Source organism: Trichechus manatus, unplaced genomic scaffold, assembly GCF_000243295.1.
Source record: "Trichechus manatus latirostris isolate Lorelei unplaced genomic scaffold, TriManLat1.0 scaffold00077, whole genome shotgun sequence".
NCBI lineage: Eukaryota > Metazoa > Chordata > Mammalia > Sirenia > Trichechidae > Trichechus > Trichechus manatus.
In genome coordinates, this window is record NW_004444013.1 from 1,310,685 (window position 1) to 1,376,700 (window position 66,016).

Below are 66,016 nucleotides of genomic sequence, written 5' to 3' on the forward strand. Positions count from 1 at the left end.
CCTAAGCATTAAGAAGGCAGACGTAGAAGATACTGAAACGTTTACTACAAGAACAAATTGTTAAATAAAGAGCCAATCTCTAGAAAGAGAAATATAAAGTGTTAACCACAACTACTTTCACCCCTTTCTAAAATAAGCTAAGAATAAGATCAAATCACATTAAACTTTTTGTAGGCAGTGAAACAAGATCACAAAAGTTACCAAGAGGAAAGGAAATAATTTCTAAAGCAGGAGATTTAGAGAAAAATAATCCAAGCTACAATTTCAGAATAAAAGCTACAATATCAGTTACAATCCAGAAGAATCTAAAAATCCTTGAAAACTATTTCCTGAAGACAATGGACCCAATATGCCAATACATTTTACAAAATAGCCATAAAAATCAGTACGATTAGAAAAAGAAAGGTATCAGTTTGCCATTTTCAAAATGACGTCAACTAAAATACCACATGCTGTTCTCAAAAAAGCTAAAATAAATGCAAAGGAGGACAATTAAAAATGTGGAGGAAGATAAAATATTTCTGTATCACAATCAACCAAAAATACCAGGATTCAGTCTGCAAAGCCCAACTAGGAATAAATGCGACCCACATCTGTTATACAAGACCACAGTCTGACAGGGTCTTCATCTTATTCATCTTTGTGTACAGGCCTCAGCATGATACCTGATAGTAAAAGTTTAATGAATGGATGAACACATATTTCTTCACCACAAACTGGACTAGAACAAAAGAGGTCACTCTCCTAAAAAAAAGGCGGTTATTTTAGAAAGATAACTTTCAAAACACATTACTTCCAAAACCCTGAAAAAGAAACAGGCTCAAGAAGAAATTTAAACAAATTTGTAAACGACATGTCCATAATAAATTAAATTCAGATGTTCTAGCGTTATGCTATTTTAAAACCACTTAAAATGTGGCTAGTTCAAATAAAGATGGGCTGTAAGTATAAAATACATAGTGGATTTCAAAGACTTAGTACGAAGAAGGGAATGTAATTATCTCAATTATTTTTATATTGATTATATGTTGAAATGATATTTTGGACATACTGAGTTTTAAAATATTATAATTAAATTTCACCTGTTTTTCCTTTATTTGTTTAATGTGGCTACTAGAAAATTTTAAATTACATGTGGCTCACATTCTATTTCTATTGGACAGTGCTACAAACCTAAGGTTTACATCTTACAACAAATGCCCTCTGATGTTAACTCAAAAATTTTAGTAGACTAGAACTCTGAACTAGACTAATATCAAAAGTCTTAAATTGAAATTCCTACAACCTTCCCCAACAATCAGTATTTTTACATTTACGTAACTCTATTCTGATTACTACTTTAACTATGTTAAGAGAAAGCCAGAAAAATAAAATGAAAAGGGAAAAAAAAAAACCATTAGAAGGCTATTGAGTCGGCTGCTTCTAAATCCTATTTCAGATTTTAGGTTACCAAAATAAGTCACTCAATTTCCAATAACCACTAAGAGCAAATCTCAATTGAGGTTTTTATGTTCCAGCAACTAAAACACATATAATTGCAGATAAAATGTCAAAGCAATTCTCCAAAGGCTGTGTAAGCTATAAATGATGTTTCAAATCTTAATCTCATATGCATCTACTTTTTCATGAGCTCAAGAGTTACCTTCTTACCAGAGTATGCCAGTTCTTTGTTCTCTTTAGCCTTGTAACAATTGTTTCTTTTTTAATAAAGTACTTGATAAACTGCAAGAAAAGTGGTCCAGAAAAGTAAGGATGTTAAAAAAGCACAACTATAACCAGAAGTGTTCTAAGTGAGAAAATGACAAATACAATCGGCTGAAGATTTGCTTTTTTATCCTATTTTGTCTCTTTGGACCAGTTTGTCATTAAGTTAAAAACTATTCTAATCTGGCATAACTTGATACTTTAAAGAAAAATTAAATTATAAAAATCAACATAAAAATTCAGTATTCCAACCATCCAGTAAAATTCTGTCCTACAACTTAACTCTTTACTCCATCTACAGCTGTCCAACCCTTAAAGCATGCTCTAGTCATTCCTACCTGTATCAACCACAGATTAGCTCCTCATCACAGCACCATCTAAAGTTCTCATACAGTGATGCTACGAAGACTATGGACTAGGTGTTTCTAAACTTTGGAAACTAGGACAGCTGAAGTAATGTAAAAAAAATTAATCTACAGCAGGCTACTTTTAGCTTCAGGTCCTACTTAAAACCTATCTTGACTTACAGTTCAGTGTATCATTATCATATTGTCAAATAATCACGTAATTTATTTTGATAGAAAGTTAATTTTTTTCCAACCAAGACCTAGTGTCTTGCTTGTGGTACTACCCTAGGAAGTATGTACCACAGATTCAAGACCACAGTACAATAAACATAATCCTCAATATATATCACTAGTCATTAAATGCTTGCATTATTCACAACTATCACTGTAAGTTTAATGAATACATATAATATAATACCTTCAAGAATATACCAACCCCTGAAGGAATCCCCAAATCTACTGCCTGGAAACAACTTTTAAGCCTTGAGCCAAAACAATCAAATGAAGTCATCTTTAAACTAAACAATTTAGCTTATTTAACAAAGAATGTTCACCTTGCGCATCGTACTCTTTTAAAGAATTATCTATATGAGATACAATGGACGACAGAAACTCTAAAACACAGAATTTTAAGGGGCAGAGAGTTTAAGTTAATGATGGTGAAACAATATGGGCAGAGAGAGGAAGAATGATGACAACGTGAAGTATGTAACCATTATGAATGAACCTTACGTGTAAAAACTGTTGAATGAGTGTGTTTTGTTGTGTGTATTTTCACCAAAATAAAAGACCATACCAACCCACAGCTCTAAGTCAATAAAATGTCACACAAATAGACTATAAAATATGCAGTCAAAAGGTAGGTGTTAGGAGAAAATTAAAACAACAAATCCTATTAAACACAAAATTGTAAATATAAACTGAGAACTGGAAATAACAATACTTCAAATGCAGCATTACTCAACCACGTACTTATTCTCCTCTACGAAACCACTAATAACCTAATAAAGAAATATGCCAACCTGCCAACCATACAATACAATTGTTTAAACATCACCCTCAAAGTGCTTCCACTTGTAGCAATTCCCAAAGGAGCAATTTTCCCCCAATATGTAATACAATTTAAGAACTCTTGTTAAAAAGAGTTCTAAATACTGATATGAGGTGCTCACTTCAACAGCATATATACTAAATACTGGCTTGTGAAATAAAGACTTAAGAATTTTTACTAAATACATACTACTTAAAAGGTTTCCGGTTTCAGTTTTCAACTATCATCATTAAGAGAAACTCCTCATACACGTATTTACATTTCAGCCATTCACTAAGTGACAGGAAAAAACCTGTGTTGCTACACAGCTCAGTATCTATTATAGACTTAAAATTAGTCTCTTTTCTAGTAGATGTTTCTCATACTCCACTAGAACCGGACCTGAAAAATTAACATGTTAATATTAGTGTATGAAATACCATCAACTTCTCAAAAGATTAATGGCATTTGAAAAGGATGTGTTAGGGTAAATTTTTACTCCACTGATGTTTTGGAATGTTATAAAAAGGAAGTAGGATATCTTTAAAATAACACTGTATTTAGTAGAGCTGGAGGACTTACCAAAACCATTCCAAAACTTCTAAAGGGACAAGAAAAAGTACCAGATTACCACTTTAAATGCAATTTTTCTTGTATCACAAACTGACCCTTGCATGGATTAACACTGAAATTAACTAAAAGTGAAGAAATAGTATTTTGAGTTCTCTTGGTTTACTAACAGGGATGAGGAAGAAAGCACTGTATTCCTCACTGTCATTATTTACAGAGTGCGTGACCTTTAACAAGTCAACCACAAAACTGTGGGTCCTCTTGGCAAACAGGCAGGAGGACCCAACCATCTCCAAGATCCATTTCAGCTCCTAGATACTATAGTTATAGTTCAGCAGTTATATTTCAAGAGCGTTCCCACAGCATGGACTCCTTTTCCAAGTCCCTTTGTGTGTAAACACTCAACAATCACAACTGCACTCAAACAAAAATGAGATCATCCTATAAAATATTAAATGGACAATCAAAGAGAAATGACATCGGTAACATGGACACCCCCTCCTACACGGATGCTAGCAGAAACTACTGAGAAATCAGGTCCTTCCAAAGAGGCTGATAAAACTCATAATACGCTAGCTTTCACTCTTGAAGTACACTAAAGTGTGATTCAGAAATCTATTCTTTTTTCATACTTAAGCTTCAAAAAGGATTCATCAGCCATCCATTAAAAAAGTAAATAAAGGTAGAACAACCTTGAGCCAAAAGACTATGCATATACAAGAAACCTTAATAATGATTAGAAGAGAGGAAGCTTTCTATTTAAAACATCAGTTTTATGTTCCTAAAATACAACCATAAAAACTTTGAGCATGTTTCGGTATTTCGTTTAAAGGAAAAAAAAAAGACTTTACTTAAAGAGAAATACCAATCTCCTTCAAAATCTTCAAAATTTCAAACCTGTGGAAGCCCAGGGAAGGAAGGCATCAGCTCCTCCCAAGCGCTTCCCTCCAAAGGAACTTTTCCTCCCTTTCCTGTAAGTCTGGAAATTCATCCTTGATTTCGGCCTCAAAGTCCTTTCACTCCATCACCGGCCTAAAGTCCACTTGGAAGAAGAAAGAAATAAAATATCCCGAGATCGAGGCAACACGCAGTCAAGGCTTGAACAAGCCGGGGTCCATGAGGCTAAGCGGGTACAACCTCAAAACTTAAGCTGAAAAATTCATTTAAAAAAATAAAAAAGGAAAGGAACCCCTACTCCCACTGGTATTTACGATATAAAGACGACTCCGACAGTCGCTACCCGTCGGTCAGGCCCGGGGACAAAGTGCCGACCCAGCGGCGGCCGAGAAAAAGGATGGAGAGCGTGCGGCTCCGGGGAAGCCTGAGCGGGCCCAACTCCCCCGGGACCGACCCTGCCCCGCGCCCCCCAACCCACCTGAATCGTGGACACCGGCTGGGGTCCAGGCCGCGCCCGCTGACAGCTGCCAGATGAGCGGGGCGGCGCGGACCCCCGAGCCCCGAACCTGCGCGCGGGCGGCCTCGCCGGCGCAGCTGGAAAGGATACTCTCTGGTGCGGAAGGCCTCCTGAGTGTGTGGAATGGTGTAGAGCGGCTCCTCTCCGGGAGGCGGCTTCACCAACGGGAACGGCTTGCGGCCCAGGAGCGGCGCCATCGCGGCGGCGGCGGTCTTTCTCCGCGGCGCCCTCGTCCGCGGCGAGCCCGCAGCGCTACACTAGGCCCCGCAGACCCGGGCGAGCGCCGCGCTCCCGGGGGTGGGTGGGGGAGGGGAGGGGTGAGAGGGCGGCGCGAACTCCGGCTCCCTCACTGCTGCGGCCGCGCGGCACTCATGGAGCGGAACGCAAAGGCACAGAACTCCCACGCAACCTCGGCGCCGTCCGGAAGCCTCTGGCCAACCTTCGCTGCGGGTCCCCGAGTCCGGCAGTCACGACTCTTCTTCAGTGGCACCGGAGGAAATTATTGAAAAATGGCGGGAGATTGCCCTCCTCCCCCCCCGCCCGGCCAACGCACACACTAACTTGCTCCCCTGTGGCGCCGGTAGTGAATGCTCCAATAGGCCGAAGGCTGGTCAGTGCTCACAGTCTATTGGCTAAGAAGAGCTGCCGCTCTGTGCTTAGGTCCCACCCCCTCCCCTGCCGCGTAGTTGCGTTGCAGCGCACGGGAGGGCCGTATAAAGAGGTGAAAGGTCACATTATATAAGTGCTAGTGATAGGCGTGGGGGCCCCCAGCGGTGCAGTTTAAAGTAGGGTACGATGGGAGACCGAAAGGCGGAGAACGCAAGGAGGTCGGGTCAGAGAAGTCCTCTCACGTATACAGACATTGCGCCATCTGTCACCGACGGCGACACCGACATCCGGGCACCACTGTCCGTGTGGTGCGCCGAAGGGGGAGGGGGAACGTGCGGCCAGGGGCTTTGTCTTTCCTCTTGTGCTCCGCCCCCTTCTTAAAGGCGCCGCGCTGGGCCACGCCCGGGGGTGGGTCGGGGGTGGATCGGGGGTGGATCTGGGGTGGGAGGAGGGGTTGGCGGGAAGTAACTCCAAGACCTTCCCCAACCAAAGGTTCACATGATGGACAACTTGAGCCCTAGCCTTGCTCACCCCAAAGTTAACTTCTCCTGGACAAGGGTGTGGTTGAGATCTCGATTAGTAGTATACTTGTTTCTAAGGGCTCTGAAGGGCTTGTTGGAAAGGATAATGTAGAAGCTTCCCTGGAAAAAATACATTAAAGGGCTTATCTATTAGATACATCCATTCATTCAAATAGTATTCTCTAGCATCTACAATGTCCCAGGCCCTGAGCTGGGTGCTGTAGCGGGAAAAAATAAGACACAGACTGCCCTAAAAAAATAACAGACAAATAATCACAGTTCTATGGGATGAGCGACTGTACAAAACGTGTAGTAAGAAGACAGCAACAACTGTGCCTGGAGAGTGAGCAAGGACATTTGAGCTACTTCTCCAAGCAGACAGCACTCACACAGTCCAAAATCTGTTTGGCTATCCAATACAATCAGAAACATACTCTTTAAATTCTCTTCCTATTATTAAATTATCTCCCTTGGTTCAAAGATCTCTTTGGCCCCAGGACACACTAACCCCTCCTGTTCTGCAGCAGGGCTAGACTGCTAGATGTCCCCTGAAGGCAGCCTACCAGCACACCTTTGTCTCCTTTTCGTCTCGCCCCAAGGAAATACTATCCCCAGTATAAGGTAAATTTTAGCTCAAATGCCACCTCTATGAAGCCTCTGATCACCTAGCAGAGAAGGGACCTCGTCTTCCTTCAGTAACCATTTCTGGCAAAAGGAGTAGCATTTGAGTTGATTGTGAAAAGTAAAGTAAGAGTTCACTAAGCAGAGAAATTAAGGACAAACATTTTAGGCAGAGGGAGCAGCAGGGCAAAAGACTGGTAAGTTCAGGCTAATGTGGGTAAAATTTTGAAGCATAAAATAACAGGAGAATAGAGTAGGAAAGGAAATGGTCATTCTGGCCACAGTGTTGGATGGCTGAATTGGAGTGATGAGTTAGAAGGGAATTGTCTGCAGTAGTTCGAGGCAAAGATACCAAGGGCCTCAAATGGAACCAGGTCAGTGAAGATAGGCAGACAGGTAAGATTTGAGAGGGACAGAGTAGGACATCAGCAAGGCTAGATACCTAAGAACAGACTAACACATGCTTAGGATAGTAGCAGAGTAAAGGCTCCAAAAACATTAAGAAACTGGGCACCATAATCGTTTCAGTGCTTGAGACCTAGTCCAACTGTGGGTTCCAGTCCAGCCTGGTGTTGAAAGCGACAACTCTGGCTTCTAGTCCAGCCCTGATGTTGAAAGTAAAGCAGGGGTCTAAGATGGGAGAACCAGTGAGGGGCTCCGTTTCAGACAAGAGAACTCCAGACACCATGGAGAGCCATGGAGAACACAGAAATTCTGAAGAGAAGCTGAGGAGTGAGGTGGAAGCTGGAGGTGGAGCTTTGTGAGACAGTGGAGTCCCAGGAGCAACAACTGGGAGTTAATAAGGAGCTCTCCAAATAAGGAACAGTGCTTATCTTAGGTGGAATTGTGGTAGATTTTATTTTCTTATTTATATTTTTCCGTATTTTTCTATAGTGACTTTATATTTGCTTTACAATAGAAAATGATAAAATGGTGCTGATTAACACAAGATTTTAACATCCTGTCCCAAAGATGTCAAAAAGTAGAGAGACTGAGGTAACATAACTGTTATGGATTGAATTGTGTCCCCCAAAAATGTTTGTCAACTTGGCTAGGCCATAGTTCCCAGTATTGTGTGATTGTCTATCATTTTGTCATTTTTCTAAGTGATTTTCCTATGCATTGCAAATCCTATCTCTATGATGTTAATGAGGCAGGATTAGAGGCAGTTATATCAATGAGGAAGGACTCAATCTACGAGATTAGTAATCTCTTTTGAGATATGTGATGGTTAAGGTTGTGTGTCAACTTGGCTGGGCCAGGATTCTCAGTAGTTTGGCAGTCCTGTTATGTTGTAATCACTTCCATGATGAGATCTGATATAATGTAATCACCTCCACGATGGGATTTGCTGTGAGTAGCCAATCAGTTGAAAGGGAGCTTCCTTGGGCGTTTGGCCTGCATTAAATATAAGCGGACATTCTGGCAAGGCTCGTGGGCTTTTGCTCGCTCTGGTTCCTGTTTGTCTGACCGCTGGTTCTTGGGACTTGAGCTTGCAGCTTACCTGTGGTCTTGCCTGCCGATTGGGTTCGCCAGCCCCTGTGGCTACATGAATCAGGAGAAGCCTCTATCCTGACCCACAAACTTGCAATGTTCCAGCCTCTACAATCGTGTGAGCCATTTCCTTGATGTAAGTCTCTCTCTATGTATACTTGGAGCCCTGGTGGCATATTGGTTAAGAGCTCAGGCTGCTAACCAAAAGGCTGGCAGTTCACAGCCACCAACTGCTCCTTGGAAACCCTATGGGGCAGTTCTACTCTGTCCTATAGGGTCACTATGAGTCAGAATCAACTCGATGGCCCACAACAACAACAACTATATATACTTATATACTTTACTGGTTTTGCTTCTCTAGAGAACGCAGCCTAAGACAAGATATGAAAGAGAGAAGCAAGCAGAGAGACGGGGGACTTCATGCCACCAAGAATGAAGAAGCAGGAGGGTAGCACATCTTTTAGACCCAGGGTCCCTGCACTGAGAAGCTCCTAGACCAGGGGAAGATTGATAACAAGGACTTTCCCCCAGAGCTGAAAGAGAGAGAAAGCCTTCCTCTGGAGCTGGCATCCTGAATTTGGACTTCTAGCCTCCAAGACTGTGAGACAATAAATTTCTCTTTGTTAGAGCCATCAACTTGTGTTATTTCTGTTATAGCAGCATTAGATAACTAAGACAACAACTATCAGTTTCCTGCTTTAAAACTTTCATTGGCTCTGTTGTCTTAGATGAAGGGAAGGACAGCACACACTACAGGGGAAGTCAGCACAACCGGACTAAACCAAATCTAAGAAGTTTCCTGAATACAGTCAAACACTTTGAGGGACAGAGTAGCAGGGATAGGGGCCTGGGGACCATGCTTTCAGGGGACATCTAGGTCAATTGGCAGAACAAAGCTTATTAAGAAAATGTTCTACATCTTACTCTGGTGAGTGGCGGCTGGGGTCTTAGAAGCTTGCAAGTGGCATCAACTGGTCCCAACCACCTGGAGTAAAGGAAAATGAAGAACACCAAAGACACAAGGAAAGTATTAGCCCAAAAGACAGAAAGGGCCACATAAACCAGAGACTTCATCAACCTGAGACCAGAAGAACTAGATGGTGCCCAGCTACCACCAATGACTGCCCTGATAGGGAATACAACAGAGAGTCCCTGATGGAGCAGGAGAAAGGTGGGGTGCAGAACTCAAATTCTAGTAAGAAGACTAAATGGTCTGAATGAGACTGGAGGAACCCTGGAAAGCACGGCCCCCGGATTCTCTCTCAGCTCAGAACTAAAACAATTTCTGAGGCCAACTCTTCAGACAGGGATTGGATTGGACTGTGGGACATAAAGTGATACTCATGAGGACTGTGTCTCTTAGCTCAAATAGATACAAGAGACTAAACGGGCAGCTTCTGTCCAGAGGTGAGATGAAAGGCAGAGAGGGCTAGGAGCTGGTTCAATGGACATGGGGAATCGGGTGGAAAGGAGGAGTTGCTGTCACAGTATGGGGAGAGCAGTTAGGGTCACATAACAACATATGTATAAATTTTTGTATGGGAGACTAACTTGAAATATAAACTCCATTTAAACAACAACAATAAACAAACAAAAACTTTCATTGACTGTTGTTAGTTGCCGTCAAGTCGATTCCGACTCTTAGAGACCACGTGTGTACAAAGTAGAACTGCTCCATAGGATTTTCAAGGCCGTGACCTTTCAGAAGCAGATTGCCAGGCACACTCTGGGTGAGTTTGAACCACCATGAGCTGCCAACCTTCTGACTGGTAGTTGAGCACTTAACCATTTGCACCACCCAAGGACAGTTTTTGCTGACTTTGTTGTTGTTAGGTGCCTTCCAGTTGGCTTCGACTCATAGTGACCCCACGTATCACAGAATTAAATGTTGCCCAGTACTGCGCCATCCTCACAACCGTTGCTGTGCTTGAGCCCATTGTTGCAGTCACTGTGTCTACCTTGTTGAGGTTCTTCCTATTTTTCACTGACCCTCTACTTTACCAAGCATGATGTCCTTCTCCAGAGATTGATCCCTTCTGATGATGTGTCCAAAGTAAGCAAGACAAAGTTTCACCATCCTGTTTTCTAAGACGCATTCTGGCTGTACTTCCTCCAAGACAGATTTGTTCAATCTTCTGGCAGTCCATGGTATATTCAGTATTCTTTGCCAACACCACAGTTCAAATGAGTCAATTCTTCCTTAGTCTTCCTTTTTCATTGTCCAGCTTTTGAATGCATATGAGGCAATTGAAAATACCATGGGTTGGATGGGTCATCAAAGTGACATCTGATTGCATTCATTCCTACCCCCTGCCAGAAATGTACTTCTTTCTCCTCTGTGCATCTGAATCCTACATTTTCTTCCTAATGCCTTTCATGATTTTTCTAGCCCACATCCCCTTTCACTGAACTCTCAAGGTTAGTTTTTTTAATTATGATTTTAGCATGATTTGTTGTTTAATGTGTTTTCTTTCCCAACATTTGAATGAGCAAATTAACAATAAAGGGCAGAGATGAAAATTTGTAGTTTCCAGGTATCTTTACCATACCATCAATCTATTGTCTGTCTGCTCAAGGTCACCTGTGGCTGCTTAGCTGCAGGAGTAATGCTACCTACAGATGCAAAGCCCATTTCTCCACGCAGATCCCTACTGGGTGGTTGTAGGATGTGAGCTTGCGAACAGGTTATGTTTTTGTGGCCTGTGTCGTGAAGTGACCCTGACACACAGCCATCCTTCATTTATGCTGACCCACACCATTGCTTACTTAGACAGTTCCTGCTTTTGGCTGGCCTTTCCCCCCTTCCTATCCTATTGGGTCCTCAAATTCAAAACATCCCAAACCCACGGTCTCTTATCTCCCTCCACTCCACCATCTGCTCTGTCTAGGTGTTTTTTTATTTCTACTAATGGCCCCGCCTTCCTCTCAGCTACACAGGCTCAGCCTTGACCTCTCTCCTGAGCTCAGCAGCCACGGACCAGATAACATCTGCCTGAAATCTTGAACTATTTCCTCACTTCCTGCTCCCCTAGGCATTCATTTTCAACTTGTTAAACTCTTTCTTTTGGTATTTACTGCCATATTTCTAAATAGCATACACACACATATATATGTGTTGTGTGTGTGTGTGTATACTGCTTTTAGTTTCTATTTTAAATATTAGCTGTTGACTTTCTTAAATGGAAGATAAGGACTTAGCCCATCCTGCCAGATACAAATATACAAATATCTTCACAAAATAATTATATTGCATTTGGTTAAATCAATTCTATAACTTACGATTACAAATTATTCACCGATGATCCATGTGGTGAACTAATTACATTTCTTCTCTTATATACCTTTTGTTTCTCCTGGATTGCTTCCGTCTGTTTGTTTACTTAGTTTTCTATGTACCTGTCACTGATCTAAGGAGCCCTGGTGGCACAGGGGTTAAGCAGTCATCTGCTAACCAAAAGCTCAGCAATTTGAACCCACCAGCCACTCTGTGGGAGAAAGATGTGGCAGTCTGCTTCCGTAAAGATTTACAGCTTTGGAAGTCTTATGGGGCAGTTCTATTCTGTCCTATACGGTCATTATGAGTCAGAATCCACTTGGTGGAAATGGGTTTGTTGTTTTATTTTTAATCACTGATCTATCCCCAGACTAACAGAATGGAAATTTCCTCTCAACACATCAGGTATGCAATGTCCTTCCAATTTGTCTCCCTACTTCCCCTCTCTTTCCTCTCCATGGCAACTTGCACATTGCTGTTTACATGTCTCACCCTCTGTTCCATGGCTTCCAGTGATTGGCTCCCTAAAGTCCACACAGGAAAACCAAACCCCTTGGCTTGACTATCTAGCCCCCACCCCCCTCTGTCCTTATCTTTCTACTACTTCCCTCAAACTTCTTACTCTTTAGCACAAGTAGGCTTACCTAATGTGATAGTTAAGGTTGTGTGTCAACTTGCCTGGGTGACCTTATGCTCTGCAGGTCTAGAGGTCTTAATTCCAAAGGGAGGAATGCTCCCACCTGGAGACACAATACTGATTCCATTGAACTGGAAGCTAAGAATGCCACCTGGCCACTTTGGGCTCCTTATGCCTCTGGATCAACAGGCAAAGAAATGAGTTACCATACTGGCTGGCGTGATTGATCCTGACTACCAAGAGGAAATCAGATTGATATTACATAATGGAGGTAAAGAAGAGTATGTCTGGAATGCAGATCCCTTAGGGCTTCTCTTAGTACTACCATGCCCTGTGATTAAAGTCAATGGAAAACTACAGCAACCCAATTCCGAAATGACTACTAATGGCCCAGACCCTTCAGGAATGAAGGTTTGGGTCACCCCACCAGGCAAAGAACCACAACCACCTGAGGTGCTTGCTGAGGGCAAAGGGAATACAGAATGGGAGGTGGAAGAAGGTAGTTCTAAATACCAGTTACAACCATGTGACCAGTTGCACAAATGAGGACTGTAATTGTTATATTTCTGCTTTGTACGTGTGCATCAAATATTTTTGTTTTTGTCTCTTATAAAAAATAAGATGTAAAGAGGGCTAGTGCATTTTTGGTGTATGTGTGTTCATTTTATCATATTAGGTGCGAGTATGACTTTGTAATTGTCTTTATTCAGAGATTATGTATGGTTTAAGGAGATGTGTACAGGTGCCAAGTTGACAAGGGGTGGACTGTGATTGTTAAGGTTGTCTGTCAGCTTTGCTGGGCCAGGATTCTCAGTGGTTTGGCAGTCATGATGTAGTTTGGCAGTCATGTAATGTTGTGATCACCGTCATGATGAGATTTGATACAATGTGATCACCTCCATGATGGAATCTGTTGTGAGTAGCCAGTCAGCTGAAAGGGGACTTCCTTGGGCGTGTGGCCTGCATCGAATATAAGTGGACATTCTGGCAAGGCTTGTGGGCTTTTGCTCGCTCTGAATCCTGCAGCTGGCTCCTGTTTGGTTCTTGGGACTTGAGATAGCAGCTTACCTGTGGCCTTGCCTGCTAATCTTGAGGTTCGTCAATCTTCGCAGCCTGTGAGCAAGAGCCCTGCTGTCTGACCTGCTGATCTTGGGTTCACCAGCCCCTGTGGCTATGTGAATCAGGAGAAGCCTCTATCCTGACCCATGGACTTGGGACGTTCCAGCCTCTAACAACTGTATGAGCCATTTCCTTGATATAAATCTCTCTATGTATATATTTATATGCTTTACTGGTTTTGCTTCTCTAGAGAACCCAGCCTAAGACAGCTAACCAGTTGAAAAACCAAACTAGTTGCCATCAAGTCAATTCCAACTCATGGTGACCTCATTTGTGTCAAAGTAGAAGTGTACCCTGCAGGGTTTTCAACGGCTAATTTTTCAGAAGCAGATTGCCAGGCTTTCTTTCTGAGGTGTATATGGGTAGACTTGAACGCCACCCTTAAGGGTTAGGAGCTGAGCCTGTCAACTGTTTACACTACACAGGTACTCCAAGGTTTAACCCAGATTTCTAAATACCATTTCCCACTTAAAGGGTCGAGGATTCCTTGGAGAAGTGACCAATTTCAGGTCTGGGGCTGGCAAAGTTCAAGGAGGGTCTGGAATATCTTGTACCTGAAAGTAAGGAACTGCTCAAATAATGACAGGCACATGTCAAAATGAACCTCCGAAACATAATGTTAAGTGAAAGAAGTCAGACACAAAGGTCATATATTATATGAAATATCCAGAACAGATACATCCGTAGAGACAGATTGGTGGTTGCCAGGGCAGGAGGGAATAAAGAGAAACTGATTAATGAGTGAAGAATTTTACTCTGAAGTGATGGAAATGTTTTGGAACTAGATAGAGATGGTGATTACACAACATTGTGAATATATTAAATGCCACAGAATTTCATTTTAAAATGATTATTTTTATATTATGTGAACTTCACCTGAATAAATTATTTTTTAAAAGTTAAAAAGAGAAAAAAGGACATAGGGCCAGCATGAAGGGATTCTAACTGGCCAAATCCAGGACAATTTGAACATTTAAGAAAACAATAATAATGTATTATAGCATACTGACTGTAAAGGGAATCCATGAGGTTGTAGTAATACTCATAGGAGGAAAAAAAAGGAGAACTGTTATCTATAGAAGGCTGCCAGTGAGTAAATGTACAGAGAATGGTAGATTAAGAAAAATCACCATTTTGCAGCCTCCAGTTAAGTAATTCAATCATCAGTGGATGCTGTCTTAGTTATCTAGTGCTGCTATAACAGAAATACCACAAGTGGGTGGCTTTAACAAACAAATTTATTTTCTCACAGCTTAGGAAGCTAGAAATCTGAATTCAGGGTGCTGACTCTAAGGGAAGGCTTTCTCTGTCAGTGCTGGGGGAAAATCCTTGTCTCTTCTGAGCTTCTATTCCTGGACAATCTTCATGTGGCTTGGCATCTCTCTTCCCTCATCTCTGATAGCATTCTTGCTTGTTTAATCTCTTTTATGGCTCAAAAGAAGGAGCCCTGGTGGTGCAGTGGTTAAGTGCTCTGCTGCTAATCAAAAGGTAGGCAGTTCAAACCCACCAGCCACTCCACGGGAGAAAGATGTAGCAATCTGCTTCCATAAAGATTTACAGTCTTGGAAACCCTATGGGGCAGTTCTACTCTGTCCTATTAGGTTGCTAAGAGTTGGAATGGACTCCAAAGCAATAAGTGGGTATAGCTCAAAAGAGGTTGACTCAAGCACGTTAATCCTACCTCATTAACATAACAAAGACAACTCATTCCCAAACAAAAAAAAAAACCCGTTGCCATGGAGTCAATTCAAACATACAGTGACCCTACAGGACAGAGTAGAACTGCCCTATAGACTTTCCAAGCAGTGACTGGAGGATTTGAACTGCTGACCTTTTGGTTAGCTGTAGCTCTTAACCACCGTGCCACCAGGGCTTCAGCAACAGGCATAGTGGTTAGGATTTACAACACATATTTTTTGGGGGCACAATTCAATCCATAATATTCCACTCTTTGCCCCCCCCAAATTTATGTCATTGCCACATGTAAAACACATTCACCCCATCACATCATCCCAAAAGTCTTAAATCCACTTTAAATCCAAAATCTCATCTTCTGAATTATCTAAATCAAATATGGGTGAGACTTTAGGCATAGTCCATCCTGGGGCAAAATCCTCTTTATCTGTGAAATGTGAAATCTGGACTACAAGTTATCTGTTTCCAAAGTATAATGGTGGAACAGGTACAAGGTAGACATCTCCATTACAAATGGGAGAAACTGGAGGGAAAGAAGGGACAACAGGCACCAAGCAAGTCCAAAACCCAGCAGAACAATTTACATTTGCTCTCAAGGCTTGAAAATAATTCCTCTTCTCTGAGACCATCTAGGCAATAGCCCTGCCCTCCAGACTCTGGGTGTTGGCTATGCCCTCTGGATTCTGGGTGGAGGCCCCTTGGCCCTGGGTTTCAGCTCTGCCTTGCAGGCCCTCTGGGGAGGCAACTCTGTTATTCTGTTTCCTTGGCTTTAGATGGCCCCATTCTCCTAGTCCATATGAATGAAGACCCCACCCCCTCAGTTTGGCAAGCCCTGTTCTTCTGCCCCTTGGGCATGGCAGTCCCGCCCCCTCAGTTTTGGGCAGTGGCCCCATCCTCTTGACACACCTTAAAGGCAACCCCACACCCTAGAACCGAGTTGGTAAGATCTAACTCTTTGAAACCGAAGAGGCCATGGCTCTACCCTTTGAAACCGAGGCAGCCCTGCTTCCCGTGCTCCTTCCAACAGTTCTGCTGATTTCTGAGCTGCTCCAGGGATAGTCCTTTTCTTTTCTTGAAGGACAACAAAAGTAGCTCCTTTGGCCTGTTTCCTGCCTGTAGAATTCTAAGAGGCAGACAGCTTCCTTTCCATTCATCCTATTTGTATCCTCTTGGGTCTAAACTGATGGGTTTTCTGCTGTGGTAGTTGGTGAGATCCATCAGTCACAGGCTTAATCTCTTTAACAAAAGATTGTGTAGCCTGTCCTTCGTGAAGATTCTAGAACACATGTCCTTAGTTTGTACAACCTTTTTGTTTTCATTTTGCACAGTTCATTTTTAAGTCCATCTCTTTGCTCTTGCATTTTACTGTAACTAGCAAGGAGAAACCATGCAGCCCCTTTAAGATCTTGCTTAGAGATCTTAAAAAAAGGCAAATATCCAAGTCCATCACTTACAAGTTCTACCTTCCACCGAACATCTGAACGTAATTCAGACTTCTTTGCCACTGGATAGAAACATGGTCCTTCCTCCATTGTTCAACCACATGTTCATCATTTCCTTTTAAAGCCTCACCAGAAGCATATTTAATGTCCACATTTCTTGGAACATTCTGTTGCTGGCACCATATGTATTCTTTAAGATGACAGAGACTTTCTCTATAGCCCTCTTCACTTCCTTCTGCACCCTCATCAGAATTGCCCTTGAGGGCTACATAAACCAGAGACTTCATCAGCCTGAGACAAGAAAAACTAGATGGTGCCCAGCTACCACCAATGATGGCCCTGACAGGGAACACAACAGAGAGCTCTTGATGGAGCAGGAGAAAAGTGGGGTGCAGAACTCAAATTCTAGTAAAAAGACCAGACTTAATGGTTTGACTGAAACTGGAGGGACCCTGGAAGACATGGCCCCCGGACTCTCTGTTAGCCCAAAACTAAAACCATTCCCGAGGCCAACTCTTCAGACAAAGATTAGACTGGACTGTGGGACATAAAATGATACTCGTGAAGAGTGTGCTTCTTAGCTCAAGTAGATAAACGAGACTAAATGGGCAGGTCCTGTCCAGAGGTGAGATGGGAAGGCAGAGACGGTCAGGAGCTGGTTGAACAGACATGGGAAATCCGGGGTGGAAAGGAGGAGTGTGCTGTCACAGAATAGGGAGAGCAACTAGGGTCACATAACAATGTTTGTATAAATTTTTGTATGGAGACTAACTTGAATTGGAAACTTTCACTTAAAGCACAACAATTAAAAAAGAAAAAAAAAAAAACAGAATTGCCTTTGACTTCCATAATTCTACCAACAGTCTCTTCAAGGCAATCTAGGCTTTCACTATTAGGCACCTTAAAATTCTTCCAGCCTCTACCCATTACCCAGTTCCAAAACCACTTCCACACTGTAGGCAGACTGCCAGGCCTTTCTTTCCAGTCTTAGTATAAACTCTGCTGAAACCTGTTCAAAAGTGCAAAACTACCCTAAAGATGGAGAAGTCTGGCAGACAACACCTTAGTCAATCAATCAAACTTGGCCCCACCAACAATGGGGCAAACTGATAATACGTGCCTCTGCAGTATTCTTGCCAAAAATGTTTACGTTTAAGTCTCCTAAAATTAAACAATCAAATCAAGATTGTGGAACATTCTATAAATAACTGCTTGGCCCTTTCAGATATATCAATGACATGAAAGATACTTACCCACCTGCCTCCCCAAAAAGATTCTACATGACAGGAGACTAAAGAAATATGACAACTAAATGCAATGTGTGATCCTAGATTAGATCCTGGATTTGAGAGGGGGCAGTGGCACAGTTACTATAAAGGGCATCATTGGGACAATTGGGGGAATTTGAATATTTTTATATTGTTGTCCTACTGTGCTGAGCTGATTCCGATTCATGGCCACCCCATGTATTACAGAGTAGAACTGCTTCATAGGGTTTTCTTCGCTGTAATCTTTATAGAAGCAGATCACCAGGCCTTTTCTTCCATGGTGAAGCTGGGTGGGTTTGAATCGCCAACCTTTGGGTTACTAGCTGAGTGCAAACCATCTGCACCAACCAGGGACCTATGTCTGTATTAGAAAATATTATTGTATTAATGTTAAATTTCTTAGGTGTGATAATGGTACGCTGGTTATGTTGACAAATATCTTTGTTCTTAGGAAATACGAGCTCGGTACTTAGGGGTAAAGTGTCACGTTGATGACACCTCATTTTCAAGTACTTCAGCAAAAAGAAAAAGAACACAAGATATAAAGTAAATGCGACAAAATGCTCATAATCGGTAAATCTAAGTGAAGGGTATACATGTGTTCACTAAGCTATTCTTGCAACTTCCTGTAGCTTTAAAATTTTTCAGAATAAAAAGTTGGAGAAAATAGGAACTTATTTACCTGGCCACTCTCTGCACATAGGCCAGCTTTACTGCCTCCGTACATTCCGCCATGCTAACCCCTGCTCTGAGTAGTCTTTCCTTCCATCTCCTCACATCTGCACACATTTTTCAAGGCCGCATTCAGAGGCCACCTGTCCTACAAGGCCTCCTATGATCTCAAGCCTCCAAGATTTTTGTCTGGACCCTAAACTCACCACCTGCATGACACCTACTCCTTTCTATCTTCTCTACCTCACCAGACTGGAAGCTCCTTAAAGGCAGAGACCGCGTATCTACCAGCTGTACTTCACAGAGAACCAGGATGTTTTCAAAAGATATCTAAAATAAATGTCGTTTTCCTAGACGATGAATAACTTAGGCTTGGCAATCTAGTCCCTGGCACTCACCTTTTCCATACTCGAGTTCTCTTGTGCAAGATTCATCAGGCTCTGTTGATCTTCTTTAGTGCTAACCCATATTCAGTGTATCTAGTTAGGTGGGCTCAGAAGCATTTTCCTTAATAATTCAAATGTGCTCACACCCAGAAGCAATTCCCAAGTTATTTACAGCCTGTGGTCAGTCCTCGACTTTTCCTCTTCCGTCTCTTCTCATCCTTCTAACTCCTCCCCATCAAGACTCCAGGTTCATGGTGGAGGCTGCTACCCAGACTTCCTAGGAGAATATCAAGTGGTGGTAAAGAAGAAGTCAGTGAAGACAGAGAATGGTTGCTATGCACCGTTTCCGTCATCATACTTGTCTTTGTGGGCCTCTACAACAGCACTTCCTACACTATACTCTGTCCAGTCGCATGCAGAGGTCAGCCTGCTAGCTTCCTGACGGAGGGGTTCCAGACCTTCTCTGTGTTCCCACACTACTAAGTCCCCTTGTGATTTTTCTCTTCTGCTTATCTTCTGTGACACTTGGTTTCAATACTTCTGTTTTTCACTTATAGAAATTCTATTTGGTTCTTTTTCAAATCTGCCTGGTAATTCTTTATGGTTTCTTCTTCCTTCATTATACTTAAAAAAAAAAAAAAAAAAAAAAACTTCCTTTACTTAAACATACTTATTTTATGTACCACATATGATAATTTCAGTATCTGTGACATTCATCTGACAACTTGATACACGTTAGATTTTTAAGAAAAAGCAGACTAGGGATGACCAAACAGTACAGCAGGACTTGGAGTCTCATCCGTGACACCTGGAGCCTCCTATGAGAAATAAGAGGAACCACTCTGGGGAATATAATACTGAAAGGAAATTGCTGAAAACACAGAATGTAGAATTATTTTCAACCATGACTCTATTATTTTTCCGTAGGACTCAGGAACAAAAAGGAACTCATAGACTGTTTAGTGGTTGCCAGGGGCCTAAGCGGTGCATAGGGTTTCTGTCCGTGTGGGGTGACAAAAAAGTGGTGGAATTAGACAGTGGTGATGCTTGCACAACATCCTGAATGTACTTAATGCCACTGAGTTGTACACTTTAAAATGGTAAATTTTCTATGTATTTTACCACAATAAAAAAATAAAGTAAAAAAAAAGGAACACATGAATCCATCCTAAGGACTTGGGGCTGTGGAAAGCACATCCATTGGTTGCATTCTGTGTTCACAGGGAGAGAAATATAATTTGAACTACATGATACCTTCAAAGGGAGTCTTCCCATCATTTCTATCAGAAAGCACACTCTGAGGGAGGAAGAAAATCGGCAGGCCCAGCCCACAGTGACTCCACAAGCACCCAGTCACCACCCCCTAAGCCCTGCCCCCACAGCCTTTAAGAATGAAGGATTCAGATACCAACAAGACATATTTCAAATCGTTTAATTTTAAAAATATTCTATGCAGTGCTAAAATATGTCTTCACTCACTGTTAACCATTTCCATTTTCTTAAACTTTTTTTGAAACAAAAAATAAAATCACGAAGTTCAATTAAACATGCACATTTCAAAGAAAAGGGGACTTTCTAGAAAGTCTGAGCTGAAGGAGTACTGAGCTGATGGGTACTGTTGCCAGAACCTCAAATTCTTGCTGGGGCAGTTTGTGACAGAAGGGCTGGGGGCCATGGCAGGAGGCAGGGAATGCTGGAATGAAATACATAGGTGAAAAAAGGGAAAACTGCATGTGTATGGGGTGTGTGTGTGTGTGTGTCTGTGTGTGTGTGTGTGTGTGTGTTTTAGGGGAAGAAAAGAGTTACAGAGAGGGACAAAGGACTGTCAGCAGCTAGAGAGCCCATTAGAGGCGGGACAACTTCAGCAATGGGCAAGAATCTACCTGAACTTTCTGCCCCCATCTGGAGAACAGCCCTTCCCTTCCTGGAAGAGACCGTTCCCTTCCCTCTAAAGTCTACCAAAGTCATTCTTCAACAGCAGTCTGCGCAGTAGGGCCCCTAGTCCTACAGGGATGTCCATGAATCTAGTCTCCATTCAAGTTCAAGTAACCCTAGGCACTCTTCTCCAGAGGGTGCCTGCCACATCTCTTTCCTCTCTTGAAGCGACAGCAGCTCAGTCCAGAGGTTCTGGAGCAGAGTCTGCTACCTGGAGGTGACAGATGAACCTTGAGGTGGCTGATGCTCCAGCCTACTTGAGGCGCAAAAAGGACATGAGTGCTCTTCTCTCAGGAGCAAGCAGACACAGGTGCCAGGGACAGGAAGATGATGCTACAACCCCAAGTCCTATGGCGCCTTCCGGCACAGAAGGCTCATCTGAGCAGGCTCTGGACCCCAGTGCTTGCCCTTACCCCAGCAACACAGCACGGCCAGAACCAGAACACAATAAATAGAGGCGGGAGCCAGCAGGCGAGGGCGCAGACAGTGCTAGCTTTCTGATGCTGTCTGCGGTACTGTAGGTTGGTCCACACAGAAGCGCTTCAGGGGTGGCGCACCTGAGTCTTCCTCTTCCTCGACAACCTAGGAGCAGCCAGAGCATGGAATGACAGGTCCATCCCTCTGAGCCAGCACTTACTGAGAGTTCATTCGCCCCATCCACCCTAGTTACAAGCCTGAAGCCCTCCCTCTCCCTTCTCACAGATAATCAGACTTCTTCCCCTTACAACCTGGGGACACCAGTTCCCCTGGCTGCCACCCTACCCTACTAGGGCACATTCAACACTGTCAATCCAATTTCACGTCCGCAGAGTCTTTTCTTTTTTCTTAGAAACTAGAAAAACCAAAGTGCCTCCTGACCTGTGCCTCCAGTGGAACTGGTTCTTCCTTCGTGAGGGTGGGAGGTTCATCAGCAACTTCTGAGGCAGGCAGGGAAGGCTCTGAAAAAGCAGGAGGTCAGCATTAAGTACAGGGCCTTCCCTGCGGCAGGCAGGAGATGCCTGTGGAAGCTCTGCCTCAACCTGGGGGAGCTTTCCTAAGAGTTATGTGGAAGTGGTCAGGTGAAGAGGGAGGAACACTGGCCTGGGAATTGAACGTTTCAAAGAAGGAGTGAGGGAAACGTTTCCCTCACTCCTTCTTTGAAACGTTCAGGGCCTGGCTGGGGCAGAGTCTCGTTGATGAGCCACACTCATCATGGGAGATAAGTCAAATGTGGCCAGATCACAGAGGACTGCAATGCTAGGCTGGGGAGTGTGGTCTATTCTGCAGCATCAAGAGCTGATGAAGCAGCTCCAGCCCAAACACTATGATTCTAACCCAGCTGCTCAGTGTTAGGGCTGCCATGAGAATTCAATGAGATGTATGTGTAAGGAGCTTAGAACAATGTCTGACAAACAGTAAGCACACAATACTATTATTGGCATTATCTACAGGGAAACAAGTTACATTTTGTAGCCTTAATGTTAATAGGTGACAGATAAAAGGGTCTAAGACATATATACACCTTTGTATATGTGTTACAACCAGAAATCTGCAGGGTATAATGAAAAGAGCATGAACTCTGAAGTTATCTGTTGTCATCGAGTTGATTCTGACTCATAGTGACCCTACAGGACAGAGCAGAACTTCCCCGTAGGGTTTCCAAGGCTGTAGCAGACCACTACATCTTTCTCCCATGGAACAGCTGATGGGTTCGAACCATGGACCTTCTGACTAGTAGCTAAGCGTTTAACCACTGTGCACCAGGGCTCTTAAACTGACATCCAGTTCCACTACGCTATGTAATCCTGGACAAGCAATTTACTGTTTCTAAGTCCCCATTTTCTAATCTGTGAAATGGAGATAACAGTCGGGCATTAAACATGAAAAGTGCCTTACACAGAGCCTGGCACTCAATACAAATTGGTTTGTTTACTTCCTTCATTCTGTGGAAGGGTAAAATACCCTCACTCCCTAGAGTATCCCAAGCTGCTAACAAGAGGCTCTGAAGCACACTCTCTAAGTTCTCACTCTTAAGAGGAGAAACAGGAACAGCAAGAAGCAAGGCCCCTTCAAGATGCTCATCCTTTGTCAACCAAGACTTACCCTCAAGGATCTCCTGTCCCAAAGTGGGGGGCTGGGAGTCATCTGTCCGGAAGTCAGATGTGTGTGCTGGGCTCAGGGACTCACTCTGCTGGGGGCTGGGGCTTGAGTTGGTGCTGCTGTCCACCTTGAGCTGATAGACATCAGACACAGAACTCTGGTTGCTGTTTTCATCTGAAAACGAAACACATCAAGAGCTGAGGGTGGTAATTCTTCTCAGAGTAGGGCCTGGCATCTTCTCAGGTAGCGTGGACACAACTGGATCCATGATCACTGCTCGAGACACACCCTGGGAAGGCTGACACTCGGGGAGTTGGTATGTGCTGCAAGTCACCCGCAGAGCCCAAGCTGATGAAGCATTTTCTGTTTCACAACATATTCTAAGCAACAGATGCATCAAGAATCTTTAAGTCTTTGCCACTTTTATACTTCAGGAAGGTCAGGATATGCTTATTCATCCCTTCTTTATGGTCCACCAATTATAGCATGGATCTGGTATTTTCTCACTGTCCAGTGGAAAAGCAGGGTGTAACTGGGCCTCACGTCAGTATCTCCCAATCTTCCTCACATCACAAAGTGTGTAGAGAATGATACAATTTGTCTGGCACTCTCGGGTATCTGAAGGAGACTGGAGGTGGTCAGCTCAGTGCCTCTGCTGCCCAGGCTCCACCTGGCTGCCCCAACAGGGAAGCTCTGTCTGAAGGTTTAAAGTAATCGCCTAAATTAAAAACACAGGATTCAACAACTCCTCCTTCTCCCTCACCTCCAGCACGCAGTCACCAAATCCGACTTACCTTATTGCTCTGAGGTCCCTTGCAGTCATTCCTGCCTCTCCTGCTGCCTTAGTTCTGGCCTCATTCACTCCTGCCTGGCCTACTGCAACAGCCACCTAACTGATCTCCCTTCACTGACTCCCAGTGCCCCTAACTGTACTTTACACCACTGCTACAGTGAGCTCTCCCTGCAGCCTGAAGAATACAGTTCAAATGCCAGTGCTTCTCAGGGCAGTCATGACATGGCTCTAACACAGCCAGACAAAGTCCATCTTGATTTCCAGCCTCAATGCCTGCCATCCTTCTAGACGCACCCTTGGCTCTGTCAATCTGCACCTTCACCCAAGATATGGGTGCCTTTGTCCACCTACTCCTTCTGCTGGTATGACGTTTTCTTTCCAGTCTTCATCAAAAGCCCCTATACATTCCAACATCCAGCTCAAGCTTCACTTCTTCTACTATATACTGTGTACACCTGCATTTATTATTTTATACACCTGTTTCCTTCCATTACACTCTGGGAAGGCAGGCTCTGTGACTTATTTGTCCTTGAATCCCCAGTGCAATACACAGTACCTGGCACACAGTAACTGTTCATTAAATGTTTACTGAATGAAAAGAATGAGATGGTGACCAGACTGAAGAAACAGAGCCTCGTATTTCTCCCAGAGCCTTATGATTATTTGACACATCATATATTACCAAAGAGAACCCCTCCCTTGTATTCCCATTCCTATAGTACACTGACCTTGGTGATGCTGGGAGGAGGAATGGGGGGGGGGGGAAATAACTGCATGCTGGGTTAAGTCTAATTCCAGAGAGAAAGTTACAAGCCCTCTTCAGTCTTTACTCCTACAAAGACACACTAAAATGGAGGCAGTGTTTTATTATAAAAAGAATAAAGCTCTGTCCCTTTTGAGCTTGGGCAAAGACTTTTCTTCTCTGAGCATCAGTTTCTTTAAATAGGAATAATAATATTGGCCTGGTTTATATCACAGGCTGACAAAAAGATAAAAATGAGACTGGAATGAAAGGGCCTTGTAAGCAGTAACTCCCCTGTAGGTGTGGGAGGTGATACTGTGACTGCAGTGCCGGCACAGGAGCATGTTTACTGAAGGCCGGGAAGGAGGCAGAACTTCTGCTGACTGTGGACAGGCAGCTGCCCTGGCTCTGGCGGTAGCCTGTTCTAGAGCTCTATCAAAAAATATACAATCTAAAGGAAAGAGCTTTTGATCCCGAGAATCCAGGACTTAATGAGGGCCTGTCACTTGCTAGTTAAGTGACTTTAGACACTTCACTTCACCTGAGTCTCAGCTTCCTTAACAGGAAAGTGAGGATAATATCATCTGTCTTTCAAGATCATTGTGAGATTTACATGAAAAGACATTAGGTAAAGTGCCTAGCAAAATACCAGCAAAACAGTAGGCCCTGGAATGATGCATACAAGTCTTCTTATTACAAATAGGTTCCTAAGTTTCTATTTTTCTGCAAGGAAGATATGGATCCAACTCACCCTGGAATTCAAGAAGGAGAGAGGAATTGGCTGAGGCATCAGAGGGAAAGCCATTAGATTCCCGGGCTGCTGAACTGTTCGATTTTGACTTTTCTTTCTAGAAAAGAAAAAAAAGAGGAATATGACGGAGTCAAGCAGGAGAGACTCACAGAGATGGAGACTGGTGCTATCGGAGAGACCACTGAGGTCTGGATTAGGACTGAACAAGGAGTAATGAAAGCAAGTTGAGAACGCAGGACGCGAGGAAAAACAAGACTCCTGGGCAAGCTGCTTCCCCCCACATCTCAGTGTCTTTGTCTGTAAAGTGAACCCTACCAGTGCTAATAACACAACCTGAAAATGACAGGCAGATCCATATGCCTCTACTAGAGCTCCTGTGGCACTCTTCTGCTTTCTGCCCTGATCAAAATGCCCTATCCAACTCTTCTCTACATGGATGCGCGAGAAACACAAAATATTCATTTGACCAAGATTCCTGTTTTAGGAGCAACACAGGAAAGACAAAAGCAAGAGAAGAACAGACCTCTGATGGGACAAAGGCAGGAGTCACTTTCTATGTAATGCAGGCAGCAACAGGACAAGGGCCCCCTGCTCATTCTATTCCTGATCAATCAGCTCCACACATTCACAATAGCTGCCCCTGAATGTCTGCCTTCACTTATACCATCATTTCTTTCAAGCAGGATGTAGGTTACACACACATAAGGATCATCGTGGGAAGGTAAGCACTAGTTTGCCACACACATGCCCAGGGCTAAGGAAATAATCAATCCAAGCATTGCAAACAAGAACATCCAAAAGCCAGAAGTTTAAATCTGGCTAATCTCAAATTCATCTATTCATATTTTTTATATGAATCTACTTATTGTAGATACAGGTACTAGTAATACAATTTAGTTTTGGTTAATAACTCTCAATCCTATCTCCCTGCAATAAATCAACTGTACACATTTATGGGTGTCGTTCCTTATTTTTCATATGCAGACATAATTTTAATGTAATTGCAAACATTTTACCATTTTATTATGGATGCTACATAAACATGATTTTTAATGGCTGTATAATATTCCAGGGGGAGCACTGGTGGTGCAATGGTTAAAGCACTCAGCTGCTAAGTGAAAGGTCAGCAGTTCAAACCCACCAGCCACTATGTGGCAGAAAGATGTAGCAATCTGCTTCCATAAAGATTACAGCCTTGGAAACCCTACAGGGCAGTTCTACCCTGTCCTATAGGTTATGAGTCGGAATCAACTCGACAGCAACGGGTTTGGTTTTTTCAGTATAATATTCCATACACCGTAATTCACTTAATCACTTCCCAATTATTGGACATTTAGCTTTACTTAGGATTGTGGTTACTTATTGCTACTAGAAATAAAGCCACAATGCTCAACTTTTACTTTTTTCTGGATTATTTCATTCAAATAAACTTGCAAAAATATATTCAAAGACTACAAACATACCATTTTTCTTGAAATCCACTGTACCTCACTTCTGTCCTAGTTTCCCACCACCCATGTCAAAATTCGGCTTTCTCATTACTTTTTTTCTGATCTCTCATTTATCTCTATTTTGATGATTCTACGTTCACATAAAACATGTATTCATTGCAGAAAATCTTGAAAATAGAGAAAAAGAAAATAAAATCACCTGTACAGTCAGAGGCAACTTATATATGTGTGTGTACATGAAAATGGATCACAATATAGTAGTATAACTTGCTTCCCATCCTCGCATTCACCATATTATAAACATTTTCCTATGTTATCAAACAATCTTCTACAACATCTTTTATAATAGTTACAAAGCTTTGCAAGACAGAGGTACACAATAACTTATTAATGAATTCACTACAATAGGATCTTCAGTTTGATTACGATTTTTTAAATATTACGAACAATACTATAAGGTTGTCCCCAACTTAATATGTATTCAAGTTATGATGAACCAGTTATAACTTTTTTTTTTGTCAATCTTATCAGTAATATGTACTACATACAATGCTGTAGCGCATAATTTGCCGATGTTATTATTCTCAGATGTTCAATTTTGTGGTTTACTATTCAAAACACTGCCATATAGATTTAGTTTTCTAAACTAAATCAGGGGCTTCACTTGCTTGAAAACATGGATCCAAACACTGATCACTTTGCTAAAACCGACAGGCAGATATGGGAAGCAATGAGGTGTTACCACGAAATACATAAAGAAAAAAAGAAGAGGAACTCTCACTAATTTTCTGACTAGAAACACAAACCCCATTCCCAGGGATAATCCAGATGATCCAGAGCCTTCCACAAGTGGAGTTATTACCACAGCTGACAAAATGCCAATGTCATCCAACTCTTCTTCATTGTCAGAGTAAATTTTTATGATTTGTGTATTTTTTTATGCATGCATTAAGATATACCTGTGAGTTTACATATAATGTTTCCAACCCCTAGAGACAAATAAAAATCAGATTTATAAAGATACTAATAATAAAAGACAATAATAATGAAAACTAAAAAAAAAAAATGAGATATTTGACTTACGTCAGAACTGACTTAGTCGGACAGAACCCCATCTAAGTTGGGAACTACCTGTAATACGCAACATTGTAGAAATACCTTGGACATATCAAAATCATCTTCTAAGGATCAACTCCTAGAGATAAAACTTCTAGATCAAAGGGATAAATATTCTGAAGGCTTTTAAGTGTATATACACACTGTGTGTGTATATATATATCCTACTTAACCTATTATGTCACCCACCAGCTGTGTCCCATATCCCTGTGTCCTTTCCATTTTTTTCTCTTTACCAATTTGATCATCATCATTTTCCATTTTTCCTAGTAGGTCTACACTAGTACCTTAGAAGATGGCACACTTTCAAGGACCAATGGAGAGTAGACAGACTGATGGACCTCGGAGTCCCGTTGAGCAACCAACACAAACACTGTGAGAAGCTCTTGGGAGAGACGAAGGTAGCCGAGCCCTAGAGAGGGAGAATACTTAACAGGAAAGGGCCAGGAGCTTACAGGTCAGAGATAGATTAAGGGGGTTCCTAGCAGTGTCCCTCCCCCACAAATACACATATATACCAAGAGATTTAACTGCCTGACCTTTGGCCCCTGTGGGTAGTGGCATCAGTGGAGCCAGGGTAGGGTAAGGAATAAAGGGTAGCTCCAGAGCCCCCCATCACTTCCCACTCCCCAACTCCCTGGGCTTGGCAATAACAAGGAATGATGGCTGCTCCCAGATAATGGCAGCACCTGGAGGACTGGTACAGGGAAGTTCCCTGGGAAGCAAGAGGAAGATGGAAGAGAGAAAAGGCAAAAGTTAAACCCTGAGGTACGTCCCCCACTCAATTCCCTAAATTCATGTAGAGGGAGGGCAAACTAGGGTTTAGGCTTATACCCTCTCCTCAGTTACACATCACTAGCCAAGGCAGCTAAAAGTCCCAAGGAATGAAAGATAAGTGTACAAAAAAAACAAACACCTAACCAGACATTGGAGGAAAACAAGCACCATGAAAAACAACAAAGGGAACAACCTACACCAGAGGAGTAAGGACAAAAGAATTTAAAATCTCCTCAGAAAGATAAAGATACTGGAAAGTTGTTTTGAAGAAGAAATAACTGAGGAAATTTGGTATGAAAAATATAATTGTTAAAAATAAAAACTAAGTAAACAAGTTTAACAGCAGAAATAGATATAACTAGAGAAAAGATAAATGGGCAAAAAAGTGGGTTGAGAAACTCTCTCAGAATACATCAGGAAAGGACAAAGAGAAGGAACAAACCAGTGAAAAGTTAAAAAAAAAAAAGAAGCTAGATGTTAAGTATTATAGTATATTCCAACAGAAGTCCTAGGAGATCAAAGACAGAGAAGAAATCTAAAAACTTGCAGAGGAATAGAAGCAGAACACCTACAAAGAATCAAGAATCAGACTAACATCAGATTTCTCAACAGCAGCAGGGAAAGCCTCATAATTGAGTAACAGCTTCAAAGTGCTGAAAGACAATAATTTGGAACCTAGAATTTATATACAGGTAAAATTATCAATTAAACATTAAAGTAAAATAAAGATGTTTTCAGGAATAAAAATATATTTTCATAAAATTTTCCCCATAAAATCCCTCTTTGATAAAACTCTTGAAGGATATACTTCAGCAAGAGAAATGAGTCCAGGAGAAAACAGTAAGAAATAGGTGCAAAGGATTAGTAAATCGTTAAATGTTTCCTTTGTTTACATAAGCAATCACTGAAACAGGAAATATCTGTAAAAATTCTGAACTAAAATATCCAGTCAAAACTAAGGACAGAGGAAGGGAGGGTAGAAACCTGAAGTGGGTAAAGTATAAGTCTTACCACATTCAGAGGGAAAACTCAGAATTTAGTTAAGCTTTACACACTGATTATTGGTGTTGTTAGCTGCGGTTGAGTCCGCCTCCAAATCTTGGTGACCCTGTATGTTACAGAGCAGAACTGCTCCATAGGGTTTTCTTGGCTGTAATCTTTACGGAAGCAGTTCACCAGACCTTACTTCTGCGGAGCCGCTGGGTGGGTTCAAACTGCCAACCTTTGGGATAGCAGCCAACTGCAAACCACTTGCAACACTCAGGCTCCTTTACACACTACTAGGGAAAAATAATAAGTAAGAGGAGCCCTGGTGGCACAACGGTTAAGCTCTCAGCTGCTAACTGAAAGGTCAGTGGTTCGAACACACCAGCTGCTTCATGGGAGACAGTCTGCTTCTGTAAAGATTTATAGCCTTGGAAACCCTGTTAAGACAAGGTGACATAGGGTCGCTATGAGTCGGAATCGACTTGACGGCAACGGGTTTGTAGGTCTTATTAAGTTAGAGGCAGCCAATAGAAAAATAAAAATACAATGTATAAATACAATGTACAATTTTCAAATCAGCAAAAAAAAAATCTGTCTACTCATTGGGATGTCAAGAGAGAGAGAAAAAAAGACAGCGTATTGTAGAAACCCTTGTCCATATGCATAGAATTTTTAGCTGGTCACATGTTCCCAGCCTTCCCAGCTGACAGATGTGCCACCAGCTATTCTGAATCTCCAAAGTAAGTGTATATGTCTTGAGGCAACTTCTAGGAAACTCCTTAAATTCATGGAAATACTATCAGCCTATTCTTCCACCTTCCTCATCCTGCTGCCTGTAAACTGAATTTGTGATAGCTGGAGTTCCATCTTGTAACACAAGGTCAAAAATGGAGGAGAAAGTTGGAAGAACCTAGGTCCCTGGGCACTCTTGAAGCAGAACCACCACACCAGCCCTGGACTACATATTCTGTTCTTCTAAGAAAAATAAACTTCTATCTTAAACCATTGCTATTCTGGGTTTAGATGTCACCCACAGCTAAACCTAATCCTAATACACTCAATAAGCAGAAAACGTGAAAAAGTGGCAAAGTATAGACAAAAACAAGACATACCAGTCAAATGTGAATCAAAAGAAAGCAGAAGTTGAAACAGCAGACAAAATAAAAATTTGAAGTGAGAAAGTCTTAGACGTAAGGGATGAAGGACATCATATACTGGGTAAAAGTAATCACAAGTCAAGGTGATATAATTATCATGTCATGAACACATACATATCAAAACTATAGCCTCACAAATGCATAGACAAAAGTAATTAGTAACAGAATTGAGAACCCAGACGTAAATCTATCACGTATGGATAGCTGATCTTCGACAAAGGACCAAAGTCCATTAAATGGGGAAGAGACAGTCTGTTTAACAAATGGTGCTGGCAAAACTGGATATCTATCTGTAGAAAAATGAAATAGGACCCATACCTCAAACCAAACACAAAAACCAACTCAAAATGGATTAAAAATCTAAATATAAAACCTAAAACTATAAAGATCATGGAGGAAAAAATAGGGACAACGCTAGGGGCCCTAATATATGGCAATAACAGAATACCAAATATAACTAAAAATGCACACACAGAAGATGAACTAGATAAATGGGACCTCCTAAAAATTAAACACTTAGGCTCAACAAAAGACTTTTTCAAAAGACCGGTTTAAACTTAGGAAAATAGGGGTAAATATTAAGGTAACCACGAAGGAAACTAACCATCCTACACATCAAAATAAAAAACAAGAAAAATATAAAGACTCAGCAAATGCAAAATCAACAACAATGAAAAAGATGAAAAGAAAATATGTAAAGAAAAAAGAATAAAAAGAGAACCTACAGATTGGGGAAAAAAAATTGGCTATGACATATCCAACAAGGATCTAATCTCTAAAATCTATAGAAAACTTAAACACCTCAACAATAAAAAGACAATCCAACTAAAAAATGGGCAAAGGATATGAACAGACACTTCACCAAAGACATTCAGGCACCTAACAAACACATGAAGAGATGCTCGCAATCATTAGTTATTAGAGAGATGCAAATCAAAACTACAATAAGGTACAATCTCATCCCATCATTACTGGCACTAATCAAAAAACCAGAAAATAACAAATGTTGGTGAGGTAGTGGGGAGACTGGAAGTCTTACACACTGCTGGTGGGAATGTAAAATGGTACAACCACTATGGAAAATGGTATGGTGCTTCCTCAAGAAGCTACAAATAGAAATAACATATGATTCAGCAATCCCACTCCTAGGTATATATCCTAAAGAAATAAGAACTGGGACACAAATAGACATACGTATACCCATGTTCATTGCAGCATTATTCACAATAGCAAAAAAGATGGAAATAACCTAAGTGCCCATCAACAGATGAATGGATTAACAAACTGTAGTACTACACATAATGGAATACTACACAACGATTAAGAATAATAAAGAATCTGCAAAATATCTCACAACATGGACGAATTTGGAGGAAATTATGCTTAGTGAAATAAGTAAATCATTAAAGAACAAATATTGTCTGAGACCACTATCATAAAGTAACAACAATAGGTTTACACACAGAAAAAAAGATTTTCTTTGATGGTTACCAGGGATGGGCAGGGCAGGGAGGGAACATTACCAAATAGATAGAAAACACATGTTAATATTGGTGAAGGGAATACACAATATGAAAGAAGTCAGCACAACATGACCAAGGCAAGAGAGGGCACTGACAGAAACGCAACAATAAAGGGCAACTATGGTAACTACTTATAGCATAGACAGTTCTGCAACAATAGCATTAACAAACAATAATTTATGAATACACGGATAGATAGGTATGCCAAGAGGAGTGGGAGGGTGTAAAGGAGCATACCCACCGGCAGATACAGGTTTGATGGTGGATATTGCTACATACATGATTGTAAAACCAGAAAAAACAAACCTGCTGCCGTTGATTCTGACTCATAGCGACCCTACAGGACAGAGGAGAACTGCCCCATAGGGTTTCCGAGGAGTGGCCGGTGGATTCGAATTGTTGACCTTCTGGTTAGCGGCCGTAGCTCTTAACCCTGTGCCACCAGGGCTCCGTGTGATTGTAGGTGCTCCTCATATATTAATATAGGCAATAGGGCACACAAGGGGCACAGTCAGAGAAACCTCTTAGACATAACCAAACACCTCGAGGACCACAGACTCAGGAGACATCTACATCAATTGGCACAACATAGTTCATTAAGACAACGTTCTGCATGCTACCTGGAGAGCAGCATCTAGGGATTTAAAAGCTTTCAAGTGGCCACCTAAGATACAACTATTAGTCTCTTGGAGCAAAGGATAGTGAAGAAAACCAAAGACTCCATGGAGCAGTTAGTCCAAAGGACTAATGGACCACATGAACCACAGCCCACACAACCCTGACACCAGAAGAACTAGATGTTGCCTGGCTAACACTGCTGACTGCTCTGACTGGGATCCCAGCAGAAGGTCTCGGACAGAGTGGGAGAAAAACATAGAACAAAAAAATCAAATTCACAAAAAAGACCAGACTTACTGGTCTGACAGAGACTATGGCTCTAAGACACTCTTCTGACCTGGAACTGAAGTTATTCCCAGAGACCACATTCCAGCCAAACAATAGACAAGCCCATAAAATAAACAATAACACCAAGAGGAACATTTTTCTTAGAACCACCAATTATACCGGATCAAAAGGGCTTTATTTACCCAAAAGCAAAGATGAGAAGGCAGGAAGGAATTAGAAAATCATAATCAAAGGAAACGGGAAACTCAGGGCAGAAATGGGGAAAGTGCTAACACATTGTGGGGAATAAAACCAAGGCCATGAAAAACTATGTACAAACTATTGAATGGGAATCTAACTTGCTGTGTAACTTTCACCTAATAAACACACACAAATACACAAAAGTTTATTAGTGGTTATTAGGGGCTGAAGGCAGAGGGAAATGGAGAGTTATTACTTAAGGAGTAATGAGTTTCTGTTTGAAAGAAGCCCTGGTGGCATGGTGGTTAAGTGCTTGGTTGCTAACCATAAGGTCAGCGGTTCAAGCCCACCAATCGTTCTGCAGGTGAAAGATGTGGCAGTTTGCTCCTGTAAAGATTACAGCCTTGGAAACCCTATGGGGCAGTTCTACTCTGTCCTATAGGGTCGCTATGAGTCAGAATCGACTCGACGGCAGTGGGTTTGGTTTTTTTCCTTTACTTAAGACACCACAGAGTGCAAAGACAAGCCATGGAATGGGAAACGGTATTGACAGCATTTAGTCAGTAAAGGACTTGTGTCCAGAACACAGAAAATTCCTACAAATCATAAGAAAAAGACCACAACCAAATAGAAAAATAGGCCAAAGACTTAAACAGGCACTTCCTAAAAGAGGAAATTCAAAAGGCTAATGTTATGGTTAATGTTATGTGTCAACTTGGCTAGGCCATGATTTTCAGCGGTTTGGCAGACATTATGTAATCATCCTCCATTTTGTGATCTGATGAGAGCAGCCAATCAGTTGGAAAGGGAGCTTTTTTGGGGGTGTGGCCTACATCCAATATATATGGATGTCCTGGCAAAGCCTGTGCTCTCTCTGGATCTTGAATTCATCTTGTTCTTGTCATCCTCTGACCTCTGGTCCTTGGGATGTGAGCCAGCAGCCTGCCACCTGACCCGCAGATTTTCGATTCGCCAGCTCCTGCAACTCCATGAGCCAGCAGCCTGCCACCTTTTGGGTTCATCAGCCCCTGCTACCACATGAGTCAGGAGAAGCCTCCAGCCTGCCACCTGACCCAAGGATTTGAGATTTGCCAGCCTCTACAACTTTATGAGCCATTTCCCTGAAATAAATCTCTCTCTATATATTTACATGTATGCTTTACTGGTTTTGCTCCTCCAGAGAACCTAGCCTAAGACAGTTAGTAAACACTGAACAGGTGCTCAGTCTCAATAGTAATTCCATAACTAGCCATCAAAGTAAAACCACATTGAGATATCGTTACACGTTAGTCTAACAATACCAAGTGATGGTGAGGATTTGGAGCAATGAGAACTCTCATATTTCGAGTGGGAGTATAAATTGGTACAATCACTTTGGAAAATAGCTTAGCATTAGCTACTACAGGTCAAAATACACACCCTAAAACCCAGCAATTCCATATCTATGAGTACATTTTAGGAAAACTCATGCACATGTTGAGCAAGTGTGGAACAAAGAACTAGATTTGGCTTTTTTGTATCTGGTTCCTGAAAACTGCCAGAGCAATTAAGGCACTCTTTGTCTTTCTTAAAATAGCCAGGCAAGTAGAGGCTACACAGGCCCCACACCTGGTGAACTTGCTTCCAGAAGGGAGGGTGCGTGATTCAGTGAATCATGCATAGCCATTAAACCGTGCATATTCATTGAGGTCCTAATGACTAGGGAACTCGGGCCCCTGGAGTACTCTCTTTGGGGCTTCTAGGATTGGTGAGACCATCCATGCTGGGGGTGGGGGGGGCTGGTAAGGTGCAGTATGTCCCTTGGGACCAAGGGACAATGGAAGCCTCGAGCCGGGATTTCTCCCAGACCTTGCCTGCATGTGTCTCTTCAATTGCATTGTTTCTGGTTATAACAAATGGGTAAGTGTAAGTATAAGTAATAGTTTCTGTAAGTTCTGTTAGTCATTCTAGTGAATTATTGAACCCGCTGGGGGCAGTGAGAGCCAGCAGGGAGGCTGGAATTTGCCTATTTTGCAGGGGCTGGAAGGACAGAATCCAAACTTGTGAAGACCCAACTCTGGGTGGTTAGGGTCAGAGAGAGTTTTTGCCACGGAAGTGGTTGGCAACAAACAATGGAAATGTGGGAAGGTGAAGCCTGGATCCACCTCCAGCTGGGAATTGGACTCATGCTGATCCTTGCCACACAGTTAGCGATAAAGGTGGGGTTTGCCCACCATGCCCTTTCATAGTGCAGTTTGTAGTGTTGTCCTCACACCTGGATTCTGAAGAAGAATGTTCATAGGAGCGCTATTCCTACTACTCTAAACTGGGAACAACCCAAATGCCCATCTACAGGAGAAATCAGAAAGATAAATTATGGTACAGTCATATAATGAAATTCCATACAGCAATGAAAAAGTACAAATAGCTCCAAAGAGTAACATGGATATATTTTACAAATATAATGTGAAATCAAAAGCAAGACATAAAAACAGATACTTTATGATGTCATTTATATTAAGTTAAAAATTTTTTACAAATGACTAGAGAAGTGGTAAGAAAAGCAGAAGCACGAGAGTGATCACCTCTGGGGGGAAGGAGGGGATGTTAGAGGAGTGGCTGGAGGCCTTCTGGAGGGTTGGCAATGCTCTATTTTCTGATCTGAGAGGTTTTTACAAGGGTATTGGCTGTACACTTATTCACTATACCGTTCATTTATGTTTTATGTATGTGTTTTGTATTTGAAATTTTAAAGATCTATAGGAAAAAAGAAGTTAGAAAAGTTGGACACAATCTGGGTGTTTATCACTCAGGAAATGTGTAGATAAAATGTGGTCACTGCATGGAAGAGAGTACAATGAGAGCCAAAGGTAATAACTATCTACATTTATAGAAACATGGTGAGTTCTCACAAACAAGGTTCAACAAAGGAAGAAATAGAATGAGGTCTAGAATACAATGAGCGGCCGCTCTCCCTCTCTATGCAGGTAGTCACTGACTTACAATCGTTTTTTTTTGGTAGTAATAGGTACTACATGCAATGTTGCAGCATGTAATTTGCTGATATTATCATTCTCAAGATGTTCACTTGCAGATGTTCAATGTTATGATTTATAAAGGTACTGATAATAGAAGGTAATAATAATGAAAACTAAAAAAAAAAGAGGTATTCAACTTACATCAGAACTGACTTACAATGGAGTTGTCAGAATAGAACCTCATTCTAAGTTGGGTCTACCTGTATATATATAAACTCATCGCTGTTGAGTAGATTCTGACTCATAGTGACCCTACAGGACAGAGGAGAACTGCCCCACAGGGTTTCCAAGGGGCGCCTGGAGGATTCAAACTGCCGACCTTTTGGTTAGCAGCCGTAGCTCTTAACCACTACGCCACTAGGGTTTCCTGTACATATATACATATGTAAATTTTTTTTAAATATATAATGAAACAATGCTATTTATTTTTCAAGAACACACAGGCATCCAAATAAACCTGTGGAAGATGAATCAGAAAGGAATATATACATATATAATACACTCCAGTGGGTGGACAGCAAACTTTTTCTTAAAGAACCAGGTTTTTTTTAATTATTATTTTACTTGTTTCATTGTGGTTAAGTACACATATAACAAAACATTTGCCATTTCCACATTTTTTACGCATACAATTCAGTGATGATAATGACATTCACTGTGTTCTCTACCTGTCCCCTCTATACACTGCCTTGTTTTGTTTATGTCTGTGCTGGTGAAGGTGCACTGATTTCCAGTACAGCTGGAACCGTGGCCTGATTCTTGTTAGGGCTCCAACGATTTTGCCCACCGTTGCTTTTGCACCATTAGTCCAAACTCCAAAGGCAAATAATGTCTAAGTATTCTGAAAATGGTCCTGACCTCTCAGATCCCTGAGGGGAGGGCAGACCGTGCTCTGAGGACCACTGCTCTAGCCTTTCATTCAACAAGCATTTATTGACAGTTTCCTATGTGCCAAGCCCTAGGACACTCAACTCCACGGGCTCAGGGCCTGCTCAGATCTTTCTTGTTTAGTCCTGTTGTTGCAATTCTGACTCATGCCGACCCCATGTATGCAGAATAGAACTGCTCCATAGAATTTCTGAGGCTGTGACCTTTCAGAAGCAGATCACCAGGCCTGTCTTCCAAGGCGCCTCTGGGTGGGTTCAAACCACGCACTTAACCATTTGAGCCACCCAGGGACTCTTAAGGGGCCAGATTTTGCAGGCTGTTAGGTCTCTGTGGCAACTACTTAACTGTCACTGTAACTCAATGGCAGCCATAGACAGTAAGGCAACCAATCGGCATGGCTGTGTTCCAACAGAATGATACCGACCAAGCCAGGGAGCTTGCCTGGGCTGCAGTTTGCCAAGACCTGGGAAAGAGAACGGGGTTAGTAGAAGGAGAATAGAGGGGGAGATGGAATAAGAGGGGCCTTGCATGGACCAATGACAGACAGTGCCTTGAAGTAAGTATTTTCCAGTAAATGCTGGGAAATGAATTCATTTATAATTTAGAGGCAATCAAAGAAATAAAAAAAGAACCGGTACCTTTTTGTTTTGCCTTCCTTCCACACTTACCTCCTTGCTGTCCGTCACAGGAACCCACTTAAATATCCTAAGGGAAGTGTCACCTACAGTCACCCATTTTTTCTCCCTAAAAGAAAGACATTTCTTAGAACTGATAAAATTATAAAATCGATTTTCTTTTCATCATTTGTGCTTTTCTACTTCTCAGCAGATCATTCCTTCAATCTGGAATGGCTTATACATCTCTCTACCAAATTATATCTTACCTTTCAGCACAAAATAATCCCTTCCAGAAAGACTTCCCTATCAAATGCCTTTGGCTCGAACCCTCTACTTGCCACCTTTCCTCACACACAGTGCGCCAAAGCCTTTTTTCCTTGTAGACTACACCAACATACAGCACAGTACATTTTCAGACCCAGGTATTTACCTGGTTTCACTTCCTTATTTTCCAAAAATTAATTCAATTCCACTGATATTTATAAAGCTCTATTATACAAGGCCCTGCAAGAGATAAAGGAAGTATAAAATACGATACCTATCACCCTGGGAGCTCACAAGGAGTGAAAAAGATAAGTAAGGAAATCATTGTAACACGTGAAGGTGGCAAGGAAGTTGAGAAGGCTGAAAGACCAAGTAAGACTAGGTAAGCCCATGGAGTGCAGAACTCCTCTGATTCCTGTTGGAACTCTGGAGTGAAGCAAAACACAACTTCATTTAAAAATAATCACAGTAGCAGGGCAGGATGCTTCCTGCTATCAAAGCTGAGCCTACACTGGCTTCTGGAGAAGGTAAAGGCCAAGCCATGGGAAAGACTGCTTTAAGGTTTTATTTTACAGAGAAGGTAACTTTTGATATAAGCCTTAACAAATGAGTAGTCTTTTTCCCCCAGGCACATACTTGGGGAAAGGTAAGTGACATTCCAGGATAAGGAGTAGATTATGGACAAGTAGAGGTGGAGGGCCTTAAGTTGTATTTGGAGAACAGCAAGTAATCAAGTTTAATGCTCAAGATACTTCAAAGGAGTTGTGGAAGATAAAGCTGGAAATGTCGCCTGAGGCAGTTTTGGAGAAGGAATTAAGTATCAAATTGAGGAATACACACATCCACACACACAGCACCAGCTGCACGTTATACTATATTCTTTTTCACTTGCCTGTGAGTTACTTGGTGTGCTTTTCTCTTTACCAAATGTGTGTGTTCTTTATTTCTAACTATGCTGCAAGAGTAAAGACTACCATTTATTTCACACATATTCCTCAGTGAAGCCAAGGAAAGCTCTGCATCACCAACCAACCACTTAACCTCACCACTTACGGACTCAAACCATAAAAGGAGGACACTGGAAGCAGTAATTCTAACATTTCTGTAGCCATAGTTCCTTTTTGCTCTTGGATCCCTTCTTGAACACCCTTATTAAAAGATATGATGCCTTTTCCAGTGTTTTGAACTATTAGCCAATTTACCAAAATATTACTTCAGTAAAGACCACAGGCTATTGACACACCTTCAAATCTCTACCATTCCATTACTACTAAAAATACAGTCAGCAGAAATAAATTTATAGGTTATTTTATTCAAATAAATATAAATAAAAAATGTTGTGATAATTTTAGAGATAATCTCTAAGTCTCCAGGCTGCTCCAGGCTTGTGTTGCTATGATGCTGAACAGGTTTCAACAGAGCTTTCAGACTAAGACAGACAAGGAAGAAAGGTCTGGCGATCTACTTCTGAAAACGAGCCAATGAAAACCCTACAGATCACAACAGTCCCATCTGCAACTGATCAGGAGGATGGCGCAGGACTGAGCAACATTTCATTCCACTGTGCATGGGGTCACCATGAGTTGGAACCAACTTGATGGTAGCTAACAATATATCCTTAAGAAGTAAAAAATGGCAAAGATTACCATTACACTCACAAGATAAATAAAGGTATTAGGAGGGATTAAAATCTCGCCCAAGGTCGCTCTCTAAATCACTATTAAGGCCTCACAACTCTATTTAAACCTGATTAAATCAAATGCCAGCGTTCTGAAGTGGCACACAGATGCACCTTCAATGTGCTCATAACGTGTGCGGAGGAGATACAACAAAGGAGACTAGCCTTTGTTCCAAGAGGTTACTTCTCTAAGCATGCCAAGCAGAGTATGAATTTGCTTATTCTAAGAGCCACTAGTGTCCTTACGAGGTGCTTGCCGTCAGCAGGAATGAGGGCCAAATGCAAAACGCTGCTTTGCGACAGATGTGAACCAACTCTGAAGGTTTCAAGTCCAAAACTGTGATCACAAAAAAAAAAAAAAGAACTGAAACTGTTCAGCAAATGATGACATTACAGAAATGGAGAGAGACTGTGATATTACAGAAATGGAGAGAGACTGTGATATAACAGAAAGATGAATGAACTAAAGATTTAAGAAACTGGAATTTATTCCAAGACAGGTCCCTCCATTTCCTCATCTGTTCGAGATGTATTTAACGTACAAATCCATGTATTAGGCCCTGGGGGTGCAGCTGGGGAGAAGATACTCGTTCCTACCTTTGCAGAGCCTGCCCTCCAGCTGGAAACAGACATTAAACAACTAATTTCACAGTCATTTAATCATTAGTTTGAATCATATAAAATTGCCATTTTTGTAGGTTAAATACTCAAATACAAGAAAATTTTCAGGGTTGTGTAAAGTTCTATGAAGTGGACCTGACCTAGATTGAGGATCTTGAAAGGTATCCCCGAGGAGGTGACTTCTGAACTAAGCCTAGGAGTTAACCAGGGAAGGGGGAGGAGAGAGGGGAGGATGAAGGATGCATGGCAGCAGAATGGGAGTGTGGGAAAAAAGCCTCCTGGGAAAGAGGGCAGTTTGAGGGAGGCAGATGAGGCAGGAAGGATCTTCTTTGTTCTTTATCCTGAGAGCAAGAAAAGGCCACTGAAGCATTATTTTCTAACCAGAGAATGCTATGGTACGATTTTTCACTCCAAAAAAGATCACTCTGGTAACTGGAAGTGAGAAAAATGAAATCGCTCGGACTGCAATGTGATGTACAGACTGGGGAGGAGGCCAGAGTAGATGCAGGGAGACTGTGGGGAGGCTGCTGCAGAGTTTGAGGTGAGAGGATGGTCATCTGGCCTAGGCGACTGGTGAGGACAAAGACATCGACGAGGAAAAAAAAGGTGTGCCGATTCTTAGGTTTAACCAAAACCTAGGAGAATTAGATTTAGAGAGGAAAAACCATTAATTACTGATTCTCAATTCTGTATGAAGCCCTTGGATAGAAGCTTTCTCTTGTGGGGAAATGGACAAATAAACACACAAACACAGACCTGAGTAACGATGCCCCCAAAAGGGTGGAGGGTGAGGGGTTAGGGAAAGCTTCCTGGAGGCAACTAACTCCCATCCATCAGGGCTTCTGATAGGGGAAAGGGAAAAGAGAAAGGAAAGGCCTCAGAAGGCATCAAAAAGTTGTCTGTGAGAGTTAAATGTTGATAACGCATCGGAGTTCCTGATACAAAACAGGCGCTCATTCAGTGTCTTCAATGACCATGACGAGAGTCGCCTCCAACCAAAGGCTAGGCCTGGAACCCTCCACTAATAGCCCCCAGGGCACAAAAAAATACCAATCAAGTTTGCAGCGTGTGGGCTGAAAGTGACACCTGAGGGATGTTAGAGAAAGAGACGGCATTCGATTTCGATGGCCACGGAGGCTTCCGCTGGCAGGTAGATTTAAGGAGAAACTCTTACCAAACTTAAATGAGTTAATACAGAAAGCGCTCAGGATGGCACACTGAACAGTCAACGGTTGCCAGCTATTATAATGGGGCAGTTCAAAAACGCAATCCTGAGAAAACCGGGCGGCGGCGACGACACCCAGGTAAGCAGGAAGGCGTGCCTGCTCCCGGTCTAGGCGCGAGAACACGGCCAGCATGCAGAGCTCTAGGCCCTGCGGACCGTGCCCCGGCCGAACGCCCGCAGCCCATCCCCAGCGACGCGCGGCCAGGTGGGCGGACCCAGGAGTCGGGCGGACCCAGGAGTCGGGCGACCCGCTCATTGGTTACGGCAGGCGCGCCCTCTGACCTCACGCCGACGCGAGTTGTACCCTCCTCCCGCTGTCTACTCTCCCCCTCCCCCCAAGCGCTTGCCGGTCGGCTCCCACCCCGCCTGCCAGTCCAGCGTTCCTCTGGGCCTCGGCTGGCGACCCCTCCCAGGATCCCCGGCTCCAGCCCCTCACCATTTCCGCACTTTCTCGATGGCCGCCATCACCTTCTTGATGTCGTCCTTGGCCCGGCTGCGGGTCTCGGCCCGGACCGACCGGCCCGACATGGCGGCGGCGGGGGCTGGGGCACTGCTCCCAAAGCACGGGAATCGCGCGCCGCCCGCGCCGCCGCCCGCTTTAGTAGCGTCACTGCTGCCGTAGCCCCTTCCGTGCGCGCGTGCGCGAGGAAGCGCGCGCGCTCGCCCGCCTCTCGGGGCTCGAGGCCTCAGCGCGCTTGCGCGCCCGCCGCGGGCGTCCCTCCTTAGGCGTGCCGGGAGTCCCCTCAGCGCCGCGCAGGCCCGGGTGCGCGGCGAGTGGGCAGCACGTGCTGTGGGCAGGGGAGGTGCGAAGCCGTGGCTCTTCTTCAAGGGGTTCAGAGGCCAGCACTTTCCTAGAGTTGGTGCTACAACTTATATTCTATGGATTTGACGCTAAAGACACCGAGCGTCTACTCTATCCTGTCCTGCCTCTCCTGTCAGCACCCTAGCTCCCCAGATCACAGAAATTTCACACCTTTCTCCAGGATGCCTCTGGCCTTTGCATACACCTGGTCCCAGCCTGGAATTCTCTTATCTCGTCACTTAATGAACTAACGTTTCCAACATTCAGTTGAAACTCAGAGACACCTCCTCCGAATTTCGTAGACACCTTGTTCTCTAGAGCCTCTGTGAGTCTGAACCAAAGATACCACCTTGTTCATACTTACATCACTTGTCTCGTTTCATATAGCAGTTGACTAGATGATGCCTACTTTTTACAAAGTTCTATGCGAAGTGCCAAGGACACAAGGATTTTTACACACCTAAGAACTCTCAGTTTAGTAGAATATGCAGATCTGAAAAGAGGCATTTAAACTGTCATTTGATAACGGCTAGGCTAAGAGAAGTACTGGGTGCTATGACAGCTCTAACCTAGATGAGGGTTTTCCAGAAGGCTTGGGGAGGACCTTGAAGCTGACCTCTGAAAATACGGTAGACGCTTTTGCTGTAGGGCCTAACAATGTTCACAGGCACTTAGATGTGCCTTAAATGTTTATTGACCGATACAGCTAATGAGCAGAGTAGGCATCATAAGTTGTGCTGGTGAGAGGGTCAAGAATAGCTTCTACCTGACTCAGCACTTGCACCAGCAAGTGGAGAGAAAGGATGATTCTAGAAATGGGATCAAAGATAGCACATCTGTTTCTCAAAACCAACTGATCCAAAATAACCCACAGCATGAGCCCTGCTATATGCCCTATAGCAGTGGACACCGTGGATGATGCAAAGACGAGTAAGACACACTCCCTGCCCTCCAGGTGAGGCTAAGGAAAGCACCAGGAAAATAAAACAGTAATACACAAGGCAGAACATGCTAAGTGCCGGGAGAGAGGCCAGCTCTCTAGACTTCTCCGATTCTGTTCATAGGTCTCCCTGGTGCAGGCACACAGCCCAACACCTGGCAGTTATGTCTAACCTCTCTCTGACCCTTGTCCAAGTTCTGATCAGCCTCCTCGCACCCCCACCTCCAGAGGTTTCTGCCCTATAGCTTCTCTCCACCTGACAGCTGCACTGGTCTCCCGCATCCAACCCTCCTCCAGCCCATGCTACCCCACGGCCAGTGAGTCAGTCTTTCTGACTGGCATTCTGACCAGGCCATCCCCAGCTCCAAAGTCCCAGTGACCCCGTTAGCTGCTCACATTTGTCCACCTTGCCCTACGTTCCCCACCTCATCTCCCACTGCAGCTCTGTGTGAAAGAGTATCAAAGCAGGCACATTCCAACTATTCTCCACAGACCACACAAATGTTGACTTCTTTTTCTTTTTGAAAATTACACCTTGACATTTTTGAGATGAAAGCCTGTTGCTTGATGCTGAGGGGGATGCTGAAATCAGCCAGCCCAGGCCTCGTCCTTGAAGAACTTGCATTCAAGGCAATGGCTTCCCTTCTCACTCAGAGGAAAAGCTATAGTGGCCTACAATGCCTCACACCATCTGCTTGCCACACCTCTCCCATGAATTCTCTGACCTCATGTCATAACTTTCCCCCTTAGCACTCTCCAACTATACTGGCCTCCCTGCTAATCTGAAAACATTCACTCAAGCTCCTGCCTCAGGGCCTTCGCACTGAAGGTCCTTCCACCTGGAACACCCATCCCCCCATATATGTGCATGGCTCACCCCCTCACCCTACCTTTAATCTTTTCTCAGTGCAGCCTTCCCTACCCACCCTACCTAAGGCTGCAACATCTGTCCCACGCACACTCCCTATTTCCTTTCCCAAATTTTTCTCCAGCGCATTCATCATCTAAAATACTATTTATCTTGGTTATTATCTCCTGATTTCAGTTGCTCCATGAAGGTAGCAACATGGTCCATTTGTTCACCAATTGTCCCTAATACCTAGAACAGAGCCTGGCACTCGGCAGGCGCTCATAAATACTTGTTGAATGAGTGAATGACCAACCTCAATGCTTTCCCCTTCCGTGAAGCCTTCCTAGATCACTCCAAGCAGAAGGAAGGAAGCCTCCCTCTCATGAACCCCCACAGCACTCTGAACACATTCTGTATTATACCCTGAACTCTCCTAAGAGGCAAGGATTTCCAAGGCAGGATTTTGAGACAAAAAGCCACCCTGAAGACCACTCGTGCCTACAGAAACCTGTCTGGGAAGCCGCATGGAGTAGGAGTCTCAAACACACTGAGGTTCCTCTCTCTTTCCTCCTTCATGGGTTCAGATGGGAGACAAGAGGATAAGGATCAATGTCTCCCTCCTTTCTGCAAAAGCCACTGGAAGCTTTACTCCTGTGTCAGGCCACAGAAGCCAAAAAGCAGTGTTGAGGAGCAAAGGAGACACGTGAGATGTTGTGAAGTACTCCCTGGGCACTCTTTAAGCAGCAACAATGGAAACCCCTGGAATTCATTGAGAGAGAGGTTGTAGGGGCTAAAAATGGAAATAATTCAAGGAGGCCTTCAGAACTTTCCCAGGTGGCGGTTCCCTGGTGCATTGTTAATGAGAAGTGCCAGGAAGCGAGAAACAAGAATATAGCCAGTGAGGACACAGCACAGGCAGAGAGAGCCCAGTGGTTCCCCAAACATGAGGCTCACCCAAGAAAGTTGTTAGAATGCAGATTCCTGGGCCTCGTCCCCTAGGTTTTGTCTCCATAGTTCTGTAGATGGCTTGGTATGTGTTTTGTTTCTGTTTAAAAGTTAAAAAATAAAAAAACAAGTCCCTCCCTCCTGGTCCCGCAGTCACCCTGTTGCCCTCTGCCTAACCTTCCAGAGACAGTCTACATCGATGCTCTCAACCTTGGCTGCACCTGGGTCCCTCCCTGGTTTAGTGGTCCACGGTGGAGCCTGGACATTGGGGTTTGTTTTTTAAGCTTTCCAGATCACTGTAATGTACAGCCAAGTTTGCGAACCACTGGTCCACATATTTACAAACATATATCTGAAAGTACATATTCCTTTCTTTTACTACACAAATTGTAGCACACTGCACTATTCTGTACCTTGATATCTCATGTAATATATCATTGTATTAGGGTTCAGTTGCTGCTGTGACAAATTACCACAAACTTAGTGGTTTAAAGCAACACTAACTCATTAGCTTATAGTTCTGTAGACTAGAAGTCCAACATGGATCTCATCACAGGGTTAAGATTAAGGTACCAGGAGCATTCATTCCTTTCTGTAGGCTCTAGGGGAGAATCTGTGTCCTTGCCTTTTGCAGTTTCTAGAGGCCACTCCCTTTCCTTGGTGTGATGGTTGCTATGTGTCAACTTGGCGAGGCTATGATTCTCAGTGGTTTGGCAGACACTGTGTAATCACCTCCCATTTTGTGATCTAATGTGAGCAGCCAATCAGTTGGAAGGGGAGTTTCCTTGGGGGTATGGCTGACATCCATGATATAAATGGATTCTCTGACAAAGCTCTCTCTCTCAATCCTGCATTCGTCTCATCGACATCTAACATCTGGTTCTTGGGTCATGCGAGGCCTTCATTCAGCCTGCTGCCTGACCTGCAGATTTGGATTCACGTCTCCTGCAACCCCACGAGCCAGTAGCCTGCTGCCTGACCTGCAGATTTTGGGTTCGTCGGGCCCTGCAACCACATGAGTCAGAAGCCTCCAGCCTGCTGCCTGGCCCAAGGATTTGGGACTTGTCAGCCTCCACAATTTCGTGAGCAATTTTCTTGAAATAAATCTATATATATTTATATATATGCTTCACTGGTTTTGCTCCTCTAGAAAACCCAGCCCAAGACACTTGGCTCATAGCCCCCTTCTCCATCTTCAAAGCCAGCAATGTCAGGTTGAGTCCTTCTCATGCTACCATCTCTCTTTGCTTCCTTCTTCCACTTTTAAGGACCCTTGTGATTATACTGAGCCCATTCAGATAATCCAGGATAACCTCCTATCTTGAAGTCAGCTGATTAGCAATGCTAATTCTATCTGCTGTGCAACAGGCTCCAGGAATTAGGACATGGACATCTTTAGGGGCCATTATTCTGCTACCGTATCAGAGACATTTGTCCATCTCTACAAGGAAAATGTATTTTTAAAAAGATGATTTAATATGCAGCCCAGTTTGAGAGCCAATGCTGGGACCCAGCTCAGAAAGAATATGTAAGGCTGAGTGGGGAGCTCTGACCCAGTTTCAGTGTTTATTCTCCTTTCATAAAAACAAACAAGCAAAAATGTTCTTTATTTACGATGTGTAACCTAGATGTGTACATACAGCCAGTCCTGGCTTCTTCCCACAGACACCAAAAAACGAAATTAAAACAAACCCATTGCTGTTGAGTCGATTCTGATTCATGGCAACCCCATGTAAATTGAACTGCTCCATAGTTTTCTTGGCTATAATCATTACAGAAGCAGATTGCTAGACCTTTCTTCTGTGGCACCACAGGGTAGGTTCGAATTGCCAACTTTTCAGGTATTAGTTGAGCAAAAACCATTTGAGCGACCTAGGGATCTTTCCCACAGCAGGGAGGAAGTATCTAGTATATTCTGCACTGACCATAGTGCCAGGCAGACTCATGAAAGGCTCTCGGTGACTATTTAAAGAAGGAAGGGAGGGAGGAAAGGAGGAAGAGAAGGTCTTCTTACCTGTTCTCCTGATACTGGAATTGCCCAGTTCCCCATCTACCTCTCTGACCACAACTGTTTCCTCAGCTCCCGTCCCTGTTGCTACTTCCAAACTGCTCCACATAGGGGTTCTGTGATATCCTGTCCCTGGACATCCTCATTTCGTTATTTCTTAGTGTCAGATACTGTACTGACCCAGGTCTGTGCCTCATTGATGGGACATTCCCACAGTCCAGCCTATGTTATGGGTATTGCTGAGAGGCTGCATAATGGAGTGGTTTAAGAATCCAAGTGCTGGAGCCAGGTTCATACCTTAACCCTGCCACTCAGGGAAGTCCCTTAACCCCTTTGTTTCTTAGTTTCACCATTTATAAAATAGGAATAGCAATAATATCAACCCCATAGGGTTGTGGTGAAGACTAAACAACGTAATGTATGTCAACCACTTAGAACCTCGTCTACCACAGTATTTACTAGTGTTATTATTAGTGTTGTATTTCCTGATGCTAGATCACACTCCTTTTGGGTAGAAACAATGCCATTCATCCTTTGGTTCCCAGTAGCAAGCAGAGGGTACTGGATGCAGAAGCCATGCAAAAAGCCATACACTGGGGAACATAGTTAAATAGAGTCCACAAACTGAGCCTTTAGGTTGTGATTACCACGAGTCTTCAATTGTCCACAAAACCTATCCAAATTGACTCAAGAGGAAATAGAAAGTCTCTACAGACCCATAACAAGTGAAGAGATCGAATCAGTGATCAAAAACCTCCCAACATCAGTGGTGAAGTTACCTCCGAGGTTCACGGTTCAGCCTGGGAGTGGACAGCCCCGTAAAACCGAATGAGACTAACGAGGTACAGGAGTCCAGTGACAAGAGCCAGAAGGCAGAAGGGGACAAGGAAGCTGGTGATAGGGAACACAAGATTGAATAAGGATACTGTTGATGTGTTGTGAGATTGTTAACCATTGTCATAGGGCAACATTTGTAGTAACTGTTAAATGAGAAACTATTTTGTTCTGTAAGCCTTCATCTTAAGTGAGAATAACAGCACAACTGAAAAAATAAAAACTCCCAACAAAAAATAATCCTGGACCAGATGGTTTCACTTGGGAATTCTACCAAACATTTAGAGGATAATTGATACCAATACTGTTTAAACTCTTCCAAAAGATAGAGAAGGAAGGAATACTCCCTAATTCATTCTATGAAGCAAACATAATCCTGATGCCAAAAGCAGACCAAGACATCACAAAAAAGCAAACTACAGGCCAATATCTCTTACGAATACAGATGCAAAAATCCCCAACAAAATACTAGCAAACAGAATCCAAGAAGATATTAAGAGTTACACACCATGATGAAGTGGGATTTATTCCAGGAATGCAGGGATGGTTCAACATTAGAAAATCAATCAACGTAATACACCACATCAATAGAACAAAGAAAAGAACCACATGATCGTCTCTATAGATACAGAAAAACATTTAATAAAATCCAACACCCTTTCCTCATGAAAACCCTAAAGAAGATTGGAATAGAAGAGAAGTTCCTCAATACAATTCAGGACATATATGAAAAGCCAAGAGCCAACATTATACTTAATGGAGAAAGACTGAGCGCTTTCCTCTTGAAATCACGAACAAGACAAGGGTGCCCGCTTTCACCACGTGTATTCAATATTGTATTAGAAGTCCTAGCCAGAGCAATAAGACAAGAAAAAGAAATAAAAGGTATCCAAATTGGAAAAGAAGTAAAATTTTCTCTATCTGCAGATGATACAATCCTATATATAGAAAATCTAAAAAAATCCACTAGAAAACTTCTAGAGCTAATAGAGGAATTTAGCAAAGTTGCAGGATACAAAGTCAACAAACAAAAATCAGTTGGGTTTCTATACACTAGCAATGAGAAATCTGAAAGGGAAATTATGGAAACAATTCTATTTGTAATAGAATCTACGATAATAAAACACCTAGAATAAATCCAACCAGGGATGTGAAGGACTGATACAATGAAAACAATAAAACATTGCTGGAAGAGGTTAAAGAAGACTTAAATAAATGGAAAGATGTTCTATGTTCATGGATTGGGAGACTTAGTATTGTTAAGATGCTAATACTACCCAAAGCAATCTACAGATTCAACGCATCCTGATCAAAATTCCAACAGGCTTCTTTACAGAAACAGAAAAATCAATCCCCCAACTTTATATGGAATGTCAAGAGGCCCTAAATACCTAAAACAATGTTGAAAGAGAAGAACAAAGTAGGAAGACTCACACTTTCTGATTTTAAAAACTACTATACAGCTACAGTAATCAAAACAGCCTGGTACTGGTGTAACAATAGATACATAGACCAATGGGATAAAATTGGGTGTCCAGAAATAAACTCACCTATCTATGGTGAACTGATTTTTGACAAGGGTGTTGTTATAGACTGAACTGTCTCCCCCAAAAAATATGTGTTGTAAATCCTAACCTCTATGCCTGTGGTTATAATCACATTTGGGAATCGGTTGTCTTTATTATGTTAATGAGGCAGGATTAGCATAGGCTGTATCCTGAGTCAATCTCTTTTGAAGTATAAAAGAGATTAAAAGCAAGCTAGCAAGGAGAGATGTGGTAAGACAGATGCCAAGACACATAGAGATCTGCAAGGAACCAGAAGCTGAAGAGACAAGGACCTTCCTCCAGAGCCGACAGAGAGGGAAAGCTTTCCCCTAGAGGCAGCGCTCTGAATTTGGACTTCTAGCCTCCTGAACTGTGAGAAAATAAATTTGTTTGTTAAAGCCATCCACTGGGTATTTCTGCATAGCAGCACTAGATAATCAAGACAGAATTTGGTACTAGAAGAGCAGGGTGCTGCTCTAAGAGATATATAAAATGTGGAAGCAGTGTTGGAATTGAGTAATGGGTACAGGCTGAAAGAGTTTTAAGACGCCTAATAGTAAAAGCCTAGATTGACTTGAAGAGACTGTTGGTAGACTTGTGGACGTCAAGGGTAATTCTGGTGAAGGCTCAGAAGGAAGTGAGGAGAGCTATAGAGAAAGTCTCTATTGTCTTACAGAATACATATGGTGACAGCAACAGAATGTTACTAGAAATACGGATGTTAAATGTGCTTCTGGTGAGGCTTTAAAAGAAAATGATGACCATGTGACTGGACAATGGAGGAAGGGCGATGCTTTTTACGCAGTGGCAAATAACTTGTCTGAATTATGTTCAAATGTTTGGTGGAAGGTAGAACTTGTAAGTGATGAACTTGAGGTATCTGGCTTTGGAGAACTCTAAGCAAGATCTTAAAGAGGCTGCGTGGTTTCTCCTTGCCTCATAGTAAAATGCGAGAGGAAAGAAATGAACTTAAAAATGAACTGTACAAAATGAAAACAAAACTTAAAGATTTGGAAAATTCTGTTTACAAAATAAGGTCACGTGTCCTAGAATATTCACCAAGGATGTGGCTACACAATCTTTTGTTAAAGAGATTAAGCGTATGACTGATGGATCTAACCAACTACCACAGGAGAAAACCCATCAGCTTAGACTAAAGGGGACAGAGAAAGAATGGAAGGAAAGAATGCTATCAGCCCATAGAATTCTACAGTCAAGAAACAGGCCAAAGGAGCTACACCTGTTGTCCTCCGGGAAAAGAAAAGGAGCATCCTGTAGCAGCTCGGAGAGGAGGAAAACTGTTGGAAGCAGCAGAGAAAGCGAGGTCTTCTCCATTTCAAAGGGTGTGGGCAATGATCTCCTGGATCTCAAAGCATAGGGCCACAACTTTCTAGGTTTCAAAGAGTAGGCTCTTCACCAACTAGGTTCCAGAGTGTAAGGCTGCCGTTAAGGTGTTCTAGGGAGACGGGGCTCCCGCCCAAAACTGAGGGGGTGGGGCTGCCATGCCCAAGGGGCAGAAGATCGGGGTCTGCCAGGGTCAAGCAGGTGAGGTCGCCACTCAGATGGACTAGGAGAATGAGGTAGCCTAAAGCCCAGGGAGCAGAGTTGCCATCCAGAGGGACTAGAAGGCAGAGCTGAAGCCCAGGGCTGAGGGGCCTCCACCCAGAATCCAGAGGGCACGGCCAACACCCACAGTCTGGAGGGCAGGACTATTGCCCAGAATGTCTCAGAGAACAGAGGATTATTTTCAAACTTTAAGAGCTAATGTAAATTGTTCTGCTGGGTTTTGGGCTTGCTTCCTACCTCTTATCCCTTCTTTCCCTCCAATTTTTCCCATACATAATGGAAACGTCTACTTTGTACCTGTTCTACCACTGTACCTTGGAAATAGGTAACTTGTAACCTAGATTTCACAGGTTCACAGATGAAAAGGAATTTTGCCCCAGAATGGAATACACTTAAGTCTTACCCATGTTAGATTTAGATGATTCAGAAGATGAGATTTTGGACTTGGAGTGGATAATGGGTATATCTTGAGTCAATCCCGTTTGAGATATAAAAGAGATTAAATGCAAGCTAGCAATGAGAGATGTGGTAAGATAGATACCAAGATACATGGAGATCTCCAATGAACCAGGAAGCAGAAGCTGAAGAGAAAAGGACCCTAGAGCCGACGCTCTGAATTTGGATTTCTAGCTTCCTAAACTGTGAGAAAATAAATTTCTGTTTGTTAAAGCCATCCACTTGTGGTATTTCTGTTATAGCAGCACCAGATAACTGAGACATGTGGTAAGTCCATTCAATGGGGAAAGAAGAGTCTCTTCAATAAAATGGTGCTGGGAAAATTGGATTTCCACATGCAGAAAAATGAAACAGGATCTATGCCTCATACCACGTACAAAAACAAATTCAAAATGGGTTAAGGACTAAATGCACAAACCAAAACCATAAAATTCTTAGAAGAAGAAGCAGGCTCAACACTGTCAGGCCTACCTTTCAACTATGGTTATCTAATATAACAACAAAAGCACAAACAGCAAAAGACAAAATAAATAAAAGAGACTTCATAAAAATTAAAAACTTTTCTTCACCAAAAGACTTCACGAAAAGACTGAAAAGACAAGCTACCAATTGGGAGACTATCTTTGGAAAACACATATCTGACAAGAATCTAATAACCAAAATATATATAAAACTTCAACAACTTAACAACAAAAAGACAACTCAATCAGAAAATGGGCAAAGGACTTGAACAGACATTTCACCAAAGAGGACATTCAAATGGCCACCGAACACATAAAAAGATGCTCAGTGTCATTAGCCATCAGACATGCAAATCAAAACCCACAAAGAGATACCATTTCACTCCCACTAGGATGGCTAAGATAAAATAAAAAAAGGAAAATAGCAATTGTTGGTGAGGATGTGGGGAAACTGGAACCCTTATCCATTGCTGGTGGGAATGCAAAATGGTATAGCCGTTGTGGAAAACAGTGTGGCAATTCCTCAAAAAGCTAAAAATAGAACTATCATATGACCTAGCAATTCCACTTCCAGGTATATACCCAAAAGACTTGAAAGCAAGACTCAAAAGGAGACTTGTACACCAATGTTCATTGCAGCACTATTCACAATAGCCACAAGGTGGAGACAACAACCTAAATGCCCATCAACAGATGAATGGATAAACAAAACGTGGTACATACATACAATAGAATACTACTCAGCCAGTAGGAGAAATGAAGTCTTGCTACATGCTACAGTATAGGTGGAGCTTGAAGACAGTATGCTGAGCAAAATAAGCCAATCAAAAAGGATAAATACTGTACGACCTCACTTATATAAAAAGACAAGAAGTCAAATGTACAGAGAGCAAAGTTTATTAGTGGTTACCAGGGGCACGGAGGGAGGGGGAAAATGGGGTTAATGGTTATATTAGGCTGGGTTCTCTAGAGAAGCAAAACCAGTGAAATTCATATATGTATATATACATACAGAGAGAGAAAGACAAAGAGATAGAGATTTATATCAAGAAAATGGCTAACATGGTTGTAGAGCCTGGAAAGCCTCAGGTCTGTGGGACAGGCGTCCAGCTGGAGGCTTCTCCTGACTCATGTAGCGGGGACTGATGAACCCAAGACTGGCAAGTCAGACAGCAGGCTACTACCTCAAGTCCCAAGAACTGGAGCTCAGATGATGATGAGCCAAATGAAGGATCCAGAGCAAAGTAAAAGCCAGCCAGCTTTGCCAAAAAGTCCATATATATTAGATGCAGGCCACACCTCCAAGAAAACTCCCTTCCAACTGACTGGCTGCTTGTAGCACATCTCCTCATGGAGGTGATTACATTATATCAGATCTCATCATGGAAGTGATTACATTATTACATAACTGCCAGACTACATCATAATTGCCAAACCACTGAGAATCATAGCCCAGCCAAGTTGACACACAACCTTAACAATCACAGTCCACCCCTTGTCAACTTGGCACCTGTACACACCTCCTTAAACCATACATAGTCTCTAAATAAAGACAATTACAAAGTCATACTTGCACCTAACATTATACAACTAACATGCGTACAACCAAAAACGCACTAGTCCTTTTTACATCTTATATAAGTGAACAAAACAAAAATATTTAATGCACATATACAAGAAAGAAATACTCATAACACTTACAGTCCTCACTTCTGCAACTGGTCGTAGCTGGTATTTAGAACTACCTTCTTCCAGCACCCATTCCATATTCCCTTTAGATGAAGGTTTACAGAACAAATAGTTTCTCATTAAACAGTACACATATTGACCTATAACAATGGTTAACAACCCCATGACATGTCAACACTGTCCCTTCTCAGGCTTGGGTTCCTTATTACCAGCTTTCCTGTCCCCTCCTGCCTTCTAGTCCTTGTCCTGGGCTGTTGTGCCCCATTAGTCTCGTTTTGTTTTACGGGCTTGTCTAGTCTTTGGCTGAAGGGTGAACCTTGGGAGTGACTTCATTACTGAGCTAAAAGGGTATCTGGGGGCCAAACTCTCAGGGTTTCTCCAGTCTCTGTCAGGCCAGTAAGGCTGGTCTTTTTTTGAGAGTTAGAATTTTGTTCTACATTTTTCTCCAGCTCTGTCCAGGACCCTCGGTTGTGATCCCTGTCAAAGCAGTTAGTGGTGGTAGCCAGGCACCATCTAGTTGTACTGGACTCAGTCTGGTGGAGGCTGTGGTAGTTGTGGTCCATTAGTCCCTTGGACTAATCTTTCCCTTGTATCTCGTTTTCTTCATTCTCCCTTGCTCCCGAAGGGGTGAGATCAGTGGAGTATCTTACATTGCTGCTCACAGGCTTTTAAGACCCCAGACTCACTGGATTTCTTGACTGCTGCTTCCATGGGTGTTGACTGTGGATCCAAGTAAAATGAAGTCCTTGACTTCAATTTTTTCTTTGTTTATCATGATGTTGCTTACTGGTCTAGCTGTGATGATTTTTGTTTTTTTATGTTGAGGTATAATCCATACTGAAGGCTGTAGTCTTTGATCTTCATCAGTAAGTGCTTCAAGTCCTCTTCACTTTCAGCAAGCAAGGTCGTGTCATCTGCGTAACACAGGTTGTTAATGAGTCTTCCTCCAGTCCTGAAGCCCCCTTCTTCTTCATATAGTCCAGCTTCTCAGATTATTTGCAACCCTGACACACACCTTTCCTGACTTTAAACCACGCAGTATCCCCTTGTTCTGTTCGAACAACTGCCTCTTGGTCTATGTACAGGTTCCTCATGAGCACAACTAAGTGTTCTGGAACTCCCATTCTTTGAAATGTTATCCATAATTTGTTATAATCCACACAGTCAAATGGCTCTGCATAGTCAATAAAACACAGGTAAACATCTTTCTGGTATTCTCTGCTTTCAGCCAGGATCCATCTGACATCAGCAATGATATCCCTTGTACCACATCCTCTTCTGAATCCAGCTTGAATTTCTGGCAGTTTCCTGTCGATGTACTGCTGCAACTGCTTCTGAATGATCTTCAGCAAAACTTTACGTGCATGTGATATTAATGATATTGTTTGATAATGCAGTTGGATCACCTTTCTTTGGAATAGGCAAAAATATGGATCTCTTCCAGTCAGTTGGCCACGTAGCCGTCTTCCAAGTTTCTTGGCATAGAAGCGTGAGCACTTCCAGCGCAGCATCAGTTTGTTAAAACATCTCAACTGGTATTCTGTCAATTCCTGGAGGCTTGTTTTTGGTCAATGCTTTCAGTGCAGCTTGGACCTCTTCCTTCAGTACCATTGGTTCCTGATCATATGCTACCTCCTGAAATAGATGAACATCGACCAATTCTTTTTGGTATAGTGACTCTGTGTATTCTTTCCATCTTCTTTTGATGCTTCTTGCGTCTTTTAATATTTTCCCTGTAGAATCCTTCAATACTGCAACTCGAGGCTTGAATTTTTTCTTCAGTTCTTTCAGCTTGAGAAACGCTAAGTGTGTTCTTCCCTTTTGGTTTTCTAACTCCAAGCCTTTCCACATATCATTATAAGACTTCACTCGGTCTTCTCGGGACACCCTTTGAAATCTTCTGTCCAGTTCTTTTACTTCATCATTTCTTCTGCTTGCTTTAGGATGATGGGGTAAGACCAATGAATTCCATGAGCATAGGCCCAATGCCACACTTCATTTGCTGTGAAGTGGGTCCCTTGATACGAGGTGTGGGATACCATGACAGTGGATAAGGCATTCTGTAAGTCCACGGATGGTAGTTTTGGTAGAAGCATTGTGTGCAGGGAGGGCAAATCCATATCCAGAGTAAGTGTCTATTCCAGTAAGAACAAAACGCTGCCCTTTCCATGATGGAAGCGTCCAATGTAATCAACCTGCCACCAGGTTCCTGGCTGATCACCTCAAGCAATGGTGCCATATCGGGGACTCAGTGTTGGTCTCTGCTCCTTGCAGACTGGGCACTCAGCAGTGGCTGTAGCCACATGGGCCTTGGTGAGTGGAAGTCTATGTTGCTGAGCCCATGCATAACCTCCACCTCTGCCACCATGGCCACTTTGTTCATGAGCCCACTGGGCATTGACAGGAGTGTCTGTGGAAAGAGGATGACTGGTTTCCACAGAGCACATCATCCTATTCACTTGATTGTTAAAATTCCTCCTATGCTGAGGTCATCCTTTGGTGAACATTCATATGAGACACAAATATCTTCACTTCTTTGGCCTGTTCAGAGAGGTCTATCCACATACCTCTTCTCCATACCTTCCTGTCTCCAATTTTCCAGTCATGTTCTTTCGAAGTCCCTCACCATCCAGCCAAACCATTGCCCACAGCCCATGAATCAGTATACAGTTGCACATCTGGCCAATTCTACTTGCAAGGAGAGTGAACAACTAGGTTCACTGCTCACAGTTCTGCCCACTGGGAGGATTTCCCTTTACCACTGTTGTTCAGGGAGGTCCCAGAAAGGGGCTGTAGTGCTGCTGCTCTCCACTTTCCAGTGGTGCCAGTGTACCAAGCAAAAGCATTTGTAAACCACACACAAGTTCTCTCCTCCTCAGTCAACTTATCATAGGGAACTCCCTATGAGTTCATAGGTGCAGACTGGGAGATGGAAAGGAGCGGAGACCATGGGTATTTGGGCGACTTCCTCATGCAACTTACTTGTGCCTCCAGGTCCTGCTCAGCCCAATCTTGTATATACTACTTTTCATTTAATGATGGAGTACTGCTGTGCACTTCCAACTTTATGGCTCTGTGGGCCAGACAACACTGAATTCATGATGGGTAGCTCAGACCACATGGTGACTTGGTGGCCCATGGTTAAGTGTTCAGTCTCTATGAAGGCCCAGTAACAAGCAGAAAGGTATTTCTCAAAAGGAGAATAGTCATTTGAAAAGGATGGCAGGGCTTTGCTCCAAAATCTTAAGGGTCTGCACTGTGATTCACCAATAAGGGCCTGCCAAAGACTCCAAACAGCATCTCTATCTGCCACTGACACTTCAAAAACCATTGAATCTGCCAGATCACATGGCCCAAGGGGCACAGCAGCTTGCATGGTGCCTGAACCTGTTGCAGAGCCTTCTCTTGTTCTGGGCCCCACTCACAACTAGCAGCTTTTCAAATCACTAGATAAATGGGCCAAAGTAGTACACTCAAATGAGGGATATGCAGCTTCCAAAATCCAAAGAGGCCCACTATACATTATGTCTTCTTTTTAGGTGTGGGAGGGGCCACACGTAGAAGGAATATCTTGACATGCCCCACATCACTGGACCTCTAGAAATTTCACTGAGGTGGAAGGTGCCTGAATTTTTGTTGGCTTAATTTCTCACCCTCTAACATATGAATGTTTTACCAATAAGTCCAGAGTCATTGACAGTTCCTCCTTACTAGTCCAATCAGCATAATGTCATCAATGTAATCGACCAGTGTGATATCTTGTGGAAGGGAAAGGTGATCAAGGTCTCTGTGGACTAAATTATGACATAGGGCTGGACAGTTGACATAACCCTGAAGTAGGACCGTGAAGGGGTACTGTTGGCCTTGCCAGCTGAAGGCAAACTGCTTCTGGTAGTCCTTTGAAACAATTATGGAGAAAAAGGCATTAGCCCTATCAACAGCTGTATACCAGGTACCAGGACATACATTAATTTGCTCAAGCAATGAAACTACATCTGGAACAGCAGCTGCAATTGGAGTCACCACCTGGTTAAGTTTCTGATAACCCACTGTCATTCTCCAAGATCCATCTGTTTTTTGCACAGGCCAAATAGGCGACAAGTTGAATGGGCATGTGGTAGGAATCACCACCCCAGCATCCTTCAAGTCCTTGATGGTGACAACTATCTCTGCAATCCCTCCAGGAATGCGGTATTGCTTTTGGTTTACTATTTTCTTAGGTAGAGGCAGTTCTAATGGCTTCCACTTGGCTTTTCCTACCACAATAGCCCTCACTCTATTTGTCAGGGATCCAATGTGGGGGTTCTGCCAGTTGCTGAGTATATCTATTCCAATTATGCAGTCTAGAACTGGGAAAATCACTACAGGATGAGACAAACCTGAGCTAAGCTTCCATTAATAACTTGATCTCCATACGCCTCCACTCTGACTGGTGAGCCACAGTGACATTTTGGGTCTCCTGGAATTAGTGTCAGTTCAGAGCCAGTATCCAGTGACCCCCAAAAAGTCTGATTATTTCCTTTTCCCCAACGAACAGTCACTCTCGTAAAAAGCCATAAATCCATTTGGGGAAGGCTAGGAAAAAGATTAACAGTATAAATTTTTAGTAGTGCAGTGGGATCCTTCCTCTAGGAGACATGGCTTCCCCTTCAAGGGGTTGTGGGTCTGCAAACTCCCTCAAATCCGGAAATTGACTGAGGGGCCATGACTCTCTATTCTGGTGATTCAAGTTAGATCACTTGACCTGGAATTCTTCCATTTGTACAAATCAAATAAATGTTTACTAGATTTCCCATCTATTTCACTCCTAGGGACACCATGACTAAGTAGCCAATGCCATAAATCCATAGAAGTCAGATTATTCTGATTACTGCTTTGACTCTGCTGCCCGTTACGGTAAGACACTCACCTTGTCTTTGTCGACTGAGTGCTGCCATTGGCCCCTACCACCATGGGGTCCAATCAGCCCCACTGTAGTAAGGTGTTTTAATTCAGTTAGGCAGCTCCCACTGTCAAATGTGACTTACATAAAATAGCAATCACAGCAGTCTTCAAGTATGCTGGGGCTCCCCTCACAAATTTGTTCCTCACACTTGTAAAAGGTGTGTCCTCTGGGCACTCTATGTGTGGGTCTGTGGGTCTAATCTTATAAATCCACTCTAACATGCCAATTTCCCTAAGCCTTTGGATACCTTCTTCTACCAAGGCAGGTCTGGTACTTCAGCATGATTTAGTGTAGGCCACCATGTAATCCATGCTTCAGTAACTCAACCAAATAAACTATTAGATCCTTTCCTAACCTCTCGAGCTGAAACACTGAATGAAGAATCTGTGCTTAGTGGGCCTGTATCAATAAAGTCAGCCTGATTCATCTTTATGCTCCTTGTACCATTATCCCATACACTTAGTAGTCATTCCCACACATATTCCCCAGGTTTCTGTTTCTACATATTAGAAAACTCAAGCAGTTCCTTTGGAGTGTAACATAGCTACTCCTGGGTCACACTTCGTACTTGACCTGTTGGGACTCTCTGGGACTTAAGTCTAGTTATTGGTCTAGAAGCAAAAATCGGTGGTAGAGATATGTTTTGAGAACATTCAGCAATCTGCATCAAGCAATGCCCCACGCAATGCCCCAGGTGATGACTCAGACGCCACCCCAGGCAATATCTCAGACAAAGTCTCTTCAGACACAGCTGGGTTAATCTCATCAGATGGGAGTAGAGGGATTAATGATTTTGTTAGCAGGAGAGATTCAATGGAATTTAGGGCTCGGTGTCCCCAGTTTCCTGATTATCTGCCCATATCTCCCCATTCCGAGTTTCAGGATCCTGTTTCTTCCCAATCAATGCCCTCACTTTAACTTCAGACACCATTTGAGGTTGCGAATTCAACTGGTGTTATAATTCAGTCACTCTTACAATATGACTCTGGCAATATCAGCTCTGTTACTACAAGAAATAAGGCTTTCTTTCAGGGCACAAGTGGAAACTTTCAGGTCATTTAAAGTGGTGCTTGAGCTTTGGCTCTGAAGCCCTGAGCTCATCTGTTTCTTTCTTTCACCACTGTGTCTAGCAAAGGTAAGATCAACCACCTTCCTTCCTAATACTTCTGACAAAATTATAGAAAAGTACCAAACATGCGATCACCCAGAGCCTTGCCTCACACCAATACTTGATCTACTGGTGGCGATATTTTGCGTATTTTTATTGCCACCTCATATCGTGGATTAGCAGTGCCTTCTTTACTACTGGAAGCAGAGTCATTAAAATCTTTAAGACTAACCAGACTCAAGAACCAATTTAGAAAACTCATCTTTACAGTTTTGTTTCTCTAGAACCACTCCAGATACCAAATGTCTTAGGCTGGGTTCTCTTGAGAAGCAAAACTAGTGAAGTTCATATATAGAGAGAGAGAAAAAGAGAGAGACTGATTTATATCAAGGAAATGGCTCACACGATTGTAGAGGCTGGAAAGCTCCAAGTTCGTGGGTCAGGCATCAGGCTGGAGGATTCTCCTTACTCACGTAGCTGCAGGAGCTGAGGAACCCGAGATCAGTAGGTCAGACAGCGGGCTGCTGGCTCACGTCCCAAGAACCAGTCAGATGATGACGAGCTGATTGCAGGATCCAGAGCAAAAGCCAGCTAGTTTTGCCAGAAAGTCCATATATATTGGATATAGGCCACACCCCCAAGAAAACGCCCTTTTAACTTATTGGCTTATCATAGCAGATCTCATCATAAAGGGGATTAGATCATTACATAACTGCCAAACCACTGAGAATCATGGTCCAGCCAAGTTGACACAAAACCTTAACCATCACATTAGTGATGGAAAAATTGCATTGATTATGGGTAGGGTTGCACAGCCGATTATTGTAATTGCTGTCAATAGGTTGTACACCTGTAAATAGTTGAATTGGCAAAAGTTGTGTGATGGATATATTTACAATAAAAAGAGTAGCTGCTGAGGCAGCTTATGTACAATCGAGCACCTCATGGGATTTGCTTCCTTGGTTTGAAGGTTTAGGGTCATGTTTTCATGGGACGTGCCAGTTCACTGTCCTAGTAACATATTGAGCGCTTCTTTTCTACCTCCTAGTTTGTTGCTAGTGTCTGGGGTCTTAAAAGCTTACAAGCGGCTATCCAAGGCTCAACAATTGGTCTCTATTCACCTGGAGCAAGAGAGGAAGAAGGAGAGTCAAGAATAAGAGGAGGATATGGAATGTGTGGCTAATTGCCTCCATGAACAACTGCCTCCTTTGTCATGAGACCAGAAAAACTGGATAGTGCTTGGCTACCATCACTGAACATTTTGATCAAAGATTCCATAGAAGAAGCCTGATCAAAAGAGGGAAAATTTAGAACAGAACTTCAAATTCTCATGGAAGCTTGACTTTCTGGAGCCATGGAGGGTGTATGAACCCCTGAAACTACTGCCCTGAGATAATCTTTAAACCTTAAACCAAAAATATCCTCTGAAGTCATCTTAGAATTGAACAACAGTGTAGCTTAACTAATAAAAAAGGTCTGCCTTGAGCATCATGCTGTTTTAAGAACTATCTATATGGATCAAATTAACAGCAGCAACTTGAATGATTAGATAAAAACCTTAGCAGGCAGTGAGTTTATGGTAATGAGGGAGGAACAACTTAGAAAGGGAGGGTGAGAATTGTCACACAACTCAAAGAATGTAATCTAAATTACACATGTAGAAACTGCTGAATTGGTCTGTGTTTTGCTGTGTATATTCTCAACAACAACAAAAAGGGAATGTTGACACATCTGTATGAGACAGAGGTTCAGAGTGGCATATGACCTGTGTGAGGCAAAGCCAGGAAAAAACTCAAGACTTCTGACTCCAGATTCTTTTCCCTACTCAGCTGCCTGTAGAACCAGCAAGAGTACCCTTGAATTGGGAAAGAAGGTATAACACCACTACAGTTGGAGTGGGGGTGGGAATAAGGTATTTGGGTCTAGTGGTTCTGATTTACAGAAAGCTGGCTACCACACTAGTTCCAGTGCCTCCAAGCCCAGGGCTAAGTGAAGCAATGTTCTGTACTAAGTGTGGACTAGCTGCTATAAAACCCCTACCCACATCCCATGGCTTAACACAATACAGATTTATTTCTTGTTCACAGTTACGATGCTGGGGTGGGGGAGGGCCTGCTTCACAGTCATTCAGGGGCCCAGGTTCCCTCCATCTACTGGCTCAGCAATCTAGAGACTCAGCAAACTCCATTCACTACCTGAAAAGGGAAGAGAATGGAGAACCACAGGGGTGTTTTCAGAGGCAGTCCTGACTAAACAGATCACTTTTGCACACATTCCATTGGCCAGAATTCATCATATGGCCTCACCTAATTGCAAAGGAGACTGGGAAATGTAGTCTAGCCTTGTATCGAGGAACAAGAAGCATGGACGTTGGCAAGCACTAGCAATCTCTGCCACTGTGGGCAAGTCCCTGGCAGTCCTGCCACTCCCAATGAACACTCTCAGTGAAACTTGGGGTGCAGCAATTGGGGAGTTCATTTTGGCCCTGGGCCTGAGATCACAAAAGGCTTAGAAGCATGCAGGACAGAGGCCGTGGAAGAAAGGCTTACCTTGTCACCACATGCTGGCATGGAACTCTGAATCTGAGAATTCTAACTTCGAACTTGGCTTTCCAGGATCAAGGTAGGCTAGAACGTATTTACTTTGATTTATGATTTTTAAATATTAAGATATGGCATATGGGCTTCCATTTGAATTCATGCTCTAGCCTTAAAATGTTGGGGATGGGCCTGGTGGTTAAAGGCATGTACTTTAGTAGCACACAAACAAAAAACAGTTGCTGGTGAGTAGATTCTGACTCACAGAGACCCTGAGTTTCAGAGTAGAACTGTGCTCCATAGGGTTTTCAACGCATGTTATCTCTTAGATTGCCAGACCTTTCTTTCAAGGTGCCTTTGTGTGGATTTGAACTGCCAACCTTGCAGTTAGTAGCTGACACTTGTTTGTGCCACAGAGGCACCCCACTTTAGTACCAGAGAGACCTAAATTTTAAAAATCTAGGCCTGCCACTTATTAGCTGTGTGCCTTTGGGCAATTCACTTGGACTCTCTAATCTACTGATACTGCTGTTAAGTTAGAGCTTACAGTTCCAAGAAAGAGTATGCCAACTCAAACTGACTTTATCATAAACAGAAATGTCCTGGCTGTTGGAACTGACAAAGTCCATTGGTGGCCACTTCAGACACGTGGACACAGCAGTCTAATAAACAGCAGCAGCAGCACACGGTCTCTCTGCCTCTCTCAGATCTGCTTTCCTATGGTGGCTTCATTCTCTGGCAGCGTATACATGCTAACAAGCCTACATCCTTCTTACTTAGCACTCCCAGCAGAAAAATGAAAGATATCTTCACCTCTCTAGAGTTCCAGAGATTTGCTGATTGGTTATATGCCCACCATGGGCATATAACCCCTGTAAATCATACGGATTAAATGTGGGGGAAGAGATAGTTCACCAAATAAAAATGGAGATGTGGTTATGCGGCGAATGGATGAGGCAAAAACAATGAGGTTGTAGGGATTAAATGCTTAGCACTCAATGCCAGCCACTAATAATGTGAGCAATAAAATGCAAATGAACTCAAACTGGACATGCATACTGAATAGCAAACAAGTGGAGGCTGCACTCATTTTCCAATACTAAACTGCCCTAAACTCTCTGAAATCAGACTTAGAAGCTCAATGATATGAAGACTTTGGAATGAAGTCCCTATCTCAGAAGACACTCACAGGTTTTGATGTGTATGATTCATGTTTTCAGTTGCTGCGGTTGATTCTGCAATGCCAACCTCTGCTCCATTGGTGGCCCTCAGCCTCAACAGGTGTGTGCTAAAACCAAACCATGCTCACTAAGAAGACCCATATTTCTGGAATTTTGTAGAGGAGTATGTGAATCCAAAGATTATCAAGTTTCTGGATATGTGTGATCAGTTTGAGGCAATGTTGGGTCTATCTAGCAGTGTATGAAATAACCCACCATCACTGATAACTCATCACAACATGTGCTTCCTACTTACCTTCTATAGTCTCCAGTTACAGAATAATCTTTTAAAATACAAGTATTCTTATTAACCTTGACAGAATTTGACCTGGACTATCAATAGGCCTTTAACTGTACACTTACGTAGTTATATTTTTTCTATTTTTGATGACTGATAAAAATAGGCTACATATCACCATTTTTAATATTTCCATAACTTTTTATTTTGAGAAATTCCAAACTTACAGAAGTTGAAATAGTAATATTAAAATATTAATGCTGTCTGCACACACAAGGATTGTGGATCAAAAAAACTTGGCGACCTCTGCTCTGAGCTAATATCCAGGCACCTTCTCTATGGTCACAAGAGAAGCAACTTCATTTTTAGTGAGAGCTTTCTTTCCTCAGGAAGTCTCTGTAATGACTTTTTTATAGTGCTTTCACTCATCTCATTGGAAACACACAACCCTGCAAGGCAAGCAGGACAGGGGGTACTCCTGTCTTAAAAATCAGGAAACAAACTCGAGAGGTCAAGTGATCTATCTGCTCAAGGTTTCAAGTCATTAAGTGACCCAGCTGAAACTGGAACCTAAGACTTCTGATTTCAGCTACTCACCATTCTGTGGTCACTTCCTCTACTGGATATACAAAGGCAGAATGCCAAAACTTCTTCTCAAAGCAGATATGCAAAGGTGAAGTGTTTCTGTCTCATTGTTCTGATGACAGGGGAGCAAATATTCACCAGGCCCCATGTGCATGGCGTTATCAGTCAGAAATCTCAATAGGAACATAAAACCGCAGTGGAGACTGGGAGTGGAAGGACACACACAGAGGATACTGGAATTTCTGACAATCTTCCCTGGTTTGAGTTCAACATTTATTGAGTGCTTACTTCTTTCCCAGGCACTGCGCTTGGGATATAGAGCAAAGAAGACAGACAAGGATTCTGCCCTCATGGAGCTCACATTCCAGTGGGTTAATCAACAATCCAGAAGCTAACACTAAGACACTGGTGGGCTGTGTCTCGCCCACATTAGTGTTGTTTGTTCCAAACAGTGCTTAAATTTTAAAAAATAAGTTGCCAACTTCTAGCTTCTCTTAAATAGGCAACTTCGGCTGGATTCTTGAATAAGAAGTAGCAGTTGCCACCCCTGCCCCTTATCCAGGACCCATGACCTGCAAGTCACTTCAAGTTCCCACCATTTCCTGTTGTCTTACACCCAGACGACCGGCCCAATTCATGCGTTTATGTCACCCCGTTTGTCTCCATAAGCACTTAAGCTAGACCCCTGAAGCAAAGAAACATCCAAACAAGATAGCATTAAGTGATACAAAATAAATAAAATATACTAGTGTGATAGACGTGATATGATTGGTGGAAAGGGCTACTTCAGATTGGGTAGCCAGAGAGGGTCTCTCTGAAGTGTTATTTAAGCTGAAAACTTAATTATGACAACCATGATGAGGCTGTCAACAGAAAAGGAAATTGCTTCCAAGCGAGGGGAACAGCCAAGGCACAAGCCCCACTTGAAGCTGGAAAGAACTTGGCTTGGTTTGTTCAAGGACTGGCAAGGTTCAGGTGGTTGGGACAGCTGTATAAACATTACAGATGAAGAAGAAGAAGCCAGATTACAGAGGGCTTTGTAGGCCATGGTGAGAATTTTGTATTTTATTCCAAGTGTGATGGAAAGCCCTAGGAGTGTTTTAAACTAGGGAATAAAGTGACCTGGCTTACATTTTCAAAAGATTACTCTGCTGTGTGGAAAAGTGATTTACTGAGCATGAGAGAAGACAGAGTACAATTAGGAAGCTGTATTCTAGTAGCAGAGGACAGTGGGTAAGACCAAGGTGTTAACAGAAAAGATGGAAAGAAGTAGCAGATTCAAGATATAATCTGGAGTATAACTAAAATAATTTTCTGATGGAGTGGATGGTAGTAGTGGTGAGGGGGAGGGCAGAGGGAGTAATTAAGGATAATCTCAAGGTTTTGGCTTATTCAAACATTTACAGAGTTGGGGAAGACCAGTTTTAGGGAGAGAGATCAAGAATTTGATTTTGGAGGAGTAAATTTTTCCTAGACTCGGTCTTCCTAGATTTCTCCTTTCCCTTACCTCCTTCATTCAAGCAGTCCTCAAATCCAAAAATTCCAACTTCTAAATACCTAATTGAACTTCATACCCACTGCCCGTCCTGATTCAATCCTCTTTCTTGCTTTGACTTTTGTAACAGTGTTCTACAGCTATGAATTAGCAAATAGCACTTATTAGAACAGAATGTGCCTGCGTCTCTGCCTCACACAAACTATCTTTAAGGGCTAAGACCATTTCTCATTGATGTTTATCTCCAGTGCCTAGCATGGTGCTGGGCACAGAACAGGCA

The 66,016-nt window shown here is 42.8% G+C and overlaps 2 protein-coding genes across 4 annotated transcripts in view; both read right to left on the reverse strand.

Annotated features, from left to right (window-relative positions):
• BAZ1B (bromodomain adjacent to zinc finger domain 1B) overlaps positions 1-5,613 on the reverse strand; it is a 99,300-nt gene extending 93,687 nt beyond the window's left edge. Inside the window, exon 1 of one of the 2 annotated variants that reach the window (XM_004380749.2) lies at positions 5,156-5,613. In XM_004380749.2, coding sequence (XP_004380806.1) covers positions 5,156-5,262 — 107 coding nt within the window. In that variant the 5' untranslated portion in view covers positions 5,263-5,613. The remainder of the gene's footprint in view (positions 1-5,155) is intronic. The other variant, XM_023735277.1, reaches the window with a different exon arrangement.
• Positions 5,614-18,815: 13,202 nt separating this feature from the next.
• Positions 18,816-42,124, reverse strand: BCL7B (BAF chromatin remodeling complex subunit BCL7B). 2 transcript variants are annotated; one of them, XM_004380751.2, is made up of 7 exons: positions 41,947-42,124; positions 37,774-37,849; positions 25,104-25,200; positions 22,821-22,991; positions 21,597-21,676; positions 21,152-21,320; positions 18,816-19,427 (listed from the first exon to the last, which is right to left on the reverse strand). In XM_004380751.2, exons 1-6 carry the CDS (start codon positions 42,036-42,038, stop codon positions 21,228-21,230), a joined length of 609 nt encoding a protein of 202 aa, XP_004380808.1. In that variant the 5' UTR covers positions 42,039-42,124; the 3' UTR covers positions 18,816-19,427; positions 21,152-21,227. The 2 variants fall into 2 exon arrangements, with proteins under 2 accessions (XP_004380808.1, XP_023591047.1); XM_023735279.1 differs by lacking the exon at positions 21,152-21,320.
• Positions 42,125-66,016: the final 23,892 nt, after the last annotated feature.

Bases quoted from the DNA above. Each gene is read 5' to 3' on its own strand.
- BCL7B (XM_023735279.1), bottom strand. From the start codon at position 42,038: ATGTCGGGCCGGTCGGTCCGGGCCGAGACCCGCAGCCGGGCCAAGGAC. The intron at 22,992-25,103 runs GTGAGTTGGATC...TTTCGTTTTCAG, and splicing joins TCTCCTTCTTGAATTCCAGG to ATGAAAACAGCAACCAGAGT. The intron at 19,428-21,596 runs GTCAGGAGGCAC...TTTTTTTTTAAG, and splicing joins CAGTTCCACTGGAGGCACAG to TATAATGAAGGAAGAAGAAA.